Source organism: Halichoerus grypus, chromosome 12, assembly GCF_964656455.1.
Source record: "Halichoerus grypus chromosome 12, mHalGry1.hap1.1, whole genome shotgun sequence".
NCBI lineage: Eukaryota > Metazoa > Chordata > Mammalia > Carnivora > Phocidae > Halichoerus > Halichoerus grypus.
In genome coordinates this window covers 83,460,311-83,531,172 of record NC_135723.1, presented here as the reverse complement: position 1 = coordinate 83,531,172, position 70,862 = coordinate 83,460,311, and the positions used below count along the sequence as shown (strand labels likewise).

Sequence of the window (70,862 nt, the reverse complement as noted above, 5' to 3'; positions counted from 1 at the left end):
AGCTGAGGGAGCCATGAGAACAAATGAGCTGAGGAGAGAAAAGCACATTAAGCCTCAAGGGAGCCCTGAGTTAGAAAGGAGGTGGAGGAGGAAGAGGACTTGAAGGGTGACTCACATAAGAAATGTCACCTTAGCTGCCCCTAAAAGCCCATGAGTCCTGGATTCTGTCTCTCAGAGAAGTACTGAAGTACTGTTTATGGCAAGCATGATGTCAACCTCTGAAGGCTGATGTTCTTCAAGCATTCCCTACTCTGCCCATTTGATGCTACTGAACACTTACTCCACAAATAAACGTATTGTTTCCCATGCGCCAGATGCCATTCTAGGCACTGGGGATACAGCAATAAACAAAATGGACCAAACTCTCATGGTGCTTATATTCTGGTATGAAGCCAATAATCCAGATAAAAAAGCAAAACATAGAGAATGGGAGGTAATGATAGGTACCAAGGAATAGAATAAGGCAGAGAAGGAGAGAACAGAGTGCTGGGACTATCCAGAGTGGTGTTGCAATCTTAGAAAGAGTGGCCAGGGAAGGCTCATAAAGAGGATGAACATGTAAGTGAACATCTGATGGTGGTGAAGAACATTCCAGGAAAAGGGAACAGCAAGAAGGCAGGCCCTGACCTGAAGCATGCTTGGAGTGTTCGAGAAGCAGCAGGGAACCAGTGTGGCTAGACTGTGGTAATTGAGGAGAGTAGAGAAAATGAGGTCGGAGAGGAGGGAGCAGAGAGGTGGGCGAGGAGCAGAGGGACACCATGTAGGGCCTTTAGGCTATTGTAAGGACTTTCCCTTTTATTGTGCCTGAGAAGGCATGGAAGAGACTGGCTATTTACCAGACTGTTTCCTCTTCCCTCTATGGACACAGCTAGACTACAGAGTGGACAGGTAACTGAGCTCTGGCCAAAGGAAAAGTAGCAGAAATGATGTCTACCGCTTCCAGTACTTGCCTTACCAACCTGCCATGGGCCATTCTCCAAGCTCTCTCTCTTTCTCTGGCAACCCTAGAAGCCATGTAGTGCAGATGGCATATGGAAGGAGCCCAGGTGCTTGTTAAAAAAAACTCTCACTGAACAGGAACACCTTTTTTGGACTTTTTCTGAGTGAGAAATGAATTTCTACTGGTTATTTTATGCCACTGATATATTGGGATTTATCTCTTTCAGAACTAGCATTACCTTAACTAATACAGATGGGAAGACATTGGAGGGTTTTGAGTGGAAAAGTGACATGATCTAAGATTTTTAAAGGGTTACATGTGACCGAAGAGGGTGAGATTAGAAAAAAGCCACCCCTTTAGGAGGTTTTGCAACAATCCAGGTGATGACAATGATGATGATGGCTTGGTCCAGGGGGGTAGCAGTGGAAATAGTGAGATGTGTTGGATCCTGCATATATTTTGAAAGTAGTTTAAAAGGATTTCCTGATGGGTTGGCGATGGGGTAGAGAGAAAGAGAAGAGTCAAGGATGACTCCAAAGTTTTGAGAAAGTAGAAAAATGGAGCTGCCATTGACTAGGATAGAGAAGACCTTGGGAGGGGCAAGTCTTGAGGGATAATATTGAAAGGTTAGTTTTGGACATGTTGAGATGCCTATTAGATATTCAAATAGAAATGTCCAGTAGGCAGTTGGATAGGTGTCTGTGGAGCTCACAGTGTTCTGGACTAGAGATATAAATTTGGGAGTAATTGGTTTATGTGTGATATGCAGCCATGAGTTTTGATTTGGAGATGGTAGAGGGTATTGATGAGAATGAATCAGCAAAGGAAACTGAGAAGAAAAGTCAGTGAAGGAGGAAAGCCAGGAGAGCATAGTGTTCTAGAAGCCAAGTGAAGAAAGCATTTCAAGGAGAAAGGAGTAGTTACTTATGTCCCACGCTGGTAACAGAGAGAGGAGGACTGATTAGCCATTGGCTTTAGCAACGTGGGGATCAGGTTTGGTGGGGTAGTGGGTGCCAAAACCTACCAGAGGGGTTCAGGAGAGAATAGGAAGTAAGAAATTGGAAACCCTTTCAAGGAGTTTTCTTTAAAGGGGTGGAGAAAACTGGAGCAGTGGGGTAGCAGGGCCAAGGGAGGTTTTGTTTTATTTTCTTCTATTTTTAAATGGAAGAAATAACAATATGTTTAGGAGAAATATCAGTTTGTTGCTGATGGGGAGGATCTAGGAGTGAGGATAAAATTGATGTAGGAAAAAGGGAGAATTGCTAGAGCAATGTCCTTGAGTAGAAGAGATGGGATGGGATCTAGTACAAAAGGGGAAGAGTTGGACGTTGCTTAGAACTGAGACAGTTCTTCCATAGTAACAAGGAGAGAAACTAGATCTATGGGTCTAGTTCCAGGTAAGTGGTGGACATGGTGGAGAGAGCTTGGAGTTCTCTTTCAATTGCTATGATGTTCTCAGAGAAAAAGGAAGCTGGGTCATCAGGAGGCACTGGGGGTTTGAGGCGAGAGAAGGTGTGAAGTAGCCATTCAGCAGAGAGAACAGAAGAGGGAAGCATAGTGTGATCTCCAGGCAACACTGAGGACCCTCCTGAGACTTGAGAGTATGACTTTGAGGTAACACTGTTAGTATATCACATGGTTTTCTCCAGGCAAAATAAATTTAGCAGCATGATGCAGGCATGGAGTTGGTGGAGAGTTGGACTTAGCCAAGTAAATAGAATCAAGTGGAAGAGACACAAAGGTGTTGAGGGTGCATGCAAGGGAATGGTAATAGTAATGACTGATCATGGAATCTAGGCTGAGGGGAAGGAAATGAGGATGTGAGGAGAGTGAGGGACAGTGAAAACCCAGAAGGAGCAATAGATTGTGGGATTAGCGGGTGGAAGGATTACTGGACTCAGGGAAAGACAGGCGGTGGTAGAGATGAAGAGTGGAAGTAATGGGGTGGGCTACAGTTATTAACGACAAACTCTAGGATAAAATCACAGGAGTTAGTGGCTGATGAGGGTAGTGGGCAGGATTACTGGGCTGCAGCAGCTCAAGGAACAGCGACCAGCGTATGGGAGGGGTCACCTACGTGGATATTGAAATCACCAACAAAACTCATCCTTGGAAAGAGTGATGGTGATCCAGGAGCTTACTTTTGAGCCCTCCAACCTTTTCAATTACTCCAGTGAAAGAAAAGACCCTCATAGGATATCTTAAATTAGAGCAAGACCTCTAAAAAAGCTTTCCAATTGGAAAGTTGGTTGAAATGCTCATAGTCTATTTTTTACTGAATGTGAAATATTGTGCATTTTAAACAAAGTGGCCAGTCCATGGGCCATGGTAACAGACATTCCTTGGTGACTCCTTTGATCTATAATTTGCAAACCTCTGATTTTACTTTTACTTTGAGCCTGGAACCTCTGACTTACCTATGTTTTGAGGCTATACCTCCTTTCTGTGGAATCGCTGGTTTCACAAGCACTTACAAGGTATGGCAAATTTAAAGGGGGTGTCAAAGCAGGAAAAAACATGCAATGGAAAAAAGACAGTCTCTTCAATAAATGGTGCTGGGAAAATTGGACAGCCACATGCAGAAGAATGAAACTCGACCATTCTCTAACACCTTTCACAAAGATAAACTCAAAGTGGATGAAAGACCTCAATGTGAGACAGGAATCCATCAAAATCCTAGAGGAGAACATAGGCAGTAACCTCTTTGACATCGCCCACAGCAACTTCTTTCAAGATACATCTCCAAAAGCTAGTGAAACAAAAGCAAAAATGAACTTTTGGGACTTCATCAAGACAAAAAGCTTCTGCACAGCAAAGGAAACAGTCAACAAAACAAAGAGGCGACCCACAGAATGGGAGAAGATATTTGCAAATGACACTACAGATAAAGGGCTGGTATCCAAGATCTGTAAAGAACTTCTGAAACTCAACACCCAAAAAACAAATAATCAAGTCAAAAAGTGGGCAGAAGATATGAAAAGACACTTCTCTGAAGAAGACCTACAAATGGCTAACAGACACATGAAAAAATGTTCATCATCATTAGCCATCAGGGAAATCCAAATCAAAACCACATTGAGATACCACCTTACACCAGTTAGAATGGCAAAAATGGACAGGGAAAGAAACAACAAATATTGGAGAGGTTGTGGAGAAAGGGGATCCCTCTTACACTGTTGGTGGGAATGCAAGTTGGTACAGCCACTTTGGAAAACAGTGTGGAGGTTCCTCAAAAATTTAAAAAATAGACCTACCCTATGACCCAGCAATTGCACTCCTGGGTATTTAGCCCAAAGACACAGATGTAGTGAAAAGAAGGGCCATATGCACCCCAATGTACATAGCAGCAATGTCCGCAATAGCCAAACTGTGGAAAGAGCCGAGATGCCCTTCAACAGATGGATGGATAAAGAAGATGTGGTCCATATATACAATGGAATATTACTCAGCCATCAGAAAGGATGAATACCCAACTTTTACATCAACATAGATGGGACTGGAGGAGATTATGCTAAGTGAAATAAGTCAAGCAGAGAAAGTCAATTATCATATGGTTTCACTTATTTGTGAAAGGAATAGCATGGAGGACATTAGGAGAAGGAAGGGAAAAATGGGGCGGGGGAATTGGAGGGAGAGATGAACCATGAGAGACTATGGACTCTGAGAAACAAACAGGGTTTTAGAGGGGAGAGGGGAGGGGGGATTGGTTAGCCCGGTGATGGGTATTAAGGAGGGCACGTACTGCATGGAGCGCTGGGTGTTATACGAAAACAATGGATCGTGGATCACCACATCAAAAACCAATGATGTATTGTATGGTGACTAACATAACATAATAAAATTTAAAAAAATAGGGCACCTGGGTGGCTCAGTTGGTTAGGCAACTGCCTTCAGCTCAGGTCATGATCCTGGAGTCCCTGGATCGAGTCCCGCATCGGGCTCCCTGCTGAGCAGGGAGTCTGCTTCGCCCTCTGACCCTATCCCCTCTCATGTGTTCTCTCTCTCTCACTCTCTCTCTCTCAAATAAATAAAAATCTTTAAAGAAAAAAATTTAAAAAAATAAAAAAAGGGGGTGTCATACGCAAAGGAAATTGAGCCAGTGTCCGTAGGACTGAGACAACAGCCAACTGAAGAAGCTGGACCACAAAAGAGAAAGTCCCCCTCCCTCACACACCTTGTCCTAACACTGCCTCCTGCAGGCACCTTTCTGCAGCCTCAAACCTAAACCTTCATTTGAAATACCAGGGCCAGGCTAGCAAGTCCAAGTTAGGGAATGTGCTAAGGAAGAAGGCACAAAGCTTGAATCAAAAGAGGAACAAACAACAACAACAACAAACTGGGGGAAAAAATGAAACTTCAGGAGAGGCCCTTGGCTGGAATTAGTTTTTAGCCCCTCATAGTTATCCAGAATAATTGGCACAGAGAAGAAAACACATTTGTTTGGGTATATGGCCTTACTTTCAAGTTTTAAATTAGATAAATAGAAGCTTCGTGAGACATCTCTCAGCGGTGTATGTCTTCTCTTGTCCTTTTCAGCTTCTCATTCAGGTCCATTCTGTTTTCTTACCACCTCTCTGTGAGATCTCCCTTCTTCTCTTTCTCCCTCCACCTGCTCTTCACCGCCATTTTGTTCTTGTCCCCCTCTCCTCCGGTCCTGCCTCCCTTTCCTTCCTTCTCTCCATCTCTTGTCCCTGGCCCTTCTGAGAGCACATCTTCTTGTGCCTGCCCTGGTGGTGGTAACGGAGGCAAGGTGTGATGGGTAGTGGCACGGACCTGGAGTTACGTACTGGAATGATGCTGGAATAATGCTCTTACCCGGAGCCATGCTCCCAGGTGGTTCTCCAGGGAAAGGCTATGCTATCAGCGTGAGATGAGTCTAGTTTTTCCTTAGTTGTAGCTTTCTCCTCCCCTACATCCAGACAGAGTCCCTCAGAAAGCTGAATGCTGCAGAGTGGCGTTGGCGAGGGCTGCATAGATTCTCCCCAGTGCGAAAAGGTGGTTCAAATAGAATTTCCTGTTAATGTAGGAGAGAAGAATGTCCAATAAGATATAGCTTGCTTAAAAAGCTCTTCTGTGGACACATAGATACTTAAGGTAATTTTTTAATTGTCAACTATTAATAACAGGTGTCTTGTCAGAGTTAGTGGTTTATTAATATCATTTGACTTGAGAAAACACAAACCACTCCTACCTTCTTTAGGGATCTCTCTCTGGTCAGGCTGAGGCACATAGGAAGTACTTAATGCATATTTGCTAAATGAATATATGGATGGGTGGATGAGCCTGTGGCACATGGAAAGATAAGGGCTGGGCTCCAGAGAAGTATCATCCCCACCCGACCCTTTCTGGCCTAGTTCCTTCTCACTCTCTGCAACAGAAGATTGGGGCTCCCCAAGAGCTCTGGAAAGGAAAAGGGAGAGCCAGCTTCCCACTCCCTCAAAGGAAGAGTCCAGAGGCACTCGGCTGAGGAGGCAGCCCCTCCCACACAGCAGGGAGGAAGCAGGTCTAGCCACAACAGTGTTGTCCGGGTCTCTGTCCCGTCAGGGCCCCTGGCAAGAGGTCCTAGGAGCCTCTAGGGGCTCTGGAGCTGCCACATTTAGGGTTTCACTCAACCCAGTTGGAGGTAGAGAAGAACAGAGCAGGAACAAAGAGAATTGAGGTGGCTTTGGCTGGCACCCCCCACTCCCACTCACAGCCTCCTGGAATCACCCCCAGGCCCCTAGGACCTGAACCCAAGCCTGAGATGGAACTCCAGGGCTGTCCCATGAAGGCGATCAGATTATTCCCATCACAGTACCTATATGAGTGGGGCCAGCTGTGGCCCCGTGGAGGCTGCCAGGGTGCTGAGGAGTGAAAGGGGCTGTGGCCCAGAGGGGTTCTCTCTTTCCCACTCTCCATAAGTGAGCGAATCTCTCCAACTGAGGTCGCGGGTGCAAGGGATGCCGTCTTCACTGTGAGTATCTTTCTCTAGGTCATAAAGGGAATGCATTCGTTTGTAACTTTAATTCACAGAGCAGTCCCACAGGTTATGGCCAACACTTGTGGGGTGCTTTCTATGAGCCAGGCACGGTTCCAAACAACCACACGCCTTAATGCTCTTGTAATTCTCACAAGGAGCCCGAGAGGTCAGCGCTGCCGTAGTCCCCATTTTACTAGGATTCTGAGGCCCAGCGAGGTTAAGTCACTTACCTGTGGTCACATAATGAGGAGTCAGAGCCAGAATTCAAAGCCAGGCAGTTAGGCAATAGAGCCCACGTTTTAACTATTATATCCTTTGAACAAGGAAGTGCCAGTAAAAGGAGGGAACTGACATGGCTTGGAGAGGATCACTGAGTGAATTTCCCGAAGAGATTCAGCTAGCTGAACTGGCAATGGCCGTGAACCCAGATGGCCTTAAGCCAGAGCCTGTTCTTCGTCCACTTGGCTTCAGCTACTCAAAGGGTGGCTTGCAGCCCAACAGCTTTGGCATCACCTGGGAGCATGTTAGAAATGCACAATCTTGGGTCCATCCAGACCTACTGACTCAAAATCTGCATTTTAACAAGATCCCCAGGGGACTGCTTGCACATTATAGTTTGGGAAGCACTGCAGTAGGGCCACACTACCCACCGATGGGGGAGTTGAAAAGTTCAGCCACACAGGTAAGCCTTGGGACCCTGGTTTTTCCCAATGTAGCTCTCTCTTTCTTTTCATCCAGAAGTTCCCAGAGGCTGGGGTATAACTGTCCTCCCAAACTCAAAGGGTACACTATCTGGACCAAAGAGGAAAAAGGGGTTCCTTCAGGTACAAGGAGAGTGAAGGGTCCTGAGAACATTCTAGGACAATTCACTGAAATCAGCCTCAAGACAGCTTGGGCGTGGTAGTTGTCAGGACACCACATACCTTGTGACTCTGAAATTCCGGCTGTTCTCTCAAGTCCTAGAAGTAAATGTGACTTATTCTCTGTCTTCTTCAACCATAATCTCATGGGGTGTTTTGAGTGTGTATGTGATTGAATGTATGTGTGAAAACAATGCATCATCATTGTATTATCAGTCACATGACATGAGAACGCATTCTCAGGCTTGGGAAAACGTGGGCCAGCATCAGCTCTACTCACCATTTAGAACAGGGGCTGAATGACCTGGCAGCCTCCAGGCTGAATTTGGCCTGCAGATATGTTTTGTTTGCCCACTAAGTGTCAGCCTAGACTGTGTTTTAGTGTTTATGGGGCAGGGGGTAGGTCACATAAAAATCTAGATTTGTGGCTTTTGTTGAGAAATCAGAGTATCTGGCAACACCAGGCCTGTGTTCCAGCATGGTGACAATTGACGGCTTCATGGAAACCTTCACTTTCTCATCACCACCGTCCCTACCACCTCCTACTGCCTCCTCAGTGCTGAAACCAAGTGTCAGCCTAGCTGGTGTTTAACTTACAATGGAGTTGAGAGAAAAGTCAACCATTTCTTACATGACACCTAGACTCTCTACCCATTCATACCACCTGCAGACGTTTGGGTTGGAATCCCTGATTTGGATGAAAGTCGGGAGCTTCTCTGCGATCTACACATTCCTCTAAATTCCTAAATATAACACGATATTCTGGTTGCCTCCTGAACCAATTTGGAGGAATAATTTATTAGTGGTGTGGCACACGGATATTTACTGAACTCCCATTGGGTTCCTAGCCCGTGCTTGCCACTGCAGATAATTCAGAGGCATGAAAAGAATGAGTATTGGCTGAAGAAATAAGACTTAAGCCTATGAAACAAGTAGGGAATAATGTCATAGAGGTTATGACCAAGGATAGGCAGGATTGAGGGTGGGGCATCAGGGGGAAGGGAGCAGAGGGAATGAATAAGGCACAGGGAAGGATAGTGAATACTTGACTAGAGCAGATTTGGGTTGGAGAAGAAGATGAGGCAAGGGGCGTCTATTTGAGGGGGAGAAAGTGTTCGGGTGAGATGGGGAAGAGAGGGAAGTTTCTGCAGGGTCATGCATGCCAAAATGAGTGGATTTGGGGTAAACTAGAACCTGGCAATAAGTAGGGAACCGGCTGCTCTTTCCAGAATGTGTCATGCTCTTTCACCCAGACTCTGCCTCTTTTTAGAATGCCTTGCCTTCTCTGCTTCAGTCAGCCCCGCCTGCACTCATCCTCTATGCCTCAGCTCAGACCCCAGGCCTTCCCAAACAGCCTCCTGGGGGGAGTGAGGGACCCCTGTCTCTACGCTCCTGAGGGACCCCAGGCATGAGTTCTGAATGTTGCCTAGAAAGAGAGATTTTGAGATTTCAGAATCTACCCATCTGACTCCATCAAATTATAAACCCTTTCACAGGGGTACTGTGTCCTTCTTCATTGTGACTCCAAAGCCTTCAACAGTGTTGGGCACTTACCAAGTGCTCACCGCATGTTTTGGAATGAGTAAATGAATGAATAAACTATAGAAGATTACTGTACAGGCCAGGCATGCGGTGACAAGGTGGTTAGTGTAGAATCTGCAGGAGTAGAACTGAAGGAAAGAATACAAGAAACATTTCAAAGAAAGAAATTGGTAAGACTTGCTGCCAAATTGAGTATGGTGGCCAAAGAGCCTAGAGGAACTCAAACTAAGATAAGGAAGGACAACAGAGATCCGGGAAAGCTGGGATGGGGAGCTGGTGGGGGGACTTATTCCTACATCTGTGGAGCAGAAAGTTCTCCGAGACATGGGTGCCCTGTGCCCTCCATTACCTGAGCTGTCCCTTTTAGTCTGTGTCTTTTTGCTGCTCCTGGAACTCCAGCCATTTCAGGATCGAGGAAATGAAGGTCAAAAGGAAAAGAACAGAGCATGAAATTCTCATTTCAAATCTTATTTCCAGTTATATTTTTCTTCATGCAAAAGCTTTAGAGGCAGATATAAATATGAAAAAGGCCAACTGTGGCAACACTGGGTGGGTGTGCTGCATAATAAAGTACCAGAAAAAAACTCGGGAAGGGGAAGGGGAAGGGGGGAGGGGGGAGGGGGGCGGGGTGGGGAGCTAAGCCCATGCTGCCGCTTTTGCTGAGGAAGAGTGGGTGCGACTCCATCTGTTTGGTCCTTTGTCTCAGCCTTTTATTTTATTTGCTGTAAGTTGCTTGTTGTTGCCAATATGCAAAAACTGATATAATTGCAAACAGACTAGAACCTGCCTGAATGAGGAGAGAAACCATCACTCAGGGCTTCGTTCTGGGAAATTAAAGAGAAGAAACCCAATGTCTGTCCAAAGCAATTACTGAGAGAACAGTGAAGCAAAAATTCATTATCCCCTATTTCTCACAGCCCTCCGATCCATCTGGGACATGACAGCCCCGATTAGGTTGCCCCAGCTTACCGGCTGGCCTCTTCACACCTAGGCTCCCTCCCTTCAAATCAACTAAGGCTCCCACTCCACTAAGGTCTTAATTCATGCCCACGGCTTCCCAGGCCCTGGCTCGGCCCTGCCCACTTCTACTTCCATCCTCCCACCACCACCATTTCCCCACTGGCCTTCCCTCCCTTTTTCTAAACTCACCAAGTCTCTTCCTCAGGATGAAGCCTCATTTGATCCCTCAACCTCTACAGCTTTCTTCACCCTTCATCTGGTGAGAGCCTATTCTCCTTCTGGTCTTAGTCTCCTCTGACCTTCCAGAAATATTAAAAGCTGCCTGTGCCAGAGATTGCCGACAGGCCCCCAGTCTCCTTCTTCTCTCCTTCCTCGGGGGCAGAGCATCTAATTTTGTGTGAGGTACACGGCTATGAACAGTGATGAGTGCATTTCCCAGCTCCCTTGTAGCTGGGGGTGGCCAGGTGACTGAATGGTGGCCATGAATATAAACAGAAGCTATCCTTCAAACAGTAATAAAAAAAGAAAAATCTGTGATTTCAGATTTTGAGACGGTCAATAAGTTGCTTCAATATATCTTGCTCTATTAGAGTCCAGGGGTCTCCAGCTCAGTAATATTGACATCTTACCCAGAAATTACTTAACTATACTCTGTAGTTAAGTATCTGATATGTATACAAAGTGACAACCTCCTGTGTAAATTCTTAGGCCATGGGCAACTAACAAGTCTTTTTCTTGTGTGAATACTTTTCTATTTCCAGCCCACGCTTGAGTTAATAATACGAGTTAATATTTATTGAGGATTTCCTTATGTCTGCCTTCCTAAATCTGCTGAGGAGCATGCCAAGTACTGCTGTGTATGAGCTCATTTAATCTTACAAGATCTGGATGAGGTTGGCACTACCATAATTTCCATTTTGCAGATCTGAACACTTAGGGCCAGAAAAGTAAAGCAATGTGCCTGAAGGCTCACAGTCAGAGCAGTGACTTGGGCCCAGGGCTGTGTGAGCTTGCCCCCTCCAACTCTGCCGGCTTACTACCAACACTGGGGAAAAGCCTTTCTTTCTTTCTTTCTTTCTTTCTTCTTTTTTTGGTTCTGTCTCTGCGTTGCTGGTCCCTATTGTGACAAAAACCTTCTTCTTTCTAACACCTGGTTTTTCTCTTCTGGTGACATTTACTAACTTATTTCTGTCCTCCCTTTCCTTTTAAACCACAAATCAAGATTGCCAGGACCCCGATTCCCACATCACCTTTGCGCTCGGGTCGTGGTGCCCTGTGGCTGCTCTCAATGCCTGTCACCCCAAGGCCCCTGCACATACAAGGACATTTCCTCAGGCAGGGAGAAGATGGGCCTGTACAATGGAGCTTTCCAGAACGGATTATACATTTAGAAAGCAACCGCAGAAGCTCCCTGAAGTCCAAGCAGAGGCCAGGTGAATGGGTAAATGAACTCAATGAGTAGACAATGTTTTAGTTATTTCTCCGTAAGAACTAGGAACAGGATTAGAAATTAGCTTTTCCTTTCCCACCTGTGCTACTATCTTATTCTTATTGTTGACGAGTTACTTCTTATTTTGTACAACATTCCTCTGGAGTCGAGCCTACCGTGCTTGCTTTGTGGAGGAGACTAAGGCAAAGAGAACTGGTGAAAGGTTACTCTGAGTCGAGGATAAAACCTGGATCCTGAGTGGTAGCAAGCATTTCATGCTCCTCCTTCTGCTCCTTTTCCAAGTGACTTGGTTTCTAGATCTTACAGCCCAGGCCATCTGGGCTGCAGCAGGGACGTCAGGCTGGCCTGATTTAAGGCATGTACCTGAACTCATTGTGCTGGTGCAGGTCGGCAAAAATCTGAGAGAGCGCCTCACTCTCCCCCTTGGCCATCAGCTGCATGAGGCTCTCGCTGGGCTGGGAGGCTTGGGGTTTCTTCTCTACTGACTAGATGGAGGGAAAAAGCAAAGCCAGGTGGTTAAGGCCTTAGGGTCTCTGCATTTTCCTAATCACGGTCCAGACCTGAAAGTGTTGGAACTCGAGCTGTTCCTCTGGGCTGATGGGTCAGCTGCTCGGAGACGCCATTCTGAGGCCATCTCTGATCATACCGCCTGTATTGTTATAAATATCCTTTAGTGCCTTAAAGATAATACTGTCATTGAAAACTTTAGACATAATTTAGTAGATAATCTATTCTTATTAACGTACCTTCACACGTTCCTGAATAGCCTATTCCTATAAACTTTAATAAAGCTTCTGCTACTTGGTTTTATATTTCAGGGTAGGGGGATCAAATATCTGTTGTAGGAATTTAATAGATGCTTAAAAAAATAATTTATCTGGGCGCCTGGGTGGCTCAGTCGGTTAAGCGTCTACCTTCAGCTCAGGTTATGATCTCAGGGTCCTGGGATCAAGCCCTGCCTTGGGCTCCTGCTCGGTGGGGAGTCGGCTCCCTCTCCCTCTGCCCCTTATGCTGGAGCTCTCTCTCTCTCTCAAATAAGTAAATAATATCTTTAAAAAATTAATCTCTCTAAGAAAAATCCTATGTTGAGCTGCTTTTCACACTTGGGTAAAATTGCTTTCTTTCCTGTTGCCTGTGATACCCCCATAGGTACTCCAGCCGTGCATGCTGCTCATAGTCATTCATTCATTCATTCATTCATTCATTCATTATTTATTGAATGTCAGCATTGTACCAGGCACTAGGGATATAACAGCTAAGAAGATGGGGAAAAACTCTTTGCCTTCATGGAGTTTACGTTGCAGCTCAAATTGGTCTGATGTCACATCTTAAGGCCTGGGGCAAAAATGCCCAGGTGAATTCTATCAAATACTTAATGGTAATACCAATTCTTCAAAAACTCAGAAAACAGAGGAGGAAAGAACACTTCCTAAATCAGTCAATGAGGCTAGTACTACTCCAAGACCAAAGTCAGGGTATCACAAAGATTTCTGAAGAAAACTACAGACCAATATCGCTAATGAACATAGATGCAAAAATCTTTAACAAAATGCTACCAAACTGAATCCAGGAACATATAGAAAGGATTATATATACCATGACCAGGTGGAATTTTTATTGCAGAAACACAAGGTTGGTGAGGATATGGAGAAACTGAAACCCTCATACATTGCTGATGGGAAGGTAAAATGGAACAGCCACTTTGAAAAATAGTTTGTCAGTTTCTTTAAAAGTTAAATCTAGGGGCACCTGGGTGGTTCAGTTGGTTAAGCATCTGCCTTCGGCTCAGGTCATGATCCCAGGGTCCTGGGATCGAGCCCCGTGTCGGGCTCCCTGCTCAGCAGAGAGCCTGCTTCTCCCTCTCCCTCTGCCTGCCGCTCTCCCTGCTTGTGTGCTCTCTCTCTGTCAAATACATAAATAAAGCCTTTAAAAATTTTTAAAAAAATGAAAGTTAAATCGAAACTTATTCTATGACCCAGCCATTACATTCCTTGGAATCTACCCAAGACAAATGAAACATACATCTATGCAAAAACTTGTACACAAATGTTCATATCAGCATTATTCGTGATAGTCAAAAACTGGAAACAATGCAAATGTCCAACTGGTGAATGGACAAACAAAATGTGGTCTATCTATACGATGGAATGCTATTCAGCAATGAAAAGGAATACGGATAGTCTGTGACTCTGCCACAGAGTTGGCCTCATGCTACAATATAGATGAGCCTGAAAAACATCACGCTAAGGGAAAGAAGCCAGGCATAAAAGACTATATGTTGTAGGATTTCATTTATATGAAATGTCTAAGAAATATGAATTTATAGAGCCTGAACACAGATCAAAGGCTGCCTAGGGCAGGAAATAGGGACATCTGAATGACTGCAACTGGGCACAAGGGAATCTTTAGGGTGATGGAAGTTTTCTAGAACTGGATGGTAGTAATGGTTGCCCAACTCTATACAGTTACTGAGAATGTTGAGCTGTATATTTGAAAGGGCTGGGTTTTATGGTTGTAAATTATACCTCAATAAAGCTGATTAGCAAAGGCCTAGGGCAGGGATCACCTTCACAGGGTGCTCACATACCAGCTCACCTACACGCCACACTTCAGCTCTGGCCTTTGCTGGAGCTGGCAATGGTGCCCACTTACGTTAGAGTCTCCTGAGGGGCTGCAGCTGTTCTTGGGTACCAGACAGTGAGTGACAAGAATCCTAGGGTCCTTGGTGGTGATGGACAGGCCCTTATGCAGAATTTGAACCAGTTGGATCCAGAAGTGGAAGACAGTCTCAGGATGGTCAGGGTGCAGCCTTAGGTAGTAGATCTTCTCGGTGACTGTCCTCAAACGCAGGATGCGCTGAAGCCGGTCACAGACCTGGAACTCCACAAACTTCAGTGGGAGGATCCTGAAGCCACAAGGGAAGACACACCATGGCAACCCTATGGCTTCTGATCCAACCCTGACTTCGTTAAAATGAGGAGTGTCTCCTACAGGACTGAGGTTTTTGGGGGTAGGAGAAAGAATGTTTAGCACCGTGGTGCTCAAACTTTGGGGAGTCTACCTGGGGCGCTTGTTTAAAATGCAGACACCTGAAGATATCCCCTACAACTCAGATTCAGTAGGTCTGGGGTGTGGCCCTGAAATCTGCCATGATTCTCATGCTGGTGTTCCCTGGGATCCTGCTTGAGAGAGATAGCCCTGGAATGAGGAGGCTGGGGTCATAGGGGTTTTCAGTTTCCTTCTTGATAGTATAAAGGAAACTTCCAGCTTGTCTGTTCATTGACCCCAGTGCTTTCACTACTCTTCCCAAAGGGGCTAGAGTTCAAGGAACTGGGCTGTACTTTCTATAGGTACACCCAGAACATAAAGGTGAGGTTTATCACCAAGCTGACATGGAGAAATGAAGGGTTTGCCTGGACTTCTGGGAATCTCCAGAGATTCTTGAGATATCCTACAGATTACTTGAAGAGATTCAAACATCAGAAAGGGCTGTTTCATCCCAGAGGAGTCTGAGTTTCCTGTATGTGACAGTTCTAAGTGAGACTTAGTTCCGCTCATTTTACCCCAGGAAAACTGAGATGAGGCAAATAGCTTGAGACTCAAAACTTATTTGAGTCATTTGGATACCAAAGACTAGAGTCTGTGTCTCCCAATCAGTGCTCCATTGGCTGGACCTCACTGCTTCCTTGCCCCTCAGCCCGAGGCAGGGAGATTTGCTATGGATTCAGTGGGGTGAGAGCAACAGGAAGGAAAGAAGTCATGTTGACTGGCTTCTCATTGCTGACCGCATAACACTTCCCTTTGCCCCCCTCCCCCAAGCTTGGCCTAACGCTTCCAGTGCACCCTCTGTCTCGGGCTACTGTTGTCTACAATAATAATGTCACTGCCAGCGACTTCTCTGTTTCTCCCTACTTTGAGTTGAGTCACAAAGCAGCCTCTACTTTGGGTCCACCCCTCACCCTACCCGTCCTCTGTTCCCATCTGTATTGCTTACCTCTTCAGCTTGATGTTTGGGGCCATAGATGGTCTGTTCCACGTCTGGCTCTGTCCCTGGTGCCATTTGACACTAGCCATGAGGAGGATATTGGGAAGGGGCAGGCAGGGCACGGAGGAGGTTACCCCAAGGGCCATGGTGTTGGAGGCTTTGTAGATGTCTATCCAGTTCCTGCCCTTTCTGACCTGCAAAGCAGCCCCATGGGCACAGCCTGAGCATTTGGCAGAAGCAGCAGTGTATTCTAGCTGAGGGGTCTCTCAACCTCAGCCCTATTCACATTTGGGGCTGGCTAATTGTTTGGGGGCGGGGGGGGTCTGCAGGATGGTTAGTAGCAGCCTCCATCTCTACCCACTAGACGCCAGTAGCAATCCCTTCCCCCCGCCCAAGTTGGGACCATCAAAAATATCTCCAGAGGTTGCCAAGTGCCCCCTGGCGGTGGCAGGCGAAATCAATGCTTGTTGAGAACCACTGTTTAAGCCTATGTTGGTGGGGCGCCTGGGTGGCTCAGTTGTTAAGTGTCTGCCTTTGGCTCAGGTCATGATCCCAGGGTCCTGGAGTCGAGCCCTGCATCGAGTCCTGGGATGGAGCCCTGCATCGAGCCCTGCATCGAGCCCCGCATCGGGCTCCCTCCTCGGCAGGAAGCCTGCTTCTCCCTCTCCCACTCCCCCTGCTTGTGTTCCCTCTCTCGCTGTCTCTCTCTGTCAAATAAATAAATAAATAAATAAAATCTTTAAACCTACGTTGGTTGAACAACGGTAAGAGCATTTACACTACCTCCTATCAGCAATCGCCCACAAGAACCATAGCCCAGGAGTTCCCGGACCTGTGTCACATTTCTGTGACTCTTCCCCACACTGTTTCCTGGTTTTTCTTTGAAAAATTTGTCCTTAGGCCATTCTTTGAGGGGCCCTATTATCTCCTGCACTTTCCCTGAACCGTGAGGTCCCTTGCAGCTCCCAAGGTCTGTTTATTCTGGGTTCCACCTGGCCTGAGGAAAGGAAGGGCAGGCAAGGAAACAAAAATGCACAGAGGGGCCCCAGGGTGGCGCAGTCGGTTAAGCGGCTGACTCTTCGTTTCGGCTGAGGTCACGATCTTGGGGTCCTGGGATGGAGCCCCCAACCCCCCAGTCATGGGAATCTGTGCTCAGCGGGGAGTCTGCTTGAGATTCTTGCTCTCTCCCTCTCCCTCTGCCCTCCCTCTGCCCAATGCACTCACATGCACTCTCTCAAATAAATAAATAAGTCTTTTTAAAAAAAATGCCCTGAGTGCCCGTTGTACTTGGGCCTTTGCTTCCTGTGTTTGCATAGAACAACCAGGTTGGTCCAACCCCTTTTATAATAAAGGAAACTGGGATTCGGGGCATGCAGGTCACTTGCACAGTGACACCTCAAGAAAGCAGAGACTCTGAGCCCTGGTCCCTCTCGGGGGCCCGGCTCCTGTTCTTTCACCAATCAGCATTTCTGTTACAAACCCTCCAAGGGCAGCCCATTTCACTGCCTCTTTGTTCACCTCTTTGGGCTGACAGCCTGGAGAAGGAAGCACATGGAGGGATTCGGATACCAAGTCCTCTACTCAGAGCAGAGAACTCCTGACCTCTGTCCCCACGATGACAAGTGTCTGCAGAAGAAGCCCTGTCTGGGGCTCTGCAAGGTCAGGGTCAGATGCATTCCAGGCCCACTGACTTCTCCTTGCCCCAGTTCTCACTCCACTCCAGTCCCTGGGACAGACTCTCCTGGTCACATCTTGGGAACAGGTTGAGAAGAATCAAGGAGTGCCATTCTGAGCGACCCAAGAGTACCTGGACAAAGTTGCTTTCAAACACCACTGAGTCAGGAAATAGGTTGAATTCTGGAGAATGAAGCATCTGGCAGAGCAGTCCCTCCTCCACACCCAGGCCAACTCCAGGGTTTGGCTCCCCATCCACAGGCAAGAGGCCCCTGACTTCTTCCCAGGCATTCAGGGAAGGGAAGGTTGGAAAAGATCTTGTGACTTTTACTGTCTTCTTTGATTTCCACCGAGTCTTTCTCTGTGGAACTGATGACAACATTTCCGCACATGCTCAGGGGCCTGCTGCAAGTTTGCCCTGGTATCTCTCTCTTCCCTCCTGGCCCTGGGCAGCTAGCCAAGGCCTGGGACCGCCAATCAGCTCACAATGATGAATGGATGACATCATGAAAAAACCAGGGCAGGCCTGCAGGAAAGGGAAATGCAGAGGAGCCTCCCTTTGCCTCCAGAGGGCTTGTTTCTGCCCTGATATTCCCCAGCCCCTGTCTGGGGACATAGGGCCCCCAGAGCTTGCTGGGAAAGGGGTGAGCCAGGCAGGAAGCAAGGAAGGAAGGCTGCTGGGAGGCTATTTTCTTCCCTGCCTTTCAACCCTCCCTTACTCTTAATGCAACCTACCCCAAGCAGTTTTATGTGTTGTCTATTTAAAACCCAGCCTTTCCGAGCTGTGCATGAGGCGGGAACACAAAACACACCGGTTTATCCGCAGGAGCCTTTTCCGTTTTGGAAGGAATTGCTGGGCCCTGCTCCATGCTCTGCTACGCCTGGGTGGTTACTTCTGCAGGCCTATTTCCCTTAGGAGGTCAAACTGAAGGAGGAGTCCAAGTAATTAGTTTCTTACCCAGAGGCTGCTGGCTCTGTGAGGGTGCCCAGCTGAGAAGACTAGAACGCGACAGGGCAGTTCTGCTAGATCAACAAAATGTTCCCCCTCTCAGAGAGTGACAGCATGCTCATCCTGGAGTCAGAAGAAGCAAGAGCCCAAGTCCTGCAGTGGCTAGGTCAAGGACAAAGAAGGAAGCAGGCTGACTGCTGTTCAAGGCCACTTCGGGGAGAAATTGTATTCTAATTTGGACAAAATCCCGGCATTTGCTAAACGATGTATTATCTATCAAAAGCAAAGGTGATCAATTCAGAAAAGCAATTGGACAACCAGTGTATGCGATGTACAAGCATGAAGATTTATTTTTCTATTTCATTAGCAAGTCAGAGAGGCAGCTGAAAGGTCATGAGGCCCTGCTGATCTGATTCCATCCGCCCCTCACCTGGCCACTTCTAGTTTGCCCGGTTCAAGCACCGGAAACCACTCCGTGGTTGGTAAAGCAACTGTGGCATTCCTGTTCCTCGTTTTCTTTTGTTTATCACGTGGGACAAAGGTCCTCCATGGAATAGTCTCTAAGGAGGGGGTCAAGAGACCCCGTCCTGAGGTTACCATTTCTCCGGAAGCAACACACAGTCCAAACGTGATGGCAGCTAACACGCTGGTATAAGTTAAAGCTTACCCACCACAGTCAAGCTCATTGGTCTAGCTATGTGGTTTGGATGTATTTGGCCATTGAGACATCCAAAAGTCCCCTTCGGTGGGGAAGATGATGTTTCCTGTTTTCTGTGCAAGCCTGTTTAGCCCACTTCTGTGGGACTGAAAGAGGCTTTAGCTCCCAGTCTAGAAAGTTAATTGTGAGGAAATGAGCTTTCGGCTCTAAACAAAATCCTAAGCAATAATCAAGTGTCTTTTCCTACTTGCCCCCATCAAACCTCAAAAACTAGCACACTGAATCTTTTTAAAAACTATTTGACAGATGCTTAGCTGCCTTTCTCAATATCCATGCTCTCCATTTCTTTATTAACGATGGAAGGTCTGATCTTTAGTTGGGCACAACTTTCTGGAATAAAAATTACATTTCCTGGCCTCCCTTACAGCTAGGTAAGGCCATGTGACTATGTTGTGGCCACAGAGATGTAAGCCCACCGTGCATCTGTGGTGAGGAAACATTGTAGGAAGGGGCATACTTTTTTCACTCCTTATTTTTTTCCTTCTGGCTGGAATAGAGACTTGACAGTTGGAGCTTGAGCAGCCCCTTTGGGCCATGAAGTGGCATTCTACTGACAGTAGCATGGCAAGATAAAAGGGCTGCAGTTCCTTGATGATCATAAAACTGCCATACTAGTCCTGCCTGGACTGTGTACCTCCAGACTTCCTTTATGTATCAGAGAAATAAATTTGGGTTTTCTGTCATATTGAGTCAGGCTTAAAACTTGCTGATACAAGGCTCCTGGGTGGCTCAGTAAGTTAAGTGTCTGCCTTTGGCTCAGGTCATGATCCCAGGGTCCTGGATCGGAGCCCCACATGGGGCTCCCTGCCCAGTGGGGAGTCTGCTTCTCTTGCTCCTCTGCCCCCATCTCTCTCCCCACCACAGTGATCTTGTCTCCTTGACAATGTTGGTAGCACTTTGGTTTGAGGCTAAAATCACTTACCAGTGTCAAATACCATTTCAAAGCTTGCTCAGGAGTGACCAGGATATCTGATTGTCAGTTGGGGCTGGACCAGGGTGCTGTGGCGCTTAAAGCTTACACAATTTTGGAAACACTTAAAAATAAGAATACTGGATGGATGGGGCAATAGGGAGTTTTAGTTCAGGAAGATGACAAAGTTCTGGAGGTGGGGCGTGGTGATGGGTGCACAACAGTGTGAATGTACATCATCCCACTGAATTGTCTGCTTGAAATGGTATATTTTATGTCTATCTTACTACAGTAAAACATTCCTAAAACATAACAAATAAAAAATCCCCACAAAAATGTGATACAAAATTGCCAGAAGCCCTCCTAGGGCCTTGGAAGTTTCCATATGAACAAAGGGCCCTAAAGCATAAGCTTTATTATCTTCATGGCAAATCTGTCCCATTTAAATCTGTGTCACTATTTAAAAAAAAACCAAAAAACTATTACATAAGCAGGACATGTGCTTGCAGAACATCAGAAAATAGAGACAAGTTTAAAAAACAAACAGCATATTCTTACCTCCCAGAGAACATCACTGCAACAACCGTGTGTGTGTGTATGTGTGTGTGTGAGAGAGAGAGTGAGAGAGAGAGAGAGATTATGCTCTAAAAATTGTTTATAACTTTTTTATAACCTGTATTATTTAGCCAACACTTTCTACCTTTGTATTTTGGTATACTTTTCTCTCGTCTCATCTTACCTAATTTCTAGGCCATATTAAAATTTCTCCAATTAACTCCAATTATTCTTACAACTGATTTATCCAAATCGGCATTCAATCCAGGACCACACATTCCCCTTAAGTTTATTTTAATCTAGTACAGTCCTTTTTTAGGACACTTACTAGTGGAAGCAATTGAGATAGTTGTCCTACAGGATAGCTCACCTTCCGGATCTGTCTGGTTACTTCCTTGTGGTGTTTAGTTTGCTTGTCTAGCTACTATTTTTCCTGTGAAATAGAATTTATATCTAAAGAGCTGATGGAGGGACACCTGGGTGGATCAGTTGGTTAAGCGTCTGCCTTCGACTCAGGTCATGATCCCAGGGTCCTGGGATCAAGTCCCACCCACATCAGGTTCCTTGCTTGGTGGGGAGCCTACTTCTCCCTCTGCTTGCCACTCCCCTTGCTTGTGCTCTCTCTCTCTCACTCTCTCTGACAAATAAAATCTTAAAAAAAAAATAAAGGGCTGATGGATTCAGGTTTTTTTTTTTTTTTTATTAAAATAGTCACTATTTCTTAGTAAAGAGCTATCATGGGATCTATGTAAGATATTACCATTCTCTCCCAAAGAATGTCCATAGGAAAATACATGGAAAGAATATATATCTGAAGAAAAATGATCCCAGGAAATAGAATAAAGTCCTTGACAAGAATCCTCTTTGTACTCTCAGGGGACCTTATAGTTCTCATGAAACAAGCAAGCAAACAAACAAAATCAGAGATACCAAAATAAGATGAAAAGGGGACCTGATGAGGTAAGGGGAAAAAAAAAGAAGAAAAACCCACTCAGTATCTGACAGTCACATTAGAAGCCACAAGGTGACATGACAGCAAACCGAGTCAGTGACATGGTTAGCAGGTCCAGAAACTATCACACAAAGTACAATAAAGAAGGGCAAGAGACAAAGAGAATGGAAAGAAAATGATAGCTATGGGAGACATTTATGTTGACCCAACACACAGCTAGAGTCCCTAATGAAGAGGGAAAAAATGGAATTGAAAAAGTAGTCAAACACATAAAAGAAAAAGCCATTTCTGAAACAAAAGACCCAATCTGGCACACAAACAGATTTACTCTATTCCAGGTAAACTGAGTAAAGAAACCACTGAGACCAGTATAGCTTTTGTGAAGTTCCTAAATCTTAGGCACAACAAAAGCATCCTACTACAAATATCCAGATAGAAGAAGCAGACAATCTACCAAAGGAATAAAATGAGACTTTTTTCAGACTTCAGCAACTTTAGATGGCATGAGACAATGGAACGATGTGAAAGAATGTTGAGGAGAAAGGATATGACCCAATAATTCCACAAATGGGATTTACATTGAATGACATCCGTTCAAGTGTAAAGGAAGCCAAAATAATCTTAAAATACTAAGCACACTGGGATAAATAAATCCATAAGTTGGTTCTTGGGAAAAAAAATTAGACTACTAGCTAACAGTTTAATTTTTTATAAAAGGAAGACACAGAACATACAATTTGAAATAAGAAAACACAAATAAGTGCAAATAACTTCAGGCTCCTGGGTAAAGGTAATGGCATGAGGCTTATATGAATTACTTATAGTCTAGGTAGTCAAAAGGCCTCAAAATATAGTGACTTAAAATAGAATTTTGATTCGCTCTTACACAGTAGTCCAAAGATAGGCAGTCCTGAGCTGGTGGAGTATCTCTGCCATTGTCAATATGGCACTCTCTGTCTCTGGGTTAAAAGTGGCTGCTGCAGCTCCTGCCATCACATTTGCATACTGGCCAGTGAGAAGGGGAAGGGGGGAGAGGAGGGCACATTCATTCCTTTTAAGGGCATGACTAGAAATGGCATAATCACTTTTGCTCACATCCCATTGGTCAGAATTCAGTACCATGGCCACACCCAGGTGCAAGGGAAGCTGGGAAATGTAGCTTTTAGCTGGATGGCCATGAGCCCACCTAGAACTGGGGGGTTCTGTTATTTATTAATTAAGGATGAAGGCTATCAGTATACAATCAGCAGCCTCTGCAAAGAAGCCAGGTCACAGAATTACTCCCTCTGACATCCACAGTAAATACATTAATAGTTTTTTTAATGCCCAAAATCTAACTAGTAGCAACCTAACAAGAGGTTAAGTCATGGCCAAAAAATAGAACAGAAAATCTGGGTATGGTCTGATAACAGAGAAGGAAAGCTATTCAATAAAATTGTGTGTGTTCTCACAAATTACCCACACCTACTCCTATCCTTCCCCCCAAATTGGAGGGAGGCAGCCTGAGGGACTGAGTAATCAGCTCAGAGAAAACAAGAGAAAAATCTGCAAGAGGAGAAGCCCCTGTTGATCACAGCACTACCTCAGGAGAAGCAGAAAAGCTCAGCTGGGTTCTCTGTTTTTCAGATCTTCAGGCTCAATTGACAGATTACCCCATGAGAACACGATATACCCCCAACTAGAGAAGAAGACATTTTAAACACTGCCAGGAGAGAGCATAGCCCAGGTCCTCCTCACTGGACAGACAGTCCAGAAGAAACTGGAGATGAGAAGTGAGTTGGGGTGAAGGTCGAATTGGCAGGATGTGGCTGTGGGGCTGGGGAGGGGGCGGGAGAGAGCCTCAGGAGGGGGTGATGGCACAGCTGGGACGGTCCTGGGGCGCAAGTGATGCTGTCGGGGACTTGCTCCCCTGAGAGATAAGACGTTGTGGGACCAGCAGAGCAAAGCAGCTTCGAGGAGCAGCCTCAGGGTGAGGTGGGGTAAAAAAAAAAAAGTGGAGTGAGTGAAGTAGGCTAAATGTTGTGGTCAAAGAATCATCAAAGTCAGGAGGGCAATGTTGAGGAAAAGGTCAATGCTCCAATATAGTGCTTCTCAACCTTGTCACACCCAAATCCCCTTTTATGACTAATACATTGTAACTCCCCCTTTACCATTCTGAAATAACATTCAGCAATTAAAACTTACCTATATATATTCTTTTAAAGATGATATGCTAGCCTAGTTAGATATAAAAGAAAAAAAAACTATAATAAAATAATATATGTTTCAATATATAAATGCTGGTGCATGACTCTATTAGAGGTTGAAATGAAATATAATCAGAAACTTGTACCCAGAATGCAGTAGTTACAAAAAAATTACAAAAAAAAAAAAAAAACGACCTGTAAAGGTGTATTGAATTGGCTACTCGAAAACAGTAAAACTCCACTATAAATTGATAAGTGGGGTCCCAAATAGTCAATCGGGATGGAATGGTGTTACAGTGAAGTTAATGAAATGCTTGAGGTAAGCCTGCTCAGCCACGGGGCTGGGGGCTGCGGATCCAATCCCCAGCCCTGGGGTCCCAGCCGCGGTGGGGCGCCACCTGGTGGCACTTATCCGCTCTGCTACATAGACGTATGAAAGCAAGCGGGTTCTTGGGGCTGGCGGGCACCTTGGCTTAGCAACTAGGCTGCGCTGAGCCTGCAACCAAAGGTCTCCATGAGGACGCTGACAGGCACGGGCACGATGGGGACGGACGCCTGTGAGGAGATGCCCAGAGGCTATTGTCCTCCTGCCCTCTGGACTTTGAGAATCACGAGCTGCCTGAAGCTCCTGCCAAGCTGTTCTGGGTTTTACTTTTCTCCTCTGTGAAGTATAGTTCATAATAGCAGCCATCTCATACAATTATGAGAATCACATTTGATTGCTGATGAGGAGACACTTTTAAAAATGCAAAGCATTTACAGATGGAACGTCCTGAGGGCGCGTGTGTGACAATTTCATACCACTAGCTGTCACATTCTTCTTGCATCTAGGTATGTCCCTTGAATGGCAGTGAAGGGAGGGAATGGTTGTGACAGAAATTCCTTTCCTTCTTTTGCAAGGCAAAGTGCCTGAGACTTCAGGGGGTTGTAAAACCATTTTAGAATAAACCATCTGTGACTATTTCTTTGCATGTCATAGACACGTGGTATGTTTCCTATTGCAAATATTAACAGTCAAAACCAGTGTTTTGTTTGGGCATAATTAGAATTTTTAGTGTTAATTAAAAAGAAACATTATCCACATCCCCGGTGGGGAAATTAATCTATCCTAAGTCAGGCAGGAGTCCGAGACAGAGCAAAAACCATAACAGCCCCCTCTGAAAACATCTCTAGATTGATTATTTTGGGCTGTTTCCATTCAAGTTATAGCTTCTGTAAGTGGCCTTAGCCTTAAGAATTCTAAACGTTCATTTTTAAATGCTTGTTTTATGAAGCTTTACCACTCCCAGTTGTTGTTTCCCTGTTTTGAAACCATAGTCTTGTGGATTTCTCAAGATTGAACCCTTGTGGGCTTCCCGGTTGTTTTCTGTTTTGGTTTGATTTTTACACAGGGTAAGGAAGACTTTATTGCGTCGGGTGGGGCAGTGGGAGGCTATCACAATCGGTAGAGGGACCATTGTGATGGAATTTTGCAGCGGGGAGAGGCCTGGGGCTCAACTCCCAATGCAGCTGGGGGCAAGTGGGAATGTATAGCCCAAGGGCAGGACGGGGAAGGGGGGGGAGGTCCTCCAAATGGAAAATCACTGAGGAAATCTCAGGAGTCAGGGGGATTCTTGCTGAAGATAAGACCTCTGTGTTTTGTTGTGTTTTCTAAATCAAAGGCCCTTGGTTCTGAGAGTTCTTCAGGGAATCCCTTGGTACCCTCAGGATGCAGGTCAGGACCACTCATTTCTACATTTCCCGTGTCCCCGGGATCTCTGCTTCCTCTACCTGCTGTCTCATCAATAACACTAGTCTTTTTTTTCCTGTAAGATTTATTTATTTGAGAGACAGGGAGAGCGCGCACGCGTGAGGGGTGAGGGGCAGGGGGAGAAGCAGACTCCCAGCCGAGCAGGGAGCCCATGTGGGGTTCAATCCGGGATCATGACCTGAGCTGAAGGCAGACGCTCAACCGACTGAGCCACCCAGGCGCCCAGTAACACTAGAGTCTTAACTGACCAGCCGTTTGTTATTTTTCTTAAGATTTATAAGGGCATTTGTGAGGCTTTCATCTCAGTCCATCGCACATTTCAAGTGGGTCTGTCTTGGTATTATTACTTGAGGACATTTTCTCTGAATTCCATTTCCGAAACTTTAAGATGCATTCTTACATTGTTTTGGCGATTGTTTTCGCAGATGTCCTATCCTGGTGGGCTCTAATTGACTCTGGATCACAATGTTTTGTTTCTTTTCTCTTTTAAACTGTGTGTTTATTGGCTATTAAAAGCTTTACTAATCCCTTATGCGGTGTGATTTTCACCTAAGAAATAGTTTCTGAAAAAAAAAAAAGAAAGAAAGAAAGAAAGAGTTTGAGACCTCAGTTTTAATGATAAGTCCATTCAGCAAAGGCCATAGTTTCTTCCGTGCTGGGAGGTGTGGGGGGTTGGGAAGGACACTGTGGGGCACCAGAGCCGGCTGTGGCAGAAATGGGTTTATTTAACACCCTTTAATTAGGTGTCTAGCAGGCACCAGGCACGGGAGGATACACACATGACTAAGATACCGATGGCTGATATATTTGCCTACGCAGCATCCACTTATCTGGGAACAGCACCACATCAGTTAGACTTCATGCTTGTAGGCACAGAAACTGACAGGTCAACCTAAGCCACAGGGAATTCATCGGAAAACTATTGGCAGGTCTTTACCGCAAATGGAAGTTAAGGGAACCAGGCTTGGGGGATAGGCAGGAGCCAAAAGAGAAGCAACAGACTGGAAGAAAGCCCAGCAAGGGTCATGTAGCCAGGGCGGCCTGGTCATGGCTCTGGAACAGGGTGAGGGTCCGTGGATGGAAACATACCGAGAGGAAACTTCAGGAGTAAGGGGGATGATATTCCTGCTCAGTATAGAGAATTCAGCTAAGTCCTTACAAGGGACCTGAAGAGTTAGCAGAGGGAGTGGTTCTGGAACTAGGAAAGCGTTGAGTAGAAGAGGCCACCATGAACCAAACAGTTTCCTTCTGTTCAGGGACACAGCCCACCTTGATGTGGGAAACAGAGGCAAAAGAAAAATGAAATGTCCTTACTCCCTACAGCCCACCGACAAGTCCCTGAAACAGGCAGAGTGACAATCCTCTAGGGACTCAGCTGCTTCCATTTAAGTACTTCGCTAAGGGCAAAAGTCAATCTTAGCACGACCACCAAGATCCCGGGAGTCTACTTTAACATGTAAAAGTTCCTTTGGAAACTTCCTTTATCTCTACCCCCCAAGATACGTGCTGGCAATCATCCCCCAAGCATACGACTCACTGATATACATCTGAAGGGTTTCATGACTAAGGTTTTATTAGATGGTAATAAATGACCTTTTCCCAACAATAGCTAGCCTCAATACGTGCTGGCAATCATCCCCCAAGCATACGACTCACTGATATACATCTGAAGGGTTTCATGACTAAGGTTTTATTAGATGGTAATAAATGACCTTTTCCCAACAATAGCTAGCCCCCTCCCAACCTGAGAGTATATAATCAGCCACTCCTTGGGACCCCAGTACAGCTCTTTTTGCCCACAGGTCCTGTCCTGGGGCTTTAATAACACCACCTTTTTGCACCAAAGATGTCTCAAGAATTCTTTCTTGACCATCAGCTCCAAACCCTAACATCTTTCCTACATCACACCTTCTGTGACTACAAGGCAAGGAGTCACTGTCTTCACCCCATTCTCCTCTCTCCTTCTGATCTCCTACCTGGACTTCCCACCGGCCAAACCCACCTGGACTCCAGAGGCAATGGGCCCTTCGATGTAGCCTAGACGGATCAGCTTGGAGAAGAGGCAGGAACCAGAGGAGTTCTGGGTCATGGAGAACAGGGAGAAAGGAGGAGTGGATTTGGAGGGAGAAGGGAAGATGACCGGCACACGGAGGCCCAAGGCCCAAGCTAGGATTCCAGGGACATTGAGTGTAAAATGGATAAACACAAGGACAGAGAATATGGCAGCCACTTATCCATTACAGCGAGCGTCCCAAACAGAGTGTAGATTAAATCCATGCCCTGGGCGCTGCCCTGGGTCTGCCCTTTCCAGCCTTCCCCATTTCTTCAACGGCCTCTCTGATTCTGCAAGCCCTTCTCAAGGGGACAGGACACACAACCCAAGCTCCTTCTGCCTCAGAGTCATCCCTGTTGCTTGTACCTGAAGAACTCCAATATACAGATTGGTACCAGAGAGGGGGTTGCAGGTTATAGGTCCCCAGGGAGTTTATTACCCCAACAAGATGGCATTGAATGCAGCTAGATTCCATCCATATGCTGGGGTGAGAACGTGACTGTCAGTGGTCCACGGCTCATTAAATGACCAGTGGGTGGTAATTAGGACCATTTGATGACAGAGGGTATCTGCTGCAACTAGGTGCTTGCTGCCTTTGACAATATAAAGGGAATGAATTCCAGGACACTGGAGCACAATGGGGGCTTCGGGGCACCTGGGTGGCTCAGTCGGTTCTGCTCAGGTCATGATCCCAGGGTCCTGGAATCGAGTCCCGCATCCGGACTCCCTGCTCAGCGGAGAGTCTGCTTCTCCCTCTGCCCCCCCACCACTCATGATCTCTCTCTCTCTCTTAAAAATAAATAAAATCTTAAAAAAAAAAAATGGGTGCTTATGATGACACTGAGTAACTTAAAAAGAACAAAGGTTAGGGGCGCCTGGGTGGCTCAGTTGTTAAGCGTCTGCCTTCGGCTCAGGTCATGATCCCAGGGTCCTGGGATCGAGCCCCACTTCAGGCTCCCTGCTCTGCAGGAAGCCTGCTTCTCCCTCTCCCACTCCCCCTGCTTGTGTTCTCTCTCCTGCTGTCTCTCTCTCTCTCTCTCTGTCAAATAAATAAATAAAACTCTTAAAAAAACCCCAAAAAACAAAAGTTAAAAACATTGAGATTTGGGTCTCGGTTGTTGAATTACAAAGGCTGTCGAGGTCACAGCTTCCATCCAGTCTCTTGTGTAAAAGAGGCACAATGTAACAGGAGAGATTCCATCAACTGCAACAGGGATAGCAGAGAAGACCGGAAAGACCCAAACCTCTGGTCCTTCTGAACACTCCCCACTGCCCATCCCACGGGAGGGGAAGCCTTTCCCTCCTTGCAGGAGGGTGCTGAACATTCCCCTCCGTGTTACTAGGCCAGTAACCAGAATTCATTGCCACAATGCCCCAGCGGGTGTGAGTAGGTTAAGTATGGGAATCAGCAAAGGGAAGAGAAAGTATTCACCCAGGAAAACATATTGCAGGAATTGGGCAATTTCTGTCTGTAAAGTCTACGAATACTGATGAGAATAATTTTTAAGGCACTCCATCAGGAAGGGAGAGCATTCTTTTAGAGAGGGCTGATTTTACTGATGTGGATGCTCTCACCAGAGATTACATCATAATTGTGCTATTTCTCATAGCGCTGTATATTTCTTACAGTTTGCTGTGTTGGCTGCAGCAAAGCTGGATTCAACCTGGTTCACATTAGAGAACAATGAGTGGCCAGAAATTCCTTGAAGCGATGTAGAAAAAGGAATTCAAAGCCTTTGGGAGACAAGAAAGTTGACTTGGATCTATCATGTACCTACTGCTGCCCTTGGCTGACACTGCCCCTTTAGAAGGTCCTGAATACTTGCACATCTCTTCAAGGTTTTGAGAAAGCACTAGAATGTTTAAGAGGCTCTCTTTAAGCTAGCGAATGGGCTCTGTAATCTCAGTGGAAAAAAAGAGAATTCTGGGGGCACTCAAGGACCAGAAGCATAGTTATGCATGATAATCAGAGCTGAGAATGGTTTGACCTTTCGAGATTCTGCGTCCCTAGTTAATTAATCAAGGGTATTTGGGGACATTTTTCATGCCTTCTGGCTGCCTGTACTTCTTTTTGGGGATTTACGCATCGTGAGTTTCACCTCCTCGGGAAGCCAGACCTTACTTTCTCAGCCGCCCTTTCAGCTCAGGTGCATCCTGTAAGCTGAATTCTGCCAAGCAGACTCACCCGCATGAGACCTTGACTTGGGTGTGAGCAACATAAGGAAGCTAGCGCTGCGTAGAGATGTTTCTCGGGGTGGGGCAGGTAGCAGTAGAAGCATCTGATTTTAGAAGGCCAGGACGACAGCCTCCAGGCCAGGGCCACTGGTGGGAGCTGAAGTATGCATGCAACAGTGGGGCACGGGGTCTTTGTTGGAGCGGTCCTGCTGCCTGGCTGGGCTGTTGCTTCTTGTCCGGGCTGCGTAAGACTTCAAGCCATTTCTCTCTCGCCTTTCCAGCTACTGGATATCCTTTGAGCTGTTCCTTTTATGCTTGAACTAGTGAGAGTTGGCTGTTGACAACTAAAAGATCAGAACTGAGTTAGGGTCTCAAGGAATAAAATGGAGAGGCAATGACTCAGGTCATTTGTATCATCAAATGAAAGCCGGCTCTAATGGATACAGTTAGAGAAGCAGGGCTGCCCACACTCCTCAGTCCTCACCCGGTGCTCACACCCCAGCTCCTTGGATGAAGGGAAGGCTGGGATCCCTAACCAGGGACCTATTACAAGCACCATAAACCACCTACCATGAGCGTTCCTCCTAGGCATCCCGAAGAGACCTTGGGCCATTTACAGTGATACTATGCCCTCCTAAAAGGGAAATGCAGAGACTTTCAGGGACTATGGGCTACTGACTCTGAGTTAACACCGACAGGGGACCCCAAATGCTACTGTAGAGTCTGCCCATCAGAATGGAATCCTTCAGGCACAGTACTGAGTAAAAAACTGTTTCAAAGGAACACACAAAGTATAAGGCAATCTGTCTAAACTCTTCATCCCTCTCCCGAAACATGCAAGTGAGCAAAACTACCCACTTGGGCCTTGAAATCTGGCTTACTTAGCAAGAATGTGCGGAGATGCCTGAGGCCCGGGGCAGAGCGCCTCTCTGAACAGAGAGCAGAGAGTCACGTTGTGGTGGACATTTGTTATTCTCAGCCACCAGACATCCGATCTCCTAGCCGTTCTTTTGTGGCACCCCTCCATTTCCCTTGAGGAACCCCCCAGCCTGCTGCAGCATCGGATGAGATGTTTGATGAGCCACCCTTACCTGAATCCACGAAGCTCTTCTGATGTCCGCACATTCAGCAATGGCTCTGCTTCCGCTCTTCAGCTGTCCCGTCGAGTCTGTGAGCTAAATCCTACCCTTCCAATAAATTCCCTTTGGTTTAAATTAGAGTCAGCTCCTTTTTTGGGTAAAGAACTCTAATACAAAGTGGTATCTGTTCTTCGAGAGCTCCTAGTCCCACCAAGGCAACGGCCACGTAAACAACTTTAACAGTGTGAGAAAGGTTGAAACACGCACACGCAGCGTAAACAGCCACGCAGAGCTCCCGCAGGAAGGACAAGTATCGCGAGAGCAACAGGTAGACGCGCAAGGAACGAGACATGCGTCGAGTGAAGGACGTGCCACACCCTTGCAGTACGGAAGCGGAAGTGCATGGGGGGTTTAGTGTGGTGGACACGGGAGGTGCAAGGGAAGCAGCCTCTGGAAAGTGGAGCGGCTGGAGAAATAGGCCTGGTTATTTCCTATCAGAGAGTTTGTTTTTTATCAAGGGTGAAGCTGTAGTCAGATTTATGTTTCAGAAAGATTGCTCTTTAGCAGTGCAGAAGGGAAATGGATTGGGACGAAATCAGAGAGCCACTGGACTTTGGAGTTAGACTGGGTTCAGGTCCTGGCTTTGCTGCTTACTCCCTATATGACCTTGAGCAAGTTCTTGAACCTCTCTGTGGCTCATGTTCACATAAATGTGTTAGCAAGAGGATCTCCTCCCAGTGAGTTGTATGGATTAAGTGATCTTTGTAAGGTCTTAGCATAGGGTTGGGCACATGGTAAGTTGCTAATGAAGTTAGCAGCTATTGTTATAACCATGAGAGCTTGGGAGGCCAGCTGGGGTTATTACGGTAATCTAGGTGAGAGCGGATGGAGTCCTAAACCAAGGCAATAGAAGTGAGGGTGGGGGATCTCCTAAATTTTTGTAAACACGCATATCAGTGGAGTGGTTGGCCATTTGTGCAGGGACACTTTGAGAATGGCGTGGGTACATATCGATAATGATCCTAGGACCACAGGCATAAATTGGGAAGCAAGGAAGGTTACCCTGCACATCAGCCTCTAAGTTCTGCTGCTAGATGTCCCTCACCAGCACCAGCAATGCTCAGCTTGACTGTAACAGGCTGGAAGGAAATGTGTTTTGTTTTAATTTTTATTGGAGACAAGAAGAAACCCACAAACATCAAGCATCCTCTCAGCTCTTGTCATTTCTGACCCGGTCGGGCCAGGATTTAGTGCTCAGCCCACCTGAGTGTGCACAGGGGAGGACAGCCATGTTCTTCCTCCCTCGTCACTCTGTCTCCTCTCATGTGAACTCTAGGAAAGAAGGGCTTCCAGCCTTGATTTGTAGACCCGTGGTTCAAACACCATGTCAACCTTAATGGCTTTCTTGTGTCTCCAGAATAGGGCTCAGTATCTCTCCTACATCCTCCCTCAAGGCAGGTAACCTGTCTCTCTCCCTCTCTTGAATTTACCCAGCATCCTGACCAGTATCTGACACCTAGCAGGGACCTAATAAAGAGTTCCTGCATATTGTGGTAGTATTTTCCAAGTAAACATCTGCCATTGGTCCAGAGGCTGGCCCACGCTCCTGCTCGCCCCTCATATGCACACACAATTACTGTGTCTTCCAGGTTGCTTTCATTAGGTCCAGGGTGGGAAGAGTCAAGTCAGGTAGGCCTTCCAGTGACAGGTGGTCATCGTCATCCTTACCAGAAGCCATGTCTTTATTAGCAACCAAGGTTTGCATGGCCCAGGGTGAGCCTTCACAGCTTTACACGAACATGGGGATTGGGGTGGTAAAGACTCAATTTCTTGCTTGAGGTAAGTGGGGCCACACAAAGTTATCTCCCAATTGGTCAGCATAGTTCTCAAGATTTCTTTCCCTTTGGGCTGGTAGCAGTCCTGCCTCTGGTTCCCCCCACCCCTCTGAAAGAGGACCTTGGGTTTCTGCCCTGGCTGTTTCCTCTGGACTGGATTTCTGGGCTTTTCTTGGCTGCTTTGGGGTTTCAAAGGAGTAGACAGAACATTTTCCCCACTTATTTCCCTAAGGGGTGAGCTCCTGCTCCTAATTAGTCCATCCCCAGCCCGAAGCCCCACAGAGCACAACTTATAACAATTAGGAACTCACTTGGAGGTTTATTGGTGGAAGTACAGCAGCACTTTGTTATAAACACCATCATACCTCTCCCATGGTCTTTGGCCCACAGTGGGAAAACAGCATTATAGGAGGTTGTCGCAAGTTCACGGAATGAAGCTAGGGAAGATCACCCTGTTTGGGCTAGGTGTCAGGGTCCCAAAAGGTTCTCTCCTAGGGAACTGGCAACAGGAGCTTGCAGGAAGTGCTCATCTGGATTCTCTTGTTCCCAGAGGCTGTGGCTCAAGGTGGCTCTCATGGGTATATTCAAGGTGACTGGAGATGCCACTGGGGAGGGTATCTTGTAGCTGTCCAGTTTGTCTGTTTTGATGGCAATGTTGGTGTTACTGTTGGAGCCCAGGAATTTGGGGGTCATTGCAAGCAATAAAAGAAAAAGAAAGCATTGTTAAGAATTTAATTTAAAAACCGTTTTTAAATTATGTCTTTTCCAGTACAGGTGCCTTCAGCATAGATGGGAACGTGGCAATGATGGCCAGTGACAGCGACAACATGTGTATGTGGTGGGATGTGTCAAGAGTGACTTGAACAGAGAAAGCCAAGCAGGAGGGAGGCTCAAGCTAAGGCCTGCTCTGCTGGACTGGAACAGACTCCCCTCCAAACCTTAAGTGTCGCTTTTATGTGTTGAGAACCTCATGTGTTAAGTAAGACTCAAAGGCAAGATCTGAGCCCACTGGAATCAGCCTGAGGCCCACTATAACCTGCCGAGCAGCAGCAGAAAGCCAAAGAAAACCTTAAGACAGTTCTCCAAAAACAGTAATAACTTGACAAAAGGTCACAGCCACTTAGTGTGTCTAGAAAAACACAGAGTGTAGCTAAATTTCTTAAAATTTTGATTCTAAGTGAGACACATGCTTATTTTCTTTCTTTAAGCTCTCCCTTTATCCTTTCATTTCTCTTAAGGCATTATCTGCTTTGTTTGCTCTTGTATTCTCTCTGGTTTAGGCTTCGTTTTGGAAATAATCGTTTCTTTAAAAATGTCTGATTCTTTCCTCGGTTTTATCACCACATTTATAAATCTTTTAAATTCTGGGTTGTGTTGTTCTTTCATATATTCTATCACTTTCTTAATTTCTTTCAGCTCATTTTGAAATGCTGGGTTGTAGTTTTCATTTGTTTTGCAAGGCATGTCTTTTTAGTGTGTTTTTGTTGTCTGTAAGCTTTTACTATGCTTCATATACTCCTTTTTTCCTTATATAATTTTGCGTGGGGGTTTGATTACTATCCTTTTCTGACGGTTATTTTTAATGTGAAATGGTTTTCCTGAACTTTCCGGAATGAGGGTAGGTCAAGGTAGCTTTCTGGTTTGGGCTCCAGAGCTCCCTCTTGTGTCGTTTTTGTGAAGTGTTTATGGCCTAGTACTTAGGATTCCCGGGGGGCTGTGTTGCTGTCTCCTGTCTTTAGCTTTAAAATAAGCCCTGCCCAAGAGGACTCCCTTAAAGGGCTATGACAGCTAGTGCCTGGGTGGTGTGGATGCCCACAGAGCCAGAGCCTGAGGGGGGTGGTGGCCAGATGAAAGGAAGACGTCAGAGCATCACCAGAGCTGCAGTGAGGGGTGGGGGTGGGGGCTGTCAGGTATGGGACTCCAAAGAACCCAAGAAAGCTCATAAGAGAAAAAGTGAGCTTTAAAATTAGGAAACAGAACAAGAGGAGTGACAACCCAGTTCCCACTATGGAGGACCATCTGAACACGAGGCCAGGTTGAGGGAAGCTGTGAACAGTTCAGAGTTTTGATAATTATCAGGCACCAGACATTTTAATTTCAGAATTGATGCTGCTTTTGCAATTTAAAGGGACCAAAGGATCTTTTATGTTTTAAGGGGGAGCCCATATGCTTATGGGGCCTGTCAGAGAACCAGCTTTTATCTCGGGGCAAGAAGAAAGCTTCTCCCACTGAAAAAAATATAAAGGGAAGACAAAAATAAATTTACATTTTGATGATACCCTTCAAGTCGTACTTGTTCAACGTATTGGTTGCATGATTTGCTTTTGTTTTCCATCACTTGTTGCACAGAGTCCCATACAATTACTTAGCAAATGGTGTTGGAGCCATTTCTGCTTTGGGTTACTGTCTATTCTGTCCATTTTACAGGACAGATAAGTGAGGCAAAGAGAACTCAGAATTGTCTCACCCAGGGGACCCTGGTGAGCTGGGACTGGAGACAGTCAATATCTAACTCCCTGAGCCTGCTTTATTAGCTTACCCTTCTTTGAATTAATTTACTCATCCCTCATCCCTTTTATTGAGCACTGTTTATGAAAACACTGCAGTTTGCCTAGGAAATATTCAGATCCATCAGCCACAGACCCTGTTTTCAAGGACAGGCTTATAATAAAACTGAGGGGAGAAGCTGTACGCATAATTGTCTAGAATAAAAAGAAGGAACTGAGCTAGTTTGGCGGAGGGTGTCACTGACCCCACCCACAGCTCAGTGCCGCAGGAAGGGATGTTGCAGGTTCTTGCCTGGAGGACCCACCTGTCTGCTGTGAGCTGGGGTCTTCCTGAGATATTTGAGAAACTGTCACGGGTCTGCTCAGCCACCAACAGCATGAAGTTTTCGCTGGGCTGAGTGGATGACGAGAGGCTGCTTTCAGGCTGGGTGGAGAAATTTACAGTCAGAGGACCAGGTCTGCACTCTGAGAGTTTGTGGCCTCCTCGGGCCAGAACTTTGAAGGAACTCACTTGAATCTTCCAGACTACACCCGGGCACCTGTTCCTTAAGCATTAAACTCCAGGATCATCAGACCACATTGGGCCCCTGGCAGGATCGCCTCCTCCCCTCTCTGATGGGCTGCTATGGCTACTGCTCGGGAACATTTAGAAACCCGGCCAGCAGAGCTGTCAGGCTGACTTTGGAAGTTAGTGAGAGCATACCTAAAGACTGCAACTAAAATGAGAGGAGGAAAGTGTTTAGATTCTGAAACCTTGGGGCGCCTGGGTGGCTCAGTCGGTTAAGCATCTGCCTTCGGCTCAGGTCATGATCCCAGGGTCCTGGGATCGAGCCCCGCATCGGGCTCCCTGCTCCACGGGAAGCCTGCTTCTCCCTCTCCCACTCCCCCTGCTTGTGTTCCCTCTCTCACTGTGTCTCTCTCTCTCTGTCAAATAAAATCTTAAAATAGATTCTGAAACCTGAAGGTGTTAGGCAATCCAGCCGATCAAGCTCTTTCTGTGCCTCTACCCTAAGCAGGTCTGGGACAAGCCTTCTGTGTGTCAAAAGGCATGGGGGTGGGCAGGAGCCTCAAATAAACTGAAAGGGAAAAGCAAATCCTTGCAGAAACTTGTGATTAAGGGGTTAAAATTCTTTTTTTTTTTTTTTTGAAGATTTTATTTATTTATTTGAGAGAGAGAGAGAGCACAAGATGGGGGAGCGGGAGAGGGAGAAGCAGGCTCCCCGCCGAGCAGGGAGCCCGATGCGGGACTTGATCCCGGGACGCCAGGATCATGACCTGAGCCGAAGGCAGTTGCTTAACCAACTGAGCCACCCAGGCGCCCCTGATTTTTTTTTTTTTTAAAGATTTTATTTATTTATTTGAGAGAGAGAATGAGATAGAGCATGAGAGGGGGGAGGGTCAGAGGGAGAAGCAGACTCCCTGCTGAGCAGGGAGCCCGATGCGGGACTCGATCCTGGGACTCCAGGATCATGACCTGAGCCGAAGGCAGTCGCTTAACCAACTGAGCCACCCAGGCGCCCCTGATTTTTTTTTTTTTTAAGATTTTATTTATTTATTTGACAGAGAGAGAGACAGCGAGAGAGGGAACACAAGCAGGGGGAATGGGAGAGGGAGAAGCAGGCTTCTTGCCGAGCAGGGAGCCCGATGTGGGACTCGATCCCAGGACCCTGGGATCATGACCTGAGCCAAAGGCAGACGCTTAACGACTGAGCCACCCAGGCGCCCCAAGGGGTTAAAATTCTTGATGTATAAAAAGCTTTATTTTACAAATCAATTTAGAAAAACACAAAGCTGCCAATAGAAAAATAGCCAAAGAACACAATAGACAATGCAAAAAGAAATATATATATATAACAATGTTCAAACTCACTGAAAATCAAAGAGCTGCTACTTTTTTTACCTATCGTATTAGAACATTTATTAAAATGTGTACTTCTCAATTGTGATAAGGATACAGTGACACAGACACTCATTGGAGAGAGTATACTTTGGCATGAGCTTCCTGGAAATAATCTGGCCATATGTATAAAGAGCCTTAAAAATGTTCATACCCTTTGAATTCTGCTTCTAATAATCTATCCTGAGAAAACAATCAGAAATGTGGACCATACACATAAATGCTTGTTTTAGAATCGCTTACAGTAATGAAAAGTTAGAAACAACTCTAAATGGCTGATAATAGGAGAATGGCGATATGAATTTTAATGCATTCATACAACTACTGAACAGCATGGAATTATCAAAATGATGTGCATAAAGAACTTTAAAAAGAAATGGGAAGATGCCTCTGATATAATCTAAGTTGAAAAAAACAGCAACATTCAGAAACATATATTTAATATCCTCAAATATATAATTAAAAATTAATTTTAAATGGAAGACTGTTAAGAAAACGAACATGGGGGAAAAAAAAAAAAGGCAAACCAGGAAACAGACTCATAACTATAGAGAACAAACTGAGGGTTGCTGGAGGGGAGGTGGGGGGGGCAGGGATGAGTTAAAAGATGATGGGGATTAAGGAGGACACTTGTGATGAGCACCCGGTGTTGTAGGTATACGATGAATCACTAAATTCTACACCTGAAACTAGTATTACACTATATGCTAACTAACTGGAATTTAAATAAAAGCTTGGAGAAAGAAAAAATAATAATAATATAAATAAATAAATAAATAAATAAATACATACATACATACATACATACCTGGATTAGATGGACTCCTAGCAAGTTTAATCTAGCCTCTAACCTTTAAAGAATAAATGTTTTCAAAGTTTTAAAATACTGAACAATGTGAAAGCACATGCAAAATTCTTCAGTTGATATGAAAAAGACAGTATAACTTTAATGCCAAAACCTAATAAAGATCAAACAAAAAAAGAAAATAAATAAAACGGAAGACTGGAAGGAAGTATGCCAGAATGTTCCAAGTGATTGCGTGGGGTTGGAGAGAAGTGGGAGCGATTTTTCTGTAATTTTCTAATTTTCTTCAGTGAACATTATTCTTTTATATACTGGGGGGATAAAAACAACAGAAAGCAATTTTTAAGTGAGCTAAGCCCTTTATAGCTCTTTTTTAGGAAAAGTAAATGAATTTGCTTTTTATGTTTGTAGACCTCGGTTTGGTGTGTGTGTGTCATTGGCCCTTGAAAATGAAGTCTGCCCCTACAACGCTAGACTTTAATATCCAGCAGTGCTCTGAGGCGCTGTGCTCCCCAGCCCCCCTCACTCCAGCAGGTCTTGGTGGGAGGCCCCACTTACTGTTGTTCTAGTGGAGCTGTTGGACATTTTGGGCACCAGGCAGTGAGTGAACTGGATTCTCGGGTCTTTGGTGGTGATGGATAGACCTTTCTGCAGAATTTTCACCAAGCGGATCCAGAACTGAAACACAGCTTCTGGGTGTTTTTCGTGAAGCCTCAGGTAGTAGATCTTTTCAGTCACTGTCCTAACCCGCAGGATGCGTTGGAGCCGGTCACAGATTTGTAGCTCCACAAACTTCAGGGGGAGAATCCTAGACACAATCAGGAAATTCCCATAGGGAGGAGCTCACCGGTTCAATCAACCGTGCTGTGCCCACCTAGTGCTTGGCCCAACCTCACTAGGCTCCCACCACTGCCTGGGGGCTGCCCCAGGAGGACGCTCGTGGCCCTGAAGTGGGAACAATTGCTAAGACCGACTCTTCTCTGACTTCCAGGGCCTTCCTCACTAAAGAACCTGCCCACATCAATAATAATGGCAGATAGCCGATGTGTAACATCTCATTCAATCCTCACAACAACCCTTTGATGAAAGATATTAATTCCATTTTACAGATGTTGAAACTGAGGGTCAGAACAGCTAACTGATTTGCCCAAGTTTAGATCTGCGTAAGTAGGACCCGGAACTGAGGTGTTCTGACTCCATTTCCAGATCTTCTCCCTATATCCTGGTTAACTGTGCTGACAGAGTTAAGAAGGATGGATGTCCTATACATCTGGTATTATTTATTTTTTTTTAAATTTTAACACTGCATAATCCCAACTGACTTTCATACCCCTCACCTTTTTTTTGGGGGGGGAAGCCCTAAGTCTATAAACGTAAATAAATTTATATGTCTATAAATATAAATGAAGACAATGTAAATATATAAATAAAAATATAAGTAAAGAATATGTATAAATAAATCAATATAAATATTAAATAAATCAATAAGTCAATGTAAATAAATCAAAATAAATAAATAAATAAGCAAACAAATAAATAAATAAATGGAAGCCAAGATCCTTCAAGACCAGGCTGAGACAGGGACGCGTGCTCTGTACCCCACAGCACCAAGCACACTGCCTGGTACACCCAGACCCTAAAGAAATGCTTGTTAAATTAATGAGTGAATTCTACATAGTTTATACATGAACACACTGCCCTTTCTTTTATCTAAAATCCAGCTGCAAAAGAATGTGGTCTTCTGGCCCCTTCCGGCCCCTCCCTCCGGCCTTTCTTTACCTGCTGAGGGTGACCACGGGAGCACAGTCAGGTGTGGTCCAGGAGGAAAACTGACCCTGGGGCCAGGTGACGTTGGCCATCAGGAGGACGTTGGGGAGTGGCAAGGAGGGCACTGAGGAGGTCACCCCGAGGATCACAGTGGTAGACCCTTCATAGACATCCATCCAGCTTCCGGGCTTAGTGACCTAGAAATCAGCCCCAGGTACGTGGGTCAGAGAGAAGCGGAAGACAAGGGTGCAAGAATAGAGAGGCTAGGAAGCAGCACTTCAACTTGGTGACGTGCTTCGAGCACCTGTGCTTCTTGAAGGTGTGCGGCACACTGGGCTGGGCCATGACCAGCATCCGTCCTTTCTGTGGGTCTCCCCAAATAGACCAGCTCACTGGTAACAGGAAACTGTGTTGCCCTTCTTTGTGGCCTCTGCATTATCCAGCTTTAAAGATTTTATTTATTTATTTACTTACTTATTTATTTTTTTTTGAGATGGGGAGAGAGAGTGGGGGAGGGGCAGGGGGAGGAAGAGGGACAAGCAAACTTCTGCGCAGAGCAGGGAGCCCTATGTGGGGCTCCATCTCATGACCCTGAGATCATGACTTGAGCCCAGATCAAGAGTTGGATGCTTAACCAACTGAGCCAACCGGGTGCCCCTGCATTATCTAACTTTAAAAAGATGCATTAGTAAGAAAAAGCTGAGAGGCATTAAAATTTTATTCCTCCATCCTTGGGTAGAAGAAGCCAGCAAGGCTTCCAATGATCTGGAAGGGAGATTATATAAAGAAAGTTCCAGAAGAGGAAGAGAGGGAGGAAAGAGCTGTTGAATGGGGAAGACCCAAGCAGCCCAATGTGAGGGAGGTTTGGGGAGCTTTCTGCAAGGTGAGGGAGGGCCCAGCTTGTTGCTGGATCTTAAGTGAAATAAGAACTTGTTCTCTTGCAGCATCTGAGGCTGGGGCAGGACAGGGAGACTGGATGCTTGGCACTGGGCACAGCGTTTCAGCTAAGACACCCCCACTTCACTGTCCAGGACAGGCAGAGAAGCCTCCAAGGAACCACAGGGACCAGGGTAAGGACATTTGAGGGGGTTTCCCTATGTTCCCAAGACCAGAGGGACTTCTCCCAATGTTCTAGACTTTGTAGGACCATCAGAACCATTTCACAGCCATGGTGGAACTGGGGACAAGGGGAAAGCCCCAGGAAGGACTGAAATTTAAGTTCCCACAGAGCTGAGTAGAAGGTGCCCCTAGAAAAGTGAGTTTTTATTTTGAAGGAAAAAAAAAACATTTCTTGGAGCCCATGTTGTAGAATGAGATTCATATGTATTATAAAACACAGGGGGCTGCATACATTGAGTAAGTGATAAATAAACGTTTGTGGGTGATGTTTCTTAGAGGTGATGGCAGAGATTCTGAGGAGCGGGGAGAAAGGGAATCACCTAACTGTGTGGGTTGGATCCTTTCAAGTAAACTTTTTAAAAGATTTATCTATTTGAGAGAGAGGGAGCATGAGTGGGAGGGGCAGAGGGAGAGGGAGAGAGAATCTCAAGCAGACTCTGTGCTGAGTGCAGAGCCCAGGGCTGGGCTCGATCCCATGAACCTGAGATCACGACCAGAGCAGAAACCACGAATCGGATGCTCAACCGACGGCACCACCCAGGTGCCCCTCAAGTAAACGTTTAACTCCCCCATGGGGCAGCTTTGGCAGGCAGGCTTTCCCGCTCCCTGGTACGGTCTGAGTTTCCTGCTGCCTGAGTCACTACGTGTCTACCCAGAGAATTTTTTAATTTCAGGTCAAAGAGAACATATTCAGAGAATAAACCTCCTGCCAAAACATCACACCCCAATAGAAATGACTGGAATTTGGAATCTGGATTTCCCACGTCACTGCTCCTTCTCCACCAAGACTGTGTTAGGAAGGAGCACGCCCCCAGGTGGCCCGCTGATGGCCCCACTCCGCAGCCCCCTGGGGCAGCACAGGAACCAGGGAGCGCCCGGAGCCATGATGTGGCTGGCTGGAATCTGAGGGACTTTGTCAGGGAGTAGCTCACTGTTGTGTGAAGGCATCTCCAAATCAAGCTCAGATTGTCTCCACTCTCTCCTGTAAGTCCTCGCTGCTTTGTGACTCCATCACAGGGATTCCTGACTGCAGACCCTCCCTGTGCACTTCAGCCTCCCGCCTTCGCCCTGGGACTTGAAGTCCCTTGGCCTGGAATGGCCTCCCCCCTGCTCTTCCACTTACCAAAGTCTCAACGATACTTCAAAGAATGACTTAACCCCCCTCTTCTGGGGAGCCTTCTTCAACTGCCCAAGTCCCAAGAGTGTTCTGAGCCCCCTAAACACTGGCACCCCCTCTCTCTGCTCATGCTTTAGGGATCAGCTGGTCCAAACCACCTGACAGAGCTTTCTTAGCAGTTACCATTTTATAACATACCCTTTAAATTGACAAAGTCATCAGCTCCTTGGCAGGGACACTATCGGATCTCTCTACATCTCCTGCCCCACATGCAGCACACAGCTTGCTGACTGAGGAGCTGGTTCTACCACACCTGCAGAGAGCACGGGAGGTCCAGCTAGACCTCTAGAGGGAGGCGGGCAGACCCTCAATAAGATGTCATTTTTTTATTTTTTAAGTAAAACCTACCCCCAGTGTGGGGCTTGAACTCACGACCCCAAGACCAAGAGTCGCATGCTCCACCGACTGAGCCAGCCACATATCCCAAACTATGTTAAAATGACCGCCCCATACTCTCAATGGTCCCATGCTTCCCAGGCCAAAAATGCTCACTTCCATTGGCCGTATCACCACCCTTTAGGGGATGTAGAATCTGGGCAAGGCGATTCTAGGGGCTTGGCTCTCAAACAAGGCTATTTCTAAACCATCCCGGAGAGAGGAGTTTGGGTTTCAGAGCAGGGATTCTGACAGCAACCTTCATTCCCTCTAATCCAGCATCCCTTCCCTGGTGGCCCTGGGAGGGTGCCCATGGACACTGCATGGAGAGTGAGCTCTGATGGGCCCTTTTGCAGTGTGTAATTCTGTTTCCTGAAAGCATATGACCTGCGGGGAGCCCCACGAGGCCTTAGGCACAAACTGAGCTGAACTTGGGATCCAGACCCTCTGGTTGTCTCTAGCCATAGCAGCTTCCTTCTCCTCCTCAGGGCTTTCAGAGGCCACAGCATTTTTGGATCAACCCTCTGAAGCAAGTTTTGGAAAGGGAAAGGGAGCGGGCTCTGAGCTGCCACGCGGGTACCTGGATAAAGTTGCTTTCAAACACCGCCGAGTCAGAGAACAAGTTGAATTCTGGAGAATGAATCAGTTGACAAAGAAGGCCATCTTCCACCCCAAGTTCCACTCCAGGGCCTGGTTCCCTGACCTCAGGTGGGAGGCCCCTAATTTTACTCATTGGTTCTTGGGAAGAACGGGCTGGGGACCATCTCTGGGGCTCCACGCAGACCCAGCCCAATTCCGAGGTGTTGGTGTGACCACTACTCCCCCACACCTCCACAGCTCCACTTCCCCTCCTGACTTACAGGCTGTCCACCAGGCCAGGGAGGGCCTGTCGGCTCACAATGACAGGCATGACATCAAGGAATGTGATGGGTAACAACAGGAAAGGAAAAATAGAAAAGGCAAGGAAGGATTGGGGGTGAGCAGGGCTTTTCTTCTCCCCTTTCCTATGCACTACACACTAGCAGTAATGTAGTCTTAGTCCATTTTCCCTCAATCTCTCTGTATCCATGAGGAAAATGACTGCCCCATGGTTATGCCAAGAGAGCAGTGAGCTGACCAGAACAGCAAGGCAGGCTCTCAGGAAGCCCATAGCCTTCAATCCTCTCCCCCCATGGGGGAGCTCCTCACAAAAACTTTCTCTGAGCGAACTGATCGCCTAAAGTCAGGCCCTCACCTGGCCAGAGGAGCTCAGGACAGAGGCAAGCAATTCACCCCAATCTTTCCTACCCCATTTCATGGGATAAATGAGAATTTTTTTTTTTTTTAAACCAGGCTGTTAACAAAGCCAAGAGGCTTATTTATTTGTAAACAGTGGGCAAATGAGGATGTGTGGCCTAGTGGTAATGCCAGAGCCAGGGTAGAAGAGATTGTGAAAACTGTAAAATGCTCAGGAAGTTTACAGGGCAGTTGTTAAACACAGCCATTATTAAAAATTTAATTATATAAACTTACACTTAAAATAAATTATACAAAAGCAAAGGTAATGGTCCAAACTCATCTTCTTAATTACTACTCTCTAGAGGTTATTTACGTCTATTGTCCCTACGTGGTAGAAATACTATATAATGGAGCACTACGACTATCTCTTCTCAGTGTGTGTTCAGGAACTTCCTGTCGGTCACTGCCTTCAAACCAGCCACGTTGAGAGTTATTTACATCATGGAACCAGTAAATGCTACTCATCACGCCTTGATTTATTGTTTTGTTGGCTGTCTAAAGCCATAGAGAAAATGTTAATGATGCAGTAAACTTAAAAGTGCATCTGTAGTTGTTGTATGGTAAGCACAGAAAGATCTGAGGCGTCTCCCAGTATATTGAAAGTTATCTGATTTAGCAAAGAAGTTGCTTAAGTCACTGATGAACATATAAAGTTCCAACATATAACTTGCTTAGTTCTCTTTCTTCTTACTAATATAAGTGGGAAAATCAGCCAACATTCATGTCAGAACTACACTTTGTCAGTTGCATAGGTTGGCTAGGAATACAAGAGTTTGACAAAAATCAGTGAAAGATTTGTGAGAATCAATTGGCTATATGAAATGGACAAGAGTACTGTGTGTTTTATTGTTAGTTGTGAATTGTGTGCTATACATTATGTCAGTAAATTTTTTTTTTAAGATTTTATTTATTTTAGAGATAGAGAGAGTGAGCAAGTGGGGTGAGGAGCAGAGGGAGAGGGACAAGCAGACTCCGTGCTGAGTGCAGGGCCCGACGTGGGACTTGATCCCACGGCCCTGAGATCACAACCTGAGCTGAAATCAAGACTCAGATGCCCAAGAGACCAAGCCACCCACGAGCCCCAATGTCAGTAAAATTTTAGAGAAAACATATATAACACATATATGTACATATATGTATATGTCCATATGTATATATTACATATAATTCTATAATATAGAATATTTTTAATTACTAATTATAGTACATAATATTGAATTCTAATATAATGTATATACTATATATATGCTATATTATGCTATATATGTAGTAATTATATATAACATGTGTACTATGTATGATTTATTATATATATTCCCCCTCAGAGAGCTGGTGTCAAACATTTACTAGCATAGCATTGTAGTGGCACCAACTTCTTCTCTCCCCTTGCAATCTTCTATTTTTGGTACCAGGACAAGAAACATCCACTCAAAGATTTCTTCAGGTTGCATGAAGTTGAGGAGGGGTGAGATAGTAATTATCCCTCTATGACTGGACAGCTACCAGGCTCTTTCACTTTGGTGTTTATACAAGGAGCAAGCCAAAAAGGTAAGTCAGTTCCCCCATGTCTTTTAAACTCTCAAGACACACACTAGTGCAATCCTCCCATGATTGGGGTTAAATTTCCTGGTGCTTCTCTTAACATGAGGTAGGAGTCCTGCTTCTCACTGGTGTTTTTTCCAAAGCTGTTATATCAGAGGCAGAAGTTTACAACTTAGTGGCTAATTTCTTCTTCTTTTTTTTTAAATATATGTATTTTAATATTTTATTTAATTATTTGAGAAGAGAGAGTGAGAGCGAGCACAAGATGGAGGAAGGTCAGAGGGAGAAGTAGACTCCCTGCTGAGCAGGGAGCCCGATGAGGGACTCGATCTCAGGACTCCAGGATCATGACCTGAGCTGAAGGCAGTCACTTAACCAACTGAGCCACCCAGGCGCCCCTTGGCTAATTTCTTCTTAAGACTTGATCATTAGAAGAGAAAACTTTTATTTTTTATTGATACAAAGTCTATAATACTGGAAATTCAAATATTCAAACAATCTTCAAGGTCATTATTTTTCCTTTATCACAGTACTCTGTTTTTTTTTTTTTAAAGATTTTTATTTGTCAGAGAGAGAGAGCGCACAAACAGAGGTGGTGGCAGGCAGAGGGAGAAGCAGGCCCCCCACCAAGCAAGAAGCCAGATGCAGGACTCGATCCCAGGACCCCAGATCATGACCTGAGCCAAAGGCAGACACTTTACTGAGCCACCCAAGTGTCCCAGTACTCTCTGTTCTTGACATTTTTTCTCCTTCCCTTGTAAAAGGTTAATGTCCATCAGTAGAGCACCAGTTAATCTATGAAACTTCCATATGATGTAGTGTTTTGCAGCCATTAAGGGAATAAGGCAACTTTATATATACTGATATGGAATGATTACTGAGACCTATATAAAGTTAGAGAAATATAAAGAACAGTATATATAAATTGCTATCACTTGGATAAAAAGTATATTAAAAAAGAATATATACTCATATATGGTTGAACATGCCCAGAAAATTTCTGGAAGGATAAAAATGTGGTTGCCCTAGGAGGGGTAGGGCATTGGTAATGGTGGTGAAAAAGGACTTATTTTTCACAGTATACTTTTTGTACTGTTTAAATTATTTACCATGAACTGTATTTCTTTTAAATAAATTTTAAAATAAAAAGTGTGAAAGAAATTTCCTACATATGGCTCTACAAATATTTGCTAAGAAGTAGCTATGTACAAGATAAACTTTTGGAAGAATCATTATTAGCTCTAAAAGTGGTCTGTCCAAAGTTGTGAACATGTGGTCAGGGTTGTATTGGACATACTGTTTACTTCTTGAGTTAAAGATATATATTTGAAGAAATAAGGGCTGGAAGATTTCCAAATATAGTAAAAACTATAAATCTACATCTATACAAACAGTAAGTAATTACTAGAAATTGTAAATACGTAAGTAAAAATATTAAATATGTATACATATAATTTTTAAAGTTCTTTAACAATTGACTATTTAAAAATTGTAACAATGTAATATGTAACATTAGGTTTAGAACATATGTATAAGTAAAATATATGACAAGAATGGCACAGAGGATGAGAGGGGAAAATAAGATGTAGTATTGCAAGGCTCTTACATTATACACGAGGTGGTAAAATACTATTCGAAGTTAGACTATAATAAGTTAAAAGATGTCTATTGTAAATCCTAGAGTAGAGGAACCATTAAAAAAATTAAACAGAGGGGGCACCTGGGTGGCTCAGCCGTTAAGTGTCTGCCTTGGGCTCAGGTCATGATCCCAGGGTCCTGGGATCAAGCCCCACATCGGGCTCCCTGCTTGGCGGGAGGCCTGCTTCTCCCTCTCCCACTCACCCTGCTTGTGTTCCTGCTCTCACTAACTCTGTCAAATAAATAAACGAAATCTTTTAAAAAAAATTTTTTTAACAGAGATGTATAGCTAATAAATCAAGTGAAGATAAAATAGAACACTGACAAATTCACAATTAATCCAAAAGAAGGTAAGAGGAAAAATGGAACAAAGAACAGATGGGAAACAGAAAATAACAAGATAGAGAAGATTTAAACCCAACCTTATAGATAATTACACTAAATATAAATGGCCTAAACAGTCCAATTAAAAATGAGATGCTGCCAATCTGTATAAAAAGCAAGGCACAACTATATGCTATCTACAAGAAATCCACAATATACAAAGATGCATAAGTTAAAGAGACAGAGTAAGATAAACTTTGCAGCCACTAATCGTAAGTCAGCTAGAGTGGCTATATTAATATCATACAAAGAAGACTTCATGGCAAGGAATAATACAAGTGATGAAGTACATTTTTTTCGAAAGACTATTACTATTTATTATTTATTTTGAGAGAGAAAGAGGGTGTGTGCATGCAAGCAGGGGGAGGAGCAGAGGGAGAGAGAAAATCTTTTTTTTTTTAAGATTTATTTATTTGACAGAGAGACAGAGGGGGCGAGCACAAATAGGCAGAGCAGCAGGCAGAGGGAGAGGGAGAAGCAGGCTCCCCACCGAGCAGAGAGCCCGATTTGGGGCTCTATCCCAGGACCCCAGGATCATGACCTGAGTTGAAGGCAGATGCCCAACTGACTGAGCCACCCTGGCTCCCTGGGAGAGAGAAAATCTTAAGCAGACACCACGCTGAGCTCAGGGACCTATGTGGGGCTCAATCCCAAGACCCTAAGATCGCGGCCAGAACTGAAATCAAGAATTGCACCCTTAACTGACTGAGCCACCCAAGCACCCCAAAGAGGGACACTTTTTAAATTCAATTAATTAACATATAGTGTATTATTAGTTTCAGAGGTAGAGTTCAGTGATTCATGTCTTATATAACACCCAGTGCTCATTACATCATGTGCCTCCTTAATGCCCGTCACCCAGTTACCCCATCGCCCCACCCTCCTCCCCTCCAGCAACCCTCAGTTTGTTTCCTACGATTAAGAGTCTCTTCTGATTTGTCTCCCCAAAAGAGGGACATTTTTAAAAGATAAGGAGGTCAATTTAAGAAGACATAACAATCCTAAATGTATATGTATCCAATAACAGAGTTTCAAAAAACATGAAATGAAAACTGATGAAACTAAAAGGAAAAATAGACAAATAGATAATTAGAGTTGGATATCTTATCCTTTCTCTCTCAGAAATTCATAGAACAAGTAAATAGGAAATTAATAAGGATACAGAAGACTTAATAACTACGAACTAAATTTATGTAAAATTTTTTTTTTTTTTTTTGAGAAAGAGCGTGCACGCAAGCTGTGGGGAGAGGAGCAGAGGGAGAGAGAGAGAATCTTAAGCAGGCTCCTTGCTCAGCACAGAGCCCAATGCAGGGCTCGATCTCACGATCCAGAGATCATGACCTGAGCCAAAATCAAGAGTCAGACGCTCAAGCAACTGAGCCACCCATGTGCCCCACTCTATGTAATTTTTGTAAAAAATTTTTTTGTATTTTGCATACTTTCTATAAAAAATATTTTGTACACTTTTCTGTAAAACACAGAATCAGAACCCACAGAATCCACATTCTCTTCAAGTGCACATTGAACATTCACTAAGATATACCATGTGCTGAGCCATTAAAACAAGTCTCAATAAATTTCCACTAATTAAAATTATACAGGGTATGTCCCCTGACTATAATCAATGAAATTAGGAGCAATGAAATCAATGAAAAAAGAATATTTGGAAAATATCAAGGGATTTGGAAATTAAACAACCTACTTCTAAAGTTAAATTTATTTTATTTTTTTTATTTTTTTTAACTTAAATTTTTTTTAAAAGAACAGTTAAATTTGTAAAAATTGAGAAACCTATAGTTAGTGAGATCTAGAAAATGATATTGTCTAAGTTACTGAGTTTCCTTCTATTTCCTCTGTAGTAAAATGAAAAGATCTATGCTGTCCAATACAGTAGCCACTAGCCACGGGACTACTGAGCACCTGAAATGTGGCTAATCCAAATGAGATATGTTCTAAGTGTAAAATGCCAATACAAATAAATACTTAGTACCAAAAAATGTAAAATATCTATATATCTCATAAAGAACTTCTTAGGTTGATTACATGTAGAAATAATATTTTTAGTATATTGAGTTAAAGGTGTTTAAAATATCTTTTCCTGTTTCTTTTTAATGTAACCATTAGAAAAATTTAAATTACATATGTGGCTTGCATTATATTTTTATTGGACGGTGTTAAGACTAGATCAAATCTTCCAGGCCTTAATATTCTGATATCTATCATAAGCTTTAGAGGCAGGGCCCTTCAAATCTGGAAAGCATTACACCGCATATAGTTAGTGTTTCCTTCTTCCTTAGATTCCACTAGATGGCACTAGAGCTAAGGCCTCAAGCTAGTAACAGATTGAAGGTTTGTACTTGCAGCTTTCTAAATATGCTGTGCTTGGGCTCCTCTCCACATCCTTGCTCACAGTTCCCTCCAGTAGGGAACTCTTTCTGAACGTGGTTACCTGTTCATTTTTTAAAATTCAGATCCTCTAAGAAGCTTTCCTTTTACCATCTGCCTCCTGCCAGCAGATAACTTTATATACCCATGTCCTATACACGTTTCTATCACAGAACCATGAAACATTATTGGTTTGTTTACATGCCCCCCCCCCCCCCGCACACTGTCTAATGCATGTTATCTGAGGTAGGTAGTAATGAAATCTTAGTCAATGTGCAGTAGCCGCTAGGTGCTGAAGGCAATGTATCAGTCAGAATAGGCCAAGTTACGCTGCAGGAGCTTAACACAACAGAGGTTTCTTTCGTATTTACACTACACGTTCATCAGGGATCAGTCAACGGCTCCACTCCATGGCACCCTCACTCCAAGACCTACATTAATGGAAGAGTTCCATTTGGAGCATTGCTGGTCACTGTAGTGGAGGGAAAAAGAAGGTGAAAGGTTTGGAGGTTTTTGAACCTGTGCTCCAATCTAGAATCTAGGTGTTCCAATCTAGAACTGACACAAGTTACTTCTACTCACAACTCATTGGCCAGAACTAATAGAACTAATTCATGGCCTTGTCCAACCACAAAGGTGTCAGGAAGTGCACTTCTATTATGTGCTTGAAAGGCAAGGGCAGAAATATTTGGAGACCACTATGATCCTTCTAGTCAAGAACCATTCAGCTCACCGTCCCTCCTGCAGCTCACTACCCCTCTGCATTCACCATACCTCTCTGAAGAAGACAACTCAGTAATTCCCTTCAGCTACAACATCAAGTTCAAATTCAAGAATCTCCGAGTGATGCATAATAGTCTCTACACCACTTTCCGAAGTGGCTTGAGGTGGAGAACTCTAAACTAAAAAGACAAGCCCCCACCCATCTAATAAATATTGGTGGAACAAGGACAAGACGAATGCACTAAGGGGAAAGGGGAGGAACAAGAAACAGTAGCCTAGGAATCACCATGTGCCACTGAGCAGATGGGAAGAAGGCCCCTTACCCTGCGGGAAGGGAATATTCCCTGATTCGGCCCTAATTTTGCTTCCTGGGAGCACAGCCTTAGGCAACTGTTCTGTTCTAAGCTACTGAGAATTCAGAGTTGTTGCTGCAGGGAACCTAATCTAATGTGTCCTTGACTGATAAGGAGATAGGACTGTAGAGGTGGGTGATGCATATGTATTTAAAACAACAAAAAACTTCAGAATGTGTGACATTAACTTACTTGGAGGGCAGGCAGCAAAGCGATCTTACTGAAAGATGGGAAGAGGGCAACTCGTCATAAGTAGCAAAGTATTTGGTAAAACTGTTGCCTGCAGTAACTTGGAAGACATACTTGATCTATCTATCTAAGAAGTTAAGAGAAAGTCAGAGGAAAGAATTTTAGCAGCCTGAATTGGATACTGTTGGTTGCCATTGACGAAGTCCAAGATTAGCTCAGACAAGAACTGAACTGACCAGCTCGCAAGCAGGCACAAGGGCTGTAAAGAGAAATCAGTGGGTTTGCAGGGTTCACAAAGGCAACTACTTCTCATCCCTAACTGGTTAACAGATAAAACTGAGAAATGTTTGCAATGACAAATGCCGTTCTGAACTCAGCTTTGTAGGTAGGATGACTGCTGGCCTGTCTTGGTTCACCCAGACCTGTCCCAGTTTTAGCACTGAAAAGTACTGCACCCCAGAAAATCCCTTTGCCAGGCAAACGGGGACAGCAGGTCACCCTATTCATAGGAAAGAGGAAAACAGTGGTATGGCCATTACATCTGTTGTTAAAATCTCCAAGTAGATTAAATTGTCTTAGAGTGAAGACCTCACAAAGGTTCTGGCACCCTGTAAACCATTTCAATTAAACCATCTGGGGAAAGAGCCTTAAGGTGCAGCTCTTCCACTTCAAGTTAACACCCCAAACGAGGTGAAGTGTGAGAATGAGAAAACATATCAAATTTAAGTAGTATGTTCTAGGATAGCTACTGGCCGAAGTGCCTGAAATCCGAGATAAAAAGCCAACTGTATTTTTCATTGTACTGTGCTGAGATGAGCCACATTACCCCCGCCATCCACAGAGATCAGGGAGCCGGACTGCACATGCCCAGAAGGTGGGAAGCTGGAAATACTTGCTAAACAGCACTAGTGACGACCATAGTGCAATTAATAGAAGTGATGCCCAAACCACCGGCTTCTAGAGTAGTTGGCACTTAGGCTCAAGAACTCAGGAAGCCAAAATGGCTTAGTAGAGGCACCATACCATTTGTACCCTTTGGCCATTGTACCAATTTACCCATTGGCCAAAAGTAAACCCAATTCCCCATACATAAAATGACACACATCAAGAGTGTGTGAACGGATACATTACCATGGGCAGAGGAGTGAATGCACTTGAACGTGGAGTAGGGGATGGAGGAGTAGTGGATATGGGCAAGGAAAAAAAAAAAAAAAAAAAGCCCAAACCCTGCATTTCTGTGTAAAAGCCAAGCTACAAAGATCTGGGAGTGAGCAGAGACAACTGTCCAGTGGGACATTTTACCAGCTGACCTGGAGAACAATCAAAACTGAGCACTCATTCTGATGGATAACAGCAGTACAGAGGGAAAAAAGCCTACTGGACTGATAGTCCTCTTTCCCCCGGAGACTGAAGGTGGGGGTGCTAGAAGAAAATCATTTTTCTTTTGAAATGGAGAGTCAAGAGAGGACTAGAATATTCTTGGCCCAGGCTCAGAAAACTGGTGGATTCAGGGCAGACCCAACTGCCCTTGCCTCCAAATTCAGATTTATTTACATTATATTTTTTATTTTATTTTTTTAAGTAGGTTCTATGCCCAGTGTGGAGCCCAATGAGGGCCTTGAATTCACGACCTTGAGATCAAGATTCAGTCAGTTTAAGACTAAGCCACCCGGGTGCCCCTACATGATGTTTTAAACGAAGTGTTTTAAGTACTTTTCTGCTCCTGAGTTTTTAAGATGTCAAACCCCAAATCTAGGATTAAGACCCTTCCCTATCACTAATTTCAAGGGCAGAGGTCAATATGACACATACTAGAAATATATATTCAATTTTTATTTCATTAGAAAATTTCATTTAAGCCACATGGTGGCCATAATGGCATTCTTGAGCGGGCTTTGTCATCCCACTGCCCCCTTCCGATCAATATACATGCATACATGCTGTGTTGGAGAAAGTACTTTACATGTGAAACAATGAGAGGTGGACACTTGACTATTTCATCATCCCCCTCCCTACAGCCAACCCATACACCACACTTTAACTACTGTCCACACACACACAAGCTCTCATGGGAGAGAAGCTGACCTCCACATAAACTGACCACAAGACACCCAAGCCCCAAGGAACTCTTGGCAGATGTTGACGATGCAGAGATGAAAACGACACCATCTCCCAACTGCTGAATATGAAGCGCAAGTCCCTATCTAAGAGGCATCAGAGCCATGTTGCCAAGGACACCAGAGCGTACAGCAGACCCTGGGGAGAGCAGTGACATCATTCCATCGCAGTCATAGGCAATCCACTTACACCTGTATATTAGGCCCTTTTTCCAGGGCAAGGAACATCCAGATGGAGAGGCTCTTCAAGAGCCTGTTAACAGTTCTGGTAACACTGATGTTCTGAGCTTTCCTGCCCAGCAACTAGACAACTGCCTGGATGTGTTTAGGCCAGTGTTCCAAGATTACAGCTGGTGGAGAGAGGTCTTATCACACCCCTCTGGATGGATTGTCTGGAACGCCCTCGGGGGCTCTGTGCTGGCTGGTTGACCTCTGGTGGTCCAGGAGCTCCCAGGCAATGGGCTCTCCAGTATGCCTCCCAGGGACTCCATTAGTCTAACGAAGATGGAGAGCAGGGTCAGCACCACACCTAAGAGATAGAGGTTCAACACAGGCTTCATGGCTGAAATGACCCCACTCCTCTGTAGAGCAGTAGAGCTGTCTTCACTTCTCGAAGGCCTCTGGATACTGAGGAAAGAGAGGTGAGATTAATCTACAGCCTTTTGGGATACGCATGCATCCAGTCCTGACTTCTGTCTTCCCATGGAACTAAGGGTGAGGCTCAGCCAGTCAGGGAGACAGAGACCAGTAGAAGCATATTTACACTGTAAACTATGGCTGCAGAGCTAGTCTTGCTTCTTGGACTAATTCAAGAGCACTCCTTAAAACTTTTACTTCTTCTAAAGTAAAGCAATGCACAATCCCCGTGCCACAGTCCAGGGACCAAAACCCTTCCTGAATGGAGCCTTTCTGTTTTTGAGGGGGAAGGTAGGCACATGCCCCTAATAACTTTTTTTTTTTTTGAAGATTTTATTTATTTATTTGAGAGAGAGAATGAGATAGAGAGAGCATGAGAGGGGGGGAGGGTCAGAGGGAGAAGCAGACTCCCCGCTGAGCAGGGAGCCCGATGCGGGACTCGATCCCGGGACTCCAGGATTATGACCTGAGCCGAAGGCAGTCGCTCAACCAACTGAGCCACCCAGACGCCCGGCACATGCCCCTAAGAAAGCAACCTGCCTAGAGGTTCTCCTCACATCTGTCAGGTTCCAGTTAATCGTAAACTTTTTGATAAAGCCAAAATAATTCCGAGACAGTCAAATCTATCAAGTTCACTTATTTAACAAATACACCCGGAATACCTACGATGTGTTATGCACCCAGGAAGGTACTAGGGCCATACGGGGTCCGGTAGACATGAACCCTGCCCTCATGGGGCTTTCGATCTAGGCAAGAAATTAGGCAGTTAGCACACACACAACACGCCAAGTGCTGTGACAGAAAGGGTGTTCTGGGAGGGCAAGACTGGGACGCCCAACCCAGCACTTGAGAGCATGGGGAGAGCCACATGGAACACAGGGTCATCCCTGAAAACAGAGCTGGAGCGGCTGACTCCGGACCCAGGTGGAGACCGAGCGAGGAGCAGGAGTCCGGGAGGCGCGGCCCGAGCTCGGGAACCCGAGGCGGCCCGCGGGGCAACGCAGCCTGGGGAATGGGCGCGGAAAGGCGGGGAAGCCCACAGGGCCGCTCACCTCCAGGAGGAAGGGCCAGGAGCGGTCCGCTCGCTGTAACAGAGGGTAGTGCAGGAGTCCGAAGAGTCAGCTCCCGATTAGTGTTAAACCGCAGCCCAGACGATTCTCTGAGTATAACGGCGTAACCCTCGGGAAAGAGGAGCAGAACGACGTTGCCCACGCCGCCCACTTATAGCCGCGGCCCCGCCCCGGAGCCGCGCACGCGCACTCGGGCCGCACGCACCGGGCCGGACGCACGTCCGCGGCCCCGCCCCCAGGCGGGGGTGGTCCGAGGTCTGGGCCCCTGCGCTGCGCTGCGCTGCGCTGCGCTGGCAGTCTGACCTGTTTCCAGAAAGTACACACCTTGGGGTCTGAGTCACTGAGGTCGGCAGTAGGACTAGCGTATGTGTTAACGTAGACTGCCTTTTTCTGCTGCAGGAAACTGGAGGGAATCAGCACATTTACCCCCATACCAAGTGGACTGGAGACACACCTGAAGTGTCCAAATCCAAAAGCCCTCAGGTCAGAGGAAGGCGGGACCGCAGAGAAGGGCTTCATCACCAGACCTTCCAACAAAGCACAGATTGCCAGAAGGCATCAGATCCCCACCCCCAGTATTTAAATTCCCCCGACTGAAGAGCTGACTTTCACTTTCTAGAAGTACCGAGATTCCAGGCACCGCCCCCCACCCTCCCATTCGAAGTCCTGAGGTTTAATTTGCCCTTGGTATCACCGGAATGGCGAGAACCTGTTACATCGTACTAAGTTCTGCTTTCTACGAAAGTTTGTCATGTGTCAGAAAAGGTGAAATACCCAGCTGGCCCTGGCGTCTGTGCCCGACTGCACACGGACAACTCACTTTGTACTCACTGGGCCTGTTTTCTCACCTAAAATGGGGCCACTAGATGATTTTTAGGTACTTTCAGATCGAACCAAAGAGCTAGGAGGTGAGCAGCCAGCTTCATACCCAGATCTGGGAGCTGGGAAGCCTTACTACGCAAACCCTCCCCGTGAAACCGGAGAAATGTAGACGGTCTGCTGTGAAAGCAGCCAATGGCGGATCTCAGAAAATAGAGTCCTGGGGAGACGCTGGGAAGGAACCTCCACGCCGGAAGGCTGTCAGCGGTTTCATGCTTTCCTCCTGGGGAGGAGGAGGGCAGTGGACCAAAGCGCCGGGGCCGCTGACTCTAGACAGGTCCACAGAGCTGTAGGGCTGGCGGTTCCATGTGTCACGGTCAAGTACCGGGGCTGGATGGGCAAGAACCGGGGAGCTTGCACAGGCTCTGCGATTTTGCGGGAAAAGGACGCAACGAGCAGGATGGGAGGGGCCAAATCACAACGGCGACCTTTCCCCTACTTTCCAGGCTCGCGGTCTACTTTTCCAGTAGGAGTGGGTGGGGAAAGGAGAAATTGGGGATGGAGACGTGCCGGCAGGCAGGCACTTAAAAACTAACTTGCCTACTTACCCCGCAGGAATTTTTGGTCTTTCCTTATATTAGCGTTTTGTCTGTTTTTGTGCTGGACTCATTGACTCTTGCACTGTTGTCAGGAGATGCTAGAGCTCTGAGTCTGCCAGATGTCCCAAAGGTCACTACTTGCTAGTTAGGGGCTTTAGGCAAATCCTTTAACCTTCCTGTACTTCAGTTTCCTCAGATGTTATATGGAATACTAACAACCCTTAACTAGAAATTAAATGAATTCATTCTTGTAAAGCACAAAGAATGGTGCCTGGCACATAGAAAACATTCCACGAGTGTTAACATTATCTGTGTCATTGACTACAAAACTCCCAAAATGGGGCTTTGTTCATAGTAGCCTATGTTTGGCGTGTCAGGAATTCCGCAATAACCCTTGGGACTCCGTTTATTCTGAGCTCTAAATTATGTTCACACAGCCAGAAGGAAGAGATGGGCACCTCACCAACAATTCCCTCTCTCCCATAGTCACTGTCATTGCCTAAATGTCATGCCAGCTGAAATTAACCAGGGTTTGGGTGAATATAGCCCTATACTTCCCATCCATCAGGTACAAAGATTATTGGCTGTCATCTTTGGGTAGGTACTGGGCATATCTAAATCAGGATTCTTGTCCCATTTCCACCTCCTTGGCCAAGTTAATTAATCTATTTGAGCTTTAGTTTCCTAATCTGTAAAACGGGGAAAATAATATACAAGTAAATAAATAGGAGCTGCTTGACAAGGAATGGCTATTGTCTTACTAAACCGTTTAGAGGCAGATTTTTTTTTTTTTTTTGAAGTAATCTCTAAGCCCAGTGTGGGGCTCTAAAGAGTCACATGCTCTACCAACTGAACCGGCCAGCCCCCACCCACCCCAGGGGCAAATTCTTATCCTAAATCAGGTTGTCATCTAGTTGGATAAATAAGACCTGCAAAAGATAACTACGAACCCAAGGCACTGTAGGAGTAGTGGTTAGAAATTAGTCAGACTTGAGCGTGAGTCCTGCTCTGCGATTTGCTTGCTGTTGTCCTTGGGCTCTGCTTGCCTCAGTTCTTCCTTTTAAAATGGGAGTAACAATAGTTCTAACCTACTAAGACTGTGATGAAGATTAAATAATGAATGCAAAGTACTTAGTATAGACTAAGGGCAAAATAAATGGTGGTTACTAATCTAATTAGCTCCTAAGGTAGACTACTGTGAATGGACTGCAGTGCTTGGGAGCCCAGAAGTAGAGAAAGAGAGAGAAAACGAAGTAAGAGCATAGCTAGGGTGACAATGATCTGTTTGGGGATCTGGAATTTTATCATTCACCATGAGTGAATGGGAAACTGGAAGCAAAGTCAGCATTCACCAAGTAACTGACACATGCCAAGCATTTTGCTAAATGCCTTACATAATATTGTTTAACTGAATTCCCTTAGCAGCCATGTGTAGTAGGTATTAGTACTTCCCTACTTTATTTGTTAACCATGCTTTTTCCCTTCAGCTAGTCTTTTACTCATCCTTCATATCTCAATTCAAGCATGTTTCTTTGGGCTGCCTGAATGGCTCAGGTGTGCTCTCTCTCTCTCACACATACTCTCCCTCTCTCTCTGAAATAAATAAAATCTTAAAAAAAAATACCAATACAAAACAAAAACATGTTTCCTCTGGGAACCCTTTGCTGACCCTCAGACCCTGCTACAGGCTGCAATGACATGATATACGTGATATACATTTCCCTCACTATTAGTTACCTTACGCTTAGTTATATTAATGTCCGCTTCCCCCTCAAAAGCCTGAAAACATCAGTGAAAGGAGTGTCTAGTCTGATTTTGTCTTCATTTCATTCTAGCACCTAGCACCACATAGTAGGCTTTCAATAAATATTTATTGATTGGAGAACTATTTGAACAAATGATTATCTTACCCAGCATCTTCAGTGAATCCCCATTGTTCCACCAAAGAAGGGTAGATAGGACCCCAAGACAAATCCTCTTCAGGGTCTACCTCCTCCTGGGGAACTGCTTATCAAGGAGAGCTCTTTGTGAACCATATCCTTATCCCAAGCCCCTCAAAAAAAGTGCTTCTATAGTCAGCCCACACGGGAGTACCACACTAAGACAATATCCTCACAAAGTTGATCTTATGATTCTGGGTCCATTTAAAGGACATGTCTTTGCAATGCTGGTGAGTATAAATTGGTACACTCTCTATGGAATCAGTTCAGTTATAGCTATAAAAACAAAAGAATGGGGGCACCTGGGTGGCTCAGTCGGTTAAGCGTCTGCCTTCGGCTCAGGTCATGATCCCAGGGTCCTGGGATGGAGCCCCGCATCAGGCTCTCTGCTCAGCGGGGAGTCTGCTGCTTCCTCTCACTCTCCCTCTGTGCTCTCCCTGTCTCTCTCTTTTTATCAAATAAATAAATAAATCTTAAAACAAAAACAAAAACAAAAGAATGTATATGCCCTTTAACCTAGAATTTCACTTCGAGAAATGATCATTACAGACAACTTCCTGCATGTGGAGAACAGAGTAGATAGAGGCACTGTTTGTAATACAAAAGATTGGGAAGAAACAGAGCAGCCTATCAGTAGGAACTGGTTAAGTAAATGACCACTACCAGGATTGCACATTCCTGCAGTGGGTTGCCATAACGCCCGCCAAAAGAATAAGCAGTTTTGTACATACTGACATGATCTCCATAATATATTAAGTGGGAAAGCCAAGTGTATAGTGTGTGTATAATATGCTACAGTTTGTGTTAAAAACAGACTCCCAAGATAGGATGTGCAAAATGAGATACCAACGGGGCACCTGGGTGACTCAATTGGTTAAGCGTCCCTACTCTTGATTTGGCTCAGGTCATGATCTCAGGTCTTTGGGATTGAGCCCCACATCCAGCTCCACGCTCAGCGGGGAGTCTGCTTGAGATTCTCCCTCTCTCCCTCTCTCCCTCTCTCTTTCTCAAATAAATAAATAAAAATTTAAAAAAATTAGATACCACCTCCTACCCACTAGGACGGATATCTATAGAGAGAGAATTTAATTTAAAAGAAAATAAAGTAAGTGTTGGTGAGGATGTGGAACCCTTACACATTGCTGTTGGGAATGTAAAATGGTCAGCTGTTGTGGAAAACAGTTTGACAGTTCCTCAAAAAGTTAAACAGAGTTACATATTATCCAACAATTCTACTCTGAAGTATATACCCAAGAGAACTGAAGACATATGTTCACACAAAAAACTTATTACAAATATTCACAGCAGTACTGTATATAATAGCCAAAAAAGCGGAAACAACCCAAATGTACATCAACTGATGAATAGGTAAGCAAAATGTGGTACAATGGAATATTATTCAACCATAAAATTTAAGTACTAATACATGCTATAATATGGGTGAACCTTGAACACATTATGTTAAGTGAAAGAAGCCAGACACAAAAGGACACATATTGTATGACTCCATTTCAGTGACATGTTCAGAATAGGCAAGTCTATAGAGACAGAAAGTAGGTCAGTGGTTGCCAGGGGCTGGAGGAAGAGGAGAATGAGGGGTGACAGCTAATGGGTACAGGGTTTCTTCCTGGGATGATGAAAATGTTCTAAAATTAGACAGTGGTGCTGGTTGCACAACTCTGTAAATATATTCTACACCACTGAACTGTACACTTTATTTTTTTTTTTATTTTTTTTTTTATTTTTTATTTTTTTTTTTTTAAAGATTTTATTTATTTATTTGAGAGAGAGAATGAGATAGAGAGAGAGAGCATGAGGGGGGAGGGTCAGAGGGAGAAGCAGACTCCCTGCTGACAGCAGGGAGCCCGATGCGGGACTCGATCCCGGGACTCCAGGATCATGACCTGAGCCGAAGGCAGTCGCTTAACCAACTGAGCCACCCAGGCGCCCCTATTTTTTTTTTTAAAGATTTTTATTTATTTATTTATCAGAGAGAGAGAGCACAGGCAGGGAGAGCAGCAGGCAGAGGGAGAAGCAGGCTCCCCACAGACCAGGAAGCCCGATGTGGGGCTCCATCCCAGGACTCTGGGATCATGACCTGAGCCGAAGGCAGACGCTTAACCGACTGAGCCACCCAAAATGGTGAATTTTGGCATGTGAACGAGATCTTAATAAAGCTGTGATTTTTTAAAAAGGAAGGCAAATGTGGAGAACATTTGTCATCTTCAGCTGACAAACAAAAACAGAATTAACCACTATAAACCCTTACTAAGGAAACTTTTCAAGCGTGTAAAAAGAAACCTGAACCCAGAAGAAAATACTGAGATTCAAGAAGAAATGGTGAGAAAACAAATTATGAGTCCTGAAAACTATCTTTCCAGACTAGAGCAGAGTAGGACACACGGCAACAGAGTGCAGTGTGGGAGATCGGAGCGGTCCTCTGTGGGAAGAGACAGCACCCGAACATGGATGGAACCTGAAGGAGATGGTGGGTTGGTGAACAGAGCTGTGTCAGTGCAAACGCGCTGGCTTGAGCATCACAACATGAAAACCCAAGATCCTAACCCCAGGGAAGTACATGGGAATTGTTTCTACTGCCCTGCCACTTTGAGTCCAAAGTCATTTCAAAATAAAGTTTTAAAAGTTAAAAACAAAACAAAATGAAACAAAAACAAAACTCTTTTTAATAATAGTGATTACTGTGGCCAAGTAAAAATAACCAGGTAAACAAACAAACAAACAAAAAAGGTAAACATTTAAGTTGGGAACAGTGAGCGGAGAAAAGTGGAACAAGTCTTATTGGGGAGGAAGGGCGATATTGATTAATTTTAGACACTTTAAGTCTTTATTAAAATGTTCAGGGAAGCTCTTTCTGTTCCCTTTTGAACAATTCGGTCTTCAAGTCATTGGGTGGAGCAGAGCAGGTGGCCCAGTGGCCCAGAGTGGATTATCTCTTTTATTCTCTACTCTATCCTCCGTGTCTGAAACATGTTCAGTAAATATTTATGGAATAAATGGATGCATGAATGAATGGCTCACTCTCTCACTTCCTTCTGGACCCTGATCAAATGTCATTTCTCAGGGAGGCCTTCCTAATCGTCCTATATAAAACAGACCCCCATCCTGTCCCTCTCCCTTACTCTGCTTCATGTTTTCTTCATAGGACTCAATATCACCAAACCTCTTTTATATTTATTTGTTAATCCTCTGTCTTCCCTCACTAGAAGGTAGCTCCTTGAGGACAAAGATTTGGACTACTTTGTCAATTACTACGTACCTAAACCCAGAACATTGCCTGGCATGTAATATTGGTGCTCAACAAATACTTATTGAATGAATAATTATTTTTTTAAGAAGAAGAACAGCTCCTCCATGATTGGTTTTATTTCTTTGTAATTGTTGTGCAACATCTTAACAATGATTATTTCTGGGTGATACGGTTATGAGATTTTTTTTCCTCCAAATTTTCTTGCGAGGTGGCATGTGTTACTTTTATAATTAGAGAAAAACTTTAAAAATGTAAACTGACATTTTGTAAATTAATTGCTTGTGCAACATTGTGACCACAGCGGATATGCAACAAGGGGGAAACTGCCAGGGGAGTTGGGATGGGGAAATTGGGTCAAGAGCAGTGGCAGCTGTGGGGGTGGGGGTGAGTGGGAAGACTAGGGCAGTGCAGGGCACCAGAGGAAGGTGCCCATGGAAGGTAGAGCCAGTTCCAAAAGATGGGCAAAGGGCACCCAATGCAAACAGAGGCTCCTTTACCCCCTACCTGGGCCAGGGGCCTCAATTCTGAGTGTGGTTCTGGTGCTGCCTACCTAGTGACCTGGGACAAGTTGCTTTTTCAGGCCTCAGTTTTTTCTTTTCTGTGAAACACAGGGCTGAGGGAAATGAGTTGTCTCTAAGCGTTTCTACCTCAGAGGCATGTGGTTCCAGAACCTTCAGTAAGAAGCTGCAGCATGGGCAGGAGTGAATACCAAAGGCACAATGGATCTCTGTCCCCAAGCTGCATTTGGGAAATCCTGGATGAACAATGCAGTGTTAGAAAACATGGTATTCAAAACTATATGCACCATATACATTAACCATGATACAAATAGATAGAGAGACTGATAGGATATACTCTGAAATATTAACACTGACATTAGTTTTCACTGGGCAGGCCCTTTTAATTCATTCGTCACAAAGGCTCAGTGCCAGGGGCCTATAGACTTTTCAAGGACTCTCAAACATGTGTGAGATATGGAAAAGAAAACACATTGCTTCAAGATTTTTTAAGAGGCAAAATTAAAATGAATAAGCACTTAATCAAAGGTCCCCAAAATATGACATTATGTCAACTAGACAATTTCAACTCAACTCAATAACTTTAAATGTGGCATATGGGTGTGTTTTAATGGGCTGGACGCATCCAGCCCATGTAAGGCATGTCTAGGGCCTGTGGAAGTTCTTAAAGTGGGTGAGTGGTAGATTATGAATTAGTTTTATAGTTTCCTGTAGTGTCCAATCTCCCACTATAAACATATATGGTAAGAAGAAAAATTCAATGAATTTTGAAAAAGCATGTGAATGAAAAAGCCTAGGAGGGACGCCTGGGTGGCTCAGTCATTAAGCGTCTGCCTTAGGCTCAGGTCATGATCCCAGGGTCCTGGGATTGAGTCCCAAGTCCGGCTCCTTGCTCAGCGGGGAGCCTGCTTCTCCCTCTCCCTCTGCCTGCCGCTCCCCCTGCTTGTGCTCTCTCTCTCTGACAAATAAATAAATAAAATCTTAAAAAAAAAAAAAAAAAGTGTCCTGGGGCACCTGGGTGGCTCAGTTGGTTAGGCGTCTGCCTTCGGCTCAGGTCATGATCTCAGGGTCCTGGGATTGAGCCCTGCATGGGCTCCCTGCTCAGCGGGGGGCCTGCTTCTCCCTCTGCCTGTCATTCCCCTGCTTGTGCTCTTGCTCGCTCTCTGACAAATAAATAAATAAAACCTTTAAAAAAAGCCTAGGAAAATTTAGGGTGAAGAGACCTTGTTTCCTCATCTTAACAAAGGCTGTGGACTATCTAGTCCTCGATTTCTGTAGGTAAAAATAATCAAAAGGGAAACTAACTCAAAGCATAGATTTCGGGGAGGGGGGTGGGGGATGGGTTAGCCTGGTGATGGGTATTAAGGAGGGCACGTACTGCATGGAGCACTGGGTGTTATACGCAAACAATGAATCATGGATCACTACACCAAAAACTAATGATGTATGGTGACTAACATAACATGATAAAATAAAATAAAAAATAAAAAAATAAAAGCTGAGTACCACTTCAAAAAACAAAAACAAAAACATAGATTTCAAAAAGTTTTCTCTTTCTGTGCTGTCCACTAAGTTATGTCCATCCAACAATTAGGATAAATCCGCGTGTGGACATTTTGTTCCCTCTTTCCTTCATGGAATCATAAAATTATTAAATATTAAGACCCAGAGGAAGTCTTTTTTCCTGTCCTCTTGTCTTGGCGATCACAGTGGACTGAGAGTGGGGAGCGCAGGTCAGGTGTGACCCAGCCAGGCACGGAGCAGAGTGAGCTTCCTGCTGCTTGGCAAGTGGCTGCAGGAGCTCCAAGAGGGGGCGGGTGTCTTGCTGTCATATCAGGGAGAGGGAAGTTGAGGTGGAGGGCCTGGAAGGCAATGGGGTTCTCCTGACTTCTGTGCTATTTTCATTCATAATTGCAACACCTACTTCCCCCCTCTTCTGTGTGTGGCTACACACACACATGCCCTACGTTACATATATGTGTACACACGGGTACATTCTCTCTCTTCCTGTCAGGCTGACACCTTTCCCCCAGACACAGATGCCCAGACATTTCTGCTGCCAGCCGACTAACTGCATGGCTGTGTTCCGAGTCCGCTAGTGGAGGGCAAGGGGGCCGCCCTGCTGCCTCTTATCCCAGCCAAGAAGGGCAGAAGCTGCTGTTGGGAATGACAGTCTGGTCAGAATTCTTCTGTCCCTTCCCCATAGCGGTGATGGCTCAGGCTGTCCTGAGTCCTTCCCTTCACCCAACTCCAACCTCCCAAGCCTCCCAACCCTCCGCCCCAAGCCTGATGGGTCCTGAAAGGCAGCTAAATCCACTCAGTCTGTTAGGCTCCCAGCTCTCTCATTGGGCCCTGGCAACCTCCCTAGTCCCCCAACTCCGGTTCTTTTGTATATTGAAGAATCACTCCCTGATGTCATAGCATTCAATGTTTTGCCTCTCAACTGATAAGCATGTTCTGTCTCGAGAACCTCCTGTACTGTTCTTAAAAATTATTACAAATGAAAAAAAAGTATTATGAACATTTTATTTATTCATTTATTTCCACTGTTACATTGTAACCACTTTGAGAGGAAGGGTTCTTTTAAGATTTAAAAATATATTATCTTTTTTTAAAAAGATTTTTATTTATTTATTTGCAAGAGAGCAACAACAACAGAGATCACAGAGAGAGAGAGAGAAGCAGACTCCTGGTTGAGCAGGGAGCCCGATGTTGGGCTCAATCTCAGGACCCTGAGATCATGACCTGAACTGAAGGCAGATGCCTAACCGACTGAGCCACCCAGGCACCCCTCTTTTTTTTTTTTTTTAAGTAGTCTCTATGACCAGTGTGGAGCCCAATGTGGGGCTTGACCTCATGACCCTGAGATCAAGACCTGAGCCAATATCAAGAGTTGGATGCTTAATCGACTGAGCCACCCAGGTACCCCCCAAAATATATTATCTTTTTAATCTGTGCCTTGTACAAACCAGATGCTCAGTGGTTATCTATTGATCAATCAGTCTCTTATCCCACACAGGCAGTAAAGATCAGTGAGCCCCCTTAGCTCACTAAATACTTTAGGTAAACTAAACTCTTACCCTCTCTGCCGGTCCCACCCACATCATCAAACCCAGGCTGGGCCACTGCCCAGCCCAGAGCAATGGGCAAATCTCTTCCTCTCTCCAGCCTCAAGGTTCTCTCCATTAAAACAAACAGACTGGGCACCTGGGTGGCTCAGTCGTTAAGCGTCTGCCTTCAGCTCAAGTCATGGGATAGAGCTCCATGTCAGGCTCCCTGCTCAGCGGGAAGCCTGCTTCTCCTTCTCCCACTCCCCCTGCTTGTGTTCCCTCTCTCGCTCTCTTTCTGTCAAATAAATAAATAAAATCTTTAAAATAAAATAAAATAAAATAAAACAGACTGAGCTGTGTAATGCTCTAACGTTCCTTTTGGCGGATTAACTCAGTGCTGTTATGGCGTCCTGTCAGCCTCTTGTCCTCTGACTTCTGGAATAAATTCATAGTTGTGAATTTATTCACAACTGCCTCTTCTGTCTCTGCAAAACAGGGAGAAGTCAAGGAAAAAGAAAAAGAAAGGGATGTAGAGAATCTCCTTTCACAGAAAAGAAAACGTCAGCTTAGGGACTCATGCAAAATGGGGGGGCCCCCAGAAGATTGAGCTTGGTGTGTAACAGGACACGCAGAGCCCAGGGGTCTGTGTGTGTGTGTGCATCAGGACAGGGGTGGACACACTCAGGAACCTTCACACTAACAGTGGCTCTCAGCCTGTTGATGTTCTCATTGTCAGCGTGAGTCCTGCTACCCCAGAGTGCCTGGGTGCGTGCCTTTCAGAGCCTCCTGGTACAGGTTACTTAGTCAAGAGGCATGTGACTGTTGTTGTTTTGTGTACCTGAAACTGTGTGCAGGGCTCGTCACTACAGGAAGTTCAAGTGCTTTGGTTGGATTAGTGAATCACCCAGTAAATAGTGGACATGGGCTACCTGCTGTTCCCTTACTTCTGCCAAGCCAGGAAAGGAGGGAAGTACCCCCCATGTTCCCAGAGGCCAGCACACCTGAGCAGCCTCTTCCCACAGAGGGAATGCATTGTGAAATTATCCCCTGGGGACGAGACATCATTTATGAGGCCCCTGGTGGGAAGGGCACGAAGTTGGAATCATTCCACAATCTGGAGACAAGACAACGGCCTGGAACCAAGCCCAGTAACCAACCTTGCATTGCTAAGCTCCCAAGTTGCATTGCCTGATCGACCAAGGAAAGGACATTTTCCTGTGCCACACAAGAATGAGAAGTTGCTGCTCTCATCAGAGCCCAGATTTCAACAAACCTTACTCCCGAGGCTGGGCTCCCCTGACTTATCAGGGCAAGCAGGGCTGGTCCTAGCTCTGGGGAGGATGTTGTCTTCTCCCCCCAGGCTGCTGTCCACCACCGGAGCTGGATTTCCTCCCCGAAGGATGGACTCACCTTCTAACCCCTTCTCAGGAAAGTCATATTCCTGCTCCCAAAGCAGAAAGCTCATCAATATATATACCTCTGATTCTTCTGGCTGCTTTTCCCAACCTGGGACATCTAATCATCCTGTCAGAACACACAGCAGTCTCTCTCCTGCCCTCTTGCTTGTCTGAAAAAGGTCAAACCCAGCTCTGCTGCTAGGCTCCTTGCATTTTCTGATTAAGTCTCCTTTCTCACATACCTGCGGTCCACTTACCCTCATGTGTCCCCATGCTCTCTTTTAAAATTCATATGCTAAGTTCCAGAAGAGGCATGGATTTGGCACCATCATTTTTCTATTAAAGATTTCTTGGGGCGCCTGAGTGGCTCAGTTGTTAAGCATCTGCCTTTGGCTCAGGTCATGGTCCCAGGGTCTTGGGATCGAGCCCCGCATTGGGCTCCCTGCTCAGCGGGAAGCCTGCTTCTCCCTCTCCCACTCCCCCTGCTTGTGTTCCCTCTCTCGCTGTGTCTCTCTCTGTCAAATAAATAAATAAAATCTAAAAAAAAAAAAAAAAAAGATTTCTTGTTGGGGTGCCTGGGTGACTCAGTCGGAAGAACATGCAACTCTTGATTTCCGGGTTGTGAGTTCAAGCCCCACATTGGGTGTAGAGATTCCTTAAATAAATAAAACTTTAAAAAAAGATTTCTTGTTTTTCTTATCAATTTTCCAAGTTCTTGCTATATTAAGAAGTTGAGCCCTTTCTTATTGTATTATTGTATAAAAAAAAATTTCCCTATTTGCTTTAATTTTGTTGATGACTATTTTCCTCTTTTTTATACTCATTTATTTAACAACTATTTATTAAGCATCACTAAGAATAAGCACTGGGCAAGGCATCTTGGAGGCTGAACTACTCGCTTTTAGGACGCTTCCTCCCTCTTACCCTCCAATTATTCAACTTCCAGGTCTAGAAGCTTGATAGAATAGTCATACTTTTGGTTGATAAGGCTCTGGGCCTTATCACTTAAATTTATTATTTTTTTTTTGAAGATTTTTATTTATTTGTCAGAGAGAGAGAGCACAAGCAGGGGGAGCAGCAGAGGGAGAGGGAGAAGCAGGCTCCTCACTGAGCAAGGAGCCTGATGTGGGACTTGATCCCAGGACCCCGGGATCATGACCTGAGCTGAAGGCAGATGCTTAACGACTGAGCCACCCAGGCGTCCCTATCACTTAAATTTATATATAGCTCACATAAGTAATAAAAAGGTAAAAATTAATTTAAATTGTATAACATATGGTTAATATAATAACTCACTGTGAATAAAACTCACATGAAATTGACCTATAAACAACTTATTAATCAACTTGCATTTAGTAGGGACGCCTAATAAAGGTGGCTCGGTAAGTTAAGCATCTGCTTTCGGCTCAGGTCATGATCCCAGCGTCCTGGTATCAAGCCCTGCTCAGTGGAAAGCCTGCTTCTCCCTCTGCCTCTGCAGCTCCCCCTGCTTGTGCTCTCACTCTCTCTCTCTCTCTCTGACAAATAAATAAATGAAATCTTAAAAAAAAATAAATAAATAAGGGCGCCTGGGTGGCTTAGCCGTTAAGCATCTGCCTTCGGCTCAGGTCATGATCCCAGGGTCCTGGGATCGAGCCCCACATCGGGCTCCCTGCTCGGCGGGGAGTCTTCTTCTCCCTCTCCCACTCCCCCTGCTTGTGTTCCTGCTCTTGCTAACTCTCTGTCAAATAAATAAATAAAATCTTAAAAATAAATAAATAAATAAATAAATAAATAAAACTTCCATTTATTAGATCACAATGAGAAATAAACCCGCCAGGTCTTGTGCTGATGGTCAATGAGTACTGGGACTGGATTTCTTTTTTGTTGTTGTTGTTTGTATTTCCCGGTTAAGAGTTGCAGCTTCCAGGTCAATGGAACCGGAGCTGAAGCTCAACTCCACTACTTATTGACAGGGTGACCTTGGATAAGTACTTAAATCTCCCTGAGGCCCAGTTTTCTCATTAGTTGTCTCTCAGTGGGAGTGATGGTGCTTCCCCCCAGAAGACCGTTCTGAAGATTAGAAGAAATTAGGTAGGCAAAGGTTTGGGCAGTGTTTGGCTCAATAGATGTGGGTTAGATTTTATTCTTATTATCACCACTATTATTATTCTCCTTATGTTACATGCCAGAGGCTAGTTGTACTGGGTGTTGAGGATGTAGCAATGAACAAGACAGAAAAGGTCCTTGTCCCATTCCACCTCCAGGGATCTGACACCCTGGTTCAGCTCCTCACACCCATACTTGATCAAACAAGGCTGAGTTTTGCAGCACCAAACTCAGAGAGTCATACAAATGGTCTCCTATCCCTTAATCATACATATGGCCTCCTATCCCTTTTTGCACTGCCTTGTTGAGAAAGTCACATTAAATCAAGGAAAATCTCAGACTGTAAGTTCTTTGAAGGCAAGCAATTCACTTACTTCTTGTTCCACCAAAGAGCACAGTACTTGTTTGGAAAATGACTGGTGTCCTTCTGTGAAGCGGAAAATCTGGACACAGACAGACAGAGGGAAGATGGCCATGCGAAGACGGGGAGAGATTGGAATTAAGCTGCCACAAGTCAAGGAAGGCTTGGGTTACCAGAAGCTGGAAGAAGCAAGGAAGGATTCTACCCTAGAGCTTTCAGCGGGAGCATAGGAGAATTAATATCTGTTGTTTTAGTGGTACTTTGTTATGGCAGCCCTAGGAAAATCATACAGATGGGGTGGAGTGGGGTGTAGATAGGGGATGAAAAGGATTCTAACACAAATGGACATCATTTACACATTTGCAGGAATGTCAAACAATGTCCTTGTTTTAGGACACCAGAAAGCTATGTTAGATCATGGGGAGGGGAGGGGAATAAGGCAGTGGAGGCGGTGGGGAATGGGGTGGGGGGGGGAGATGGATAGTGCTATGGGACACCAGGCGTCTAGGGGTTGAGCATATCTGGGGCCAGATCAGGGGCACAGTGAGAGCAGAGGTCCAGGGGAAGGCAATGGACTTAGAAGAGGAGCTTTCCCATCAGTCTTACCCAAGAAGTAACTCTGGGGACAGGCCACACATGTGGGTTCCCCAAAGGCAGGGGTTCCCACTCTTCCGACACTAAGGACTCTTTAAACTAGCCTCATCCGTAAATCCACGTTTCAATTTTGTTGATCCCCCAATTGGCCAATTAGAGATGCTGATTAACAAGTGAGAACTAATAATAATGTATTCATTCACTTCAACATCTACTGTATGCTCTGAGGTTTGTGCTCTAAGGTGGTGATACAACCCCAAGGCTGTGCATTCTCTATGCTTCAGCAGCTTAAATAATTCTAGTCAAAATTAAATCACTTGACATTTCAGTTCACCTAGGAACCTTAATGAGAGGGAGGGTATGGGTTATATCAGGATTTTTTAAATATTGAGTACTCCACACGTTCAGAGAAACTTCTCTAGTAACGAACCCTGGGGAGCTTTTTAGCGTCAGTAAGGCTGATTTCCTAATTCTGAAGGGTGAACAGAGAGAAGAGTCTTTTGTTTGCCACCTCTGTGAACCCCACATAGAGATCACAGACCCTACAATACAAATAAAGTAAAAGCAAGATTTAATGCTACTCCGCATAGACCTTCAGACACAGAGGCAATAACAAAACAAAACAAAACCAAAAAAAAGAGGGCAACAAGTATTGACAAGGATGTGGAGAAATTGGAACCCTCAGAAACTGGGGCTGTCAATGATGTTGCTGCTTTGGAAGAAAGTAGCTGGTTCCTCAAGAAGTTACATATGAAGTTACCATATAACCTAGCAATTGTACACTTTAAATGGGTGGATTTTACTGTATGTGAATTGTACCTCCGTAGTTTAAAAAAAAAAAAAAGTCTCAAGCCCTAATGACTAATGATGTTGAACATCTTTTCATATGTATATTGGCTATTTGTATCTCTTCTTCAGAGAAATGTCTTTCCATTCCTTTACTCATCTTTAAATTGGATTGTCTTTTTGTTATTAAGTAGTAAGAGTTCTTACATGTTTTGGATACAAGTCCTTTATCAGATACATGGTTTGGAAATATTTTCTCTCATTCCATGGGTACTCTCACTTTTAATTTTATTTTTTAAAATTTATTTGGGGGGGTGCTCTGACTTTTAAATGCTAGTCTGGCTAAGTATAAATTTTAGTTTGCTAGTTATTTGTTCTTAGACATTTAAAATATTATTCCTTTGTCATCCAGCTTACATTAATGATAGAAGATGACGACTCCTGTCATTCGTTGCTTCTGGACAATTCTCAGCCACCATCTCTAAGAATATTTCCTCTCTTTAGTCTATTTTCTCCTTATAGAACGCCGGTTAGTCCTGGCATTAGTCATTCTGGTCACCATCTCTCTTAACTTTTCCTTCACGTTTTTCATTTTTCTGTCCATCTCTGCTGCCTTCTGTGTAATTTCTTAGTTGTTTTTTTTTTAGTTCATGAATTTTGCCTTCCATTCTATCTAATCTGCGGTTTAACTTGCTTGCATAGTTTTGAATGTTGATTATTAAGGCTTTCATCTCCTGACGCCCCTCAATTTGACTTGTTTTTCAAAACCTCCTTTATCTTTTTTGATAGCATATGGTCCTTTTCTCAGGTTTTCAGTTTCTTCTTGTTTTCCTCCAAACATTTAAAACATTCTTATTTTTTACGCTATACCTAATAATTCCATTATCAGAAGATGGAAAAGGTCTTACAAGCTGTTTATTGGATATGATGATATTTGCTCACAGAGGC

At 44.9% G+C, this 70,862-nt stretch overlaps 3 protein-coding genes across 3 annotated transcripts; all 3 read right to left on the bottom strand.

Annotated features, from left to right (window-relative positions):
- Window positions 1-6,737: 6,737 nt before the first annotated feature.
- On the bottom strand, window positions 6,738-17,784 carry GARIN1B (golgi associated RAB2 interactor 1B). The gene is made up of 7 exons (XM_078059855.1): window positions 17,504-17,784; window positions 15,706-15,890; window positions 14,360-14,616; window positions 12,075-12,192; window positions 9,651-9,694; window positions 8,306-8,308; window positions 6,738-6,907 (listed from the first exon to the last, which is right to left on the bottom strand). Exons 1-7 carry the CDS (start codon window positions 17,750-17,752, stop codon window positions 6,738-6,740), a joined length of 1,026 nt encoding a protein of 341 aa, XP_077915981.1. The 5' UTR covers window positions 17,753-17,784.
- Window positions 17,785-32,831: 15,047 nt separating this feature from the next.
- Window positions 32,832-54,609, bottom strand: GARIN1A (golgi associated RAB2 interactor 1A). Its single transcript, XM_036089280.1, has 5 exons — window positions 54,477-54,609; window positions 39,521-39,705; window positions 38,300-38,549; window positions 35,345-35,463; window positions 32,832-33,196 (listed from the first exon to the last, which is right to left on the bottom strand). The coding sequence occupies exons 2-5, from the start codon at window positions 39,682-39,684 to the stop codon at window positions 33,001-33,003; spliced, it is 729 nt and encodes a 242-aa protein (XP_035945173.1). The 5' UTR covers window positions 39,685-39,705; window positions 54,477-54,609; the 3' UTR covers window positions 32,832-33,000.
- On the bottom strand, window positions 52,490-54,616 carry HILPDA (hypoxia inducible lipid droplet associated). The gene is given in 3 exon segments (XM_036089281.2): window positions 52,490-53,195; window positions 53,198-53,415; window positions 54,477-54,616. Coding segments are annotated over 2 exon segments (189 nt in total). The 5' UTR covers window positions 53,349-53,415; window positions 54,477-54,616; the 3' UTR covers window positions 52,490-53,157.
- Window positions 54,617-70,862: the final 16,246 nt, after the last annotated feature.

Excerpts from the sequence above, each read along its gene's own strand:
- GARIN1B (XM_078059855.1), bottom strand. The coding sequence starts at position 17,752 with ATGTTGTCATCAGTTCCACAGAGAAAGACTCGGTGGAAATCAAAGAAG. Across the intron at positions 15,891-17,503 it reads TTGAAAGCAACTTTGTCCAG|GTCAGAAAGGGCAGGAACTG; the intron begins GTACTCTTGGGT and ends GCTGCTTTGCAG. Across the intron at positions 14,617-15,705 it reads CCAAACATCAAGCTGAAGAG|GATCCTCCCACTGAAGTTTG; the intron begins GTAAGCAATACA and ends TTGTGGCTTCAG.
- GARIN1A (XM_036089280.1), bottom strand. The coding sequence starts at position 39,684 with ATGGATGTCTATGAAGGGTCTACCACTGTGATCCTCGGGGTGACCTCC. Across the intron at positions 38,550-39,520 it reads CCCGTGGTCACCCTCAGCAG|GATTCTCCCCCTGAAGTTTG; the intron begins GTAAAGAAAGGC and ends GATTGTGTCTAG. Across the intron at positions 35,464-38,299 it reads ACAGCTCCACTAGAACAACA|CCTGAAAGCAGCCTCTCGTC; the intron begins GTAAGTGGGGCC and ends TTCTCCACCCAG.